General features: G+C 39.8%; 1 protein-coding gene across 3 annotated transcripts; it reads right to left on the bottom strand.

Moving 5' to 3' along the window:
• Positions 1-2,443: 2,443 nt before the first annotated feature.
• On the bottom strand, positions 2,444-38,460 carry CXADR (CXADR cell adhesion molecule). 3 transcript variants are annotated; one of them, XR_014186211.1, is made up of 9 exons: positions 38,348-38,460; positions 20,904-21,070; positions 20,042-20,246; positions 19,547-19,702; positions 17,406-17,528; positions 16,934-17,072; positions 16,497-16,683; positions 3,476-3,653; positions 2,444-3,396 (listed from the first exon to the last, which is right to left on the bottom strand). XR_014186211.1 is itself a non-coding variant. In XM_082074772.1 (8 exons), the coding sequence occupies exons 1-8, from the start codon at positions 38,397-38,399 to the stop codon at positions 3,612-3,614; spliced, it is 1,071 nt and encodes a 356-aa protein (XP_081930898.1). In that variant the 5' UTR covers positions 38,400-38,460; the 3' UTR covers positions 2,444-3,611. The 3 variants fall into 3 exon arrangements, 2 of the variants coding, with proteins under 2 accessions (XP_081930898.1, XP_081930897.1); XM_082074772.1 differs by having other exon boundaries at positions 2,444-3,653; XM_082074771.1 differs by lacking the exons at positions 2,444-3,396; positions 3,476-3,653 and having other exon boundaries at positions 11,577-16,683.
• Positions 38,461-60,948: the final 22,488 nt, after the last annotated feature.

Below are 60,948 nucleotides of genomic sequence, written 5' to 3'. Positions count from 1 at the left end.
CCTGGGAACACGCTCTGGATACCTGTGTACACTTTTGAAGGTTCATACGTGTGGCAGCCCACAGGACACACATGCAACACAATGTGAGCTGTGCATCCTGCTCAGAGTAAGGGGTTTCTGAGCAGGATAGGAGGCTAGAGGTGCCTGGAAACATCAGTATCAAAAGCTGAGGTGTCTGTAGCTTTCCAGCACCTTCAACTTTACACAGCAGCTGAGGCTCACCATACTTTGATGTGGAGAGAACTTGGGTATGTGCACTATTTTCTTCTTTCCTACAGGATCACGTAAGGGCTGAAGTTCGAAAGCACCTTTGGAGTTTCCCTGGTCCAAGCCCCTGCTCAGAGCAGGGCCCTCAAGTACCTTGAGCCCTTTTAGCACTACTGCTGAAAGCAGTCGTCCACCTTTCTTTTGTACTTTGATCCTTGTTTCCACTTTCACACTGCCTTCATCACCTATTGTCAGTACAAATATCGGTGCAGCTGCCTGGTGAACTGAAATGATGGGCATACCTGAGTTAAAACTATACTACACCATATGTAAGGAATTTTAAGCTAAATCATGTCTCTGATGTGGCTCACAGCTGCTGCACCAATCCTTACACTGGCAAGACAGGAGGTAGCCCAAGGCCACAAAAGAAAAGCCAAGAGCAAGATGGGCTACGCCAATTCTTTCTATAGCATGCTGAACGCTGTCGTTAAAAATGCATATGCTAGAGTCCTGGTTAGGGGTTTCTTAATTTTATGCAAATAATTATAATGGTATCATTCAGGCACAGATACACCTGTAGCAATGTGAAATCACCTTGCACTGGCATAGATTTTCCTATTTCTGAGCCTGTCGCAGCCATATTACCTGCAGGACAAAGCTCGAATCCGAATCAGCCCCTAATCCATGGGAAAGTTCATCTGGTGAACTACCTGGCTTGCCCTAAACCCTAGAGAACAGGCAAGATGCCACCGAGGCTGCCTGAACCCACATAACCAACCTCATTAAGAGCTTGCAACATACATTTTCCAAAGCCTACATCAAACCTACAGGTCTACATGACTGCAAGGCTTGGTAACCACGAAGAAGATATGAGGAAGCGTGAGAATGGATGAGTACAGCGCTGTACGTCAGATGTCTGTAATTGTAATGGCCTTTGGAGAAAAGAAAGTGAAGTGGTCTGAACTAAATGGAGTAAAGTATCAGCTTGATCTAATGATTCCCATTTGATAGAACAACATATTATGCACGGATGGTGGGAAAGCACTGCAAGTAGGTTTACCTGTTTTGCAGCAAAGATGCAGGCTACCAAGTATCGGTGACATTTAGGCTTTGTCTGACTGTCCAGGTCACTTAGCTTGCATATTAAACGTCAGATGATTAAACGTCAGATTTTTGGGTGTGGGCAAGAGCACAGTTACCAAATAAGCACCTGCTTGAACCTTCCTGTGAAAAGCAAGCCCCGGCAAGAAGTTAAGGTAGGTGAAATGCACTTTCTTCTCATTTAATAGTGTTGGCAGAAGAGCCAGGCACTTTCCACCCACTGACCATGCATGACCAAGCTATTCTTTGTATTAGAGGTAAGAACACGTGCATTAGCCAAGCAACTGGCTAGACAGATGAAAAAGTAGTTGTGCAGTTATTAGTTTCTTAGAGAAAACCAAAACAAAAATGTCTTTGCAAAACACACGTTTAACTTCCATGACAGCATTTGTTACATATTGCTCCTTTACTGAAAATATAAACATATTAAAAATTAATTTAGGTAGGAATTTGAGTACAAAAAATAGTTTATTTCGCTTATTCCTTCAATAACATACTTTGGTGCATCAAGTTTTGCAGATTTTTCTGAAGAAAAAAAAAGAGAGTTTTTACAAAACTCTATTATTAAGCAACACTATAAGATTGCACAGTAATTCCCACATTTTTCCTCCTTCCCTAAAACACCAGCAATTAAGCACTCAGATGATGGTGATCATTGTGGGGGGGAGACACTTATTTTATATGGAGTACACTCTAGCAAAAAAGATAAGTTATATCCATAAATCACTGCCTTAGGGAACATACACTAAACAGACAATTGCTGCTTCTTGACCAGGAAACTTTCATACTGATCCCAGTGGAATTCTAGCCTGATTAATTACTTGCCAGATTCACTCACAGACAAGTTTAGGCAGCATGGAGTCAAAGGAGAGAATGAGAATGTTATGTTTTGGCATAAAAACAAGTGCTTCTTAAAGACAAAGTATCTTTTCTGTAATTATAATCTTGAAATTAAATTAGATTCAGAAAGATTTTTAATTGGCTACTTAAACCTGTGACATTTAGAGACCCTCCTCTCATTTTTCTCATGAAGATATTAGTGTTTTCTTAGATGGTTTTACTTGTTTTTTTCAGGTACGGTGACAAAACCAACTATACGGATATTTTGGTCAAAAGCGTTTGAGTTTATTCTAGAATTACCTGCACTCCTCTCAAAACCAGAAGCAAATATAATTTAAGAAGTAACATTTTTTCCAGCATTATAAGCACCAGTTTCACCAGTGGATTACATGGTTGCCTTCAGAGCACAGTGTAGCAGATATCACTGGATTATGCTTTAAATAGGTATCTACGTATTTACAACACTAAAAAAACCCAGCACATACACCCAGTATTTCTCAAGAGCACAGAAATGTCGTTGATCAAAGACAGGTTTAAGTTTGCATATGCTCGCTGTTACTTCCTAAACAATGCTGGGATGTCCTTCAGTGTGCTCTGATTTATGTGGACTGTGACAGATGAGTTATCAAAAATGTCTAAGAACCAGTGGTGTATCAGGCTCTGAAGATCAATTACTAAGCTCACATCCATGGGATCAGCCCACAGTGGTCTCACCCTTAGGTGGTTCCATAATTTAATATTTTCCTTATGAAATCAATACCCAAAGTCCCCAGACTTCAGGAGGCAACAAGGGCCCCATAACCAGAGTGTTCTTCTTCCTCCCGTCTCCTGCAGGGTTAAGTTGGGGAGCAGAAGGAATGAGGCACCACACAGACACAAGTTACCACAACACCTGCATTAACAGATTATGCTGAAGCACATGTTAACTGTAACGTTCAAGTACATTTTATTAAGTGTTATAAAATATATACAATCTTAAAACACAGCGCACATCACACAGAGGTTGTAAGAACTCATTGGTATCACTGCAGCATCGGCTAAACGATACACTTCCTATTGAATCAGCAGACCAGAAAGTTAGGAAAAAACAAAACTACTCTGTTTCAGATCACAATCTCTTCCAACACCCCACTGCTTAAGGCCATATTTTGTATTACCTGAGTTGATTTTGTTAACCTCACAAGCTTTCGAATCTCCGTGGTGGAGAGGCAGAGAGGAGTGATTGAGCACGCTTTTCAAAATGCAGAACTAGCAAGAAAAATGTTGGTAAGCACTTTGTAAACTTTGCATTAAAAACATGTAAAAGAAAAAAAAATGTGGTACTTACAAAACTGAATACAGCCTACTTAACAATCTTGAATCTAAAGTGAGATCAAGTAAAAAAACAGCACTTCATTTCATAATGTACTTCAGTTTCACCATACTTGAAAGTCATGCAAAAAATGATGCCTGTTTCTTCATGTTTATACCACTGTTATGTCACCAATCTTGTGTGCGATGTCATACTATAAAAAGAAAGAATATCATAAATCTATATTAACAAGAGGCTAGATATTGTAATATACAGTAATTCAATGCACTATTCCAATCATCACCAAAGCTACTGTCACTCGGATTAGAGTTTAAACCAGTGTCTTGCAGAAAACCAGTGCAGTGGGGTAGCAAATAGACTCAATTTATCAGTGGGCCTTAAATGATTGTACATTTAACTTAACAGCAAATTGCCAGTATCTTCCCCACCTAGGTTATTTGAAAATCCTCATGGATTTCCCAGGGCATAGCTACTGCCACCAATTTTTGAAGTATCTGTCAAAGTCAGCTTAGATATCTCTCCCCAGTTTCATAGTAGTAACTTGAATTATCAAAGATCCACACATTTGTTACTTACTGCTATAAATACTCAGTTCTTGCAAAGAATCCAGTGACTCATCCCAATCTGCATACTGGCTTGTTTCACCATTTCCTCAGAAGTTCGTTCTAGTTCCTTTGCTATGTTTGTTAACTTTTTCTGGGGATACTTTTTTTTGCCCACAGATAGTAAAAAATTATTCCAGTTCTTTTTCAGCTCTGTATTTTTTGACTTAATATTCCAAGACTGATATTGTAAGAAAAATGATAACTAAGCATTTTTGCTACCACTTCATGCTGCACAATTGCCTTTTCTATATGTGGCCTGTACTCAGACTTTGCTGGGAGTTACCAGTGTTAATTTTCCAAATATTATATTCTAGCAGAAAACCACTCTTCCTAATTAATAATCCACAAAGGTATACAGATATATTGCATTTACTGCAAGCATCTCATTTTCTTACTGCATTTCAGCTTATTAAAGGCTTTTTTTATTACTCTACCAGTCTTTACAGAATATTAGAACATGCCTCAACAGCACCAGTTTCCCTGTAAGACCAGTAATTAAAAAAGCTGGCTCATGCTACCTCTGTAACATCTTACTTTCTTCCTTTTGAACTGTCACATTCAACTAGAATTACACATCAAATAAAATCTTCCAGTTGTGTGTGACAGTAAAAATAACTGAGTACCTCCACAAAACCTTGCTTGGAAGCATAACTCAAATCAGTATCGAGTAGTGCTTGGCATTAATTCACCCTATTTACCTTCTATTTAAACTATCTAGCATAAGAATCTGTTTTACAACTTAATTCTGGCTATCGCTATTACTTAATTCTGGCTATAAATTCTGGCTATAAATTTTCTTTTAAGGAATGTAACAGTGTAAAAGTGTATTTTCAAGATCATTTATTTAACATATTTTCCATACTGGAAGACTTTGGCAACATTTTTTTTTCTCCTGGAATTTATTTTCCACTCTAACCTAACACATCTGTCCTCACACGAACAAGAAATTGCAGCCTGAAATTGTATTTGATCAAATTAACTTATTCTCTATAAGAGGCAAATTCATTTGGGCTGTCCTTTCTGTCTCTGTTCTTGTCTGTGCGTCACAGCTAACAAAACACTATTTCCAACCTTTTGCATTAATAGCTCTCAAACAGATAACTAGTCAATAATCAGTAAATATATGCCTTCTAAAATAAGACCAAGCTGCTCCCCACACAGTTCATCCAATCCCTCTCTATTGGTAACGCCTGAAGAAACAGAGCTCTTACATGACAAAAAGTTTATAACTTTAGCTATTCCCAGGGATAAAGCAGGCACGCAAGCAGGGGCTCATGTAATCATGGTTCTTCATCAAGCACGTCCTGTTCACTCCCTTTCATGAATGAGTCAAGAAAAATTAACCTATCCTGCTTATGAAGCAAAAGGCTTGCCATGTGGCACACAGAGACCAGCCGGGATGGGGTGGGAGCTTCTGATCCTCTAGCTGCTTGGAAAAGTACAAGTTAAAAATCACATGCTGAAATGAGCTAGAAGGGCAAAATGGAACAAATACAACATAATCTGTTCTCCTTTGCCTGCACTGTCCTGATCCTTTCAGTGTTGATTTTCTTCTTTCCCTCTCATTTCAGTAAGTCTCTACCAAAAAAAAGTAAAGAAAAATGAAGTCTGGCAAGTGAACCCTATCATGCAGCTAGTTATTCATGCAACCATGATAAAGAAAACAAAACAAACAAACAAACAAAAAACATCCAGTGGTGTAACTTATAAACAAGATGTGATAATTCTTTGGGATCTTTCAAGGAAAAATACCAATTCATGAGAAATGCTGTCTGCCCAAGTACTTGCAATCATAACCTTATTACATTTAAGCTGGAAAACCAGGGGCCAGTCTAAAATATAATTATGTGTATTTAAAGTGCCTAATGACTAAACCAAAGACAAATGAGTGAAACTAGTTAGGAACAACAACTATGATAGAAAAGATAGGTAAAACGAATGAACCTCCATAAAAGCATGTTCAACAGAGACATACTATACTCAGACAAGGAAAAACTGTCTACTAAAAATCCATCCTGCTTCAGTGGTGAAATAAAAACAGTAATCAGACATAAAAAGGCAGAATGGAATAGAAAGAGGAAGGTCAGCCACCATTGTCAGTGGGAAGCTATAAGCAGAAGAAAGTCATATAAAAAGCCAAAACCAAAGAGTAGTTTGTTGCTGACAAGGCCAATGCAATGATGACAAAAAGGAGCTTTATGTCTCTCTTTATGTACCTCAGCCTGGCAGTGTGAGTATACACAGCTAGACACCTCCAATACCAGTAGCAATGAAGAGAAGTCCTCAACACATCTTGATTCTGGATTTGCAAAAGAAATAGGATGAACTACCATATCCTGAGAACACCTTCCAACAAACACCCTTGTGAGCAGCAGGGGAAAAGGGTGGGGAGGGGGTATCAAGTGGCCCAGTGGAGTGATGAGGGACACCAGCCCAGGTGAACGCTCTCCCACATGCCAGTGGAAGGAGACAGAAGCCACCTCCTGGTCCCTGTGACAAAGCCTCCAGAGGAAACGTGTTTCCCCTGTACTGGCAATGGGCTGTGGGGGATCTTTAACCCTCAAGCAGCTGCCTAATGAGATCTCTCCCATCATGATTTTTACTACAACTCAAAATACCCAAGTAGTGCTAGAAGTACTGGAAGAGTGACTATTGTCAGGACAGAATTAAAAAACAGCAACTGGCAGGGGACAGAAAACAACCACAGACATTCTGATCAAAGTAACTAAATACATATATTTGAAAATTTTCTGTGATTATGAAAGAAATGAAAATAAGCACTAGATGGGCAGCTGATAACGACTAAAAAGACTCATCAAGGATAGCTTTAAAAAAATGGCAGTGCTATGGGAAAGTCTAATTCCAAAAGTACCTGAAACTCAACAGAATTATCTCCATTCTAACAAATGAGGAAGCCAAGGAATAAGATGCCAACGTTTCAAAAAGGACAGAAAAAAAATCACATGGTTAAGTCATGACAGAGCCCAGACATCAATCCTCTGTTAATCAGACTCCCTTGCCTTAGGATTCTTTTATTATTGTTATTACAACTAGTAAGTGAGCTTCTCTTAGGGCATTAAGGATGCCCTAAGCTTCCCTGTGTGTTCAGCAATTCTCCCCTCATGTACAAACCATAAAGCCAGCAGCAAGTTAACTAGTTAACGTGGTTGGCAGAGACGGGGGATGTTGTCAGAATACAATTCACATGTGTAATATAATGACCTAATTTTCACTGTCAGTTGGATGCTCCACTCAAAAGTGCTGATTAAAATCCCAGCTTGCCCAGGTAACACCAGGGCAGGAAAATTACACTAATTCAGGCAACAAAAATGACTGTTGAGCATAAAGGCTTCAACACTCTTTCCAGCTTTTTCATCTACGAATAAGGCATTCTCCGAGATTCCAGCCTACCCACCTACTTCATGCACTATTAAAAAAATCACATTGATATGCATATATTCATACACCTAAAATACTTTAAGTAGGAACATAACCTTGATTTTAACAGCAACACCTTTCAAGTACGCAAGTCTAGCGTGATCAGAACTGTATGTTATCTGTACAAGAATCACAACTTTCATTGTCTTGCTCCTAAAAGCAAACCAACAAAACACAATTAAGATGCGTCTGAGGAATTTTTTTCCCTGAATGACCTGCAAATGAAGAAACATCATTCATGACCTGAACTACAGTCATGAAAACAGACGTTTTATTCACCAACTCTAAGCTCTGGTCCATACTAGTCAATCATGCTTCAGTTACACTTTTTGGGGGTAAATAAAAGGAATGTAGAAGTGTGTACTTCTAGCCCAGCAATACAGTGTGTGTAAAGGCAATATAAATCTAGCATTTCTCACTACAACTGTTAAAACCTATTAAAAATCACCTTAATACCTGAGCTGTACATTTCCTTTCATGACCTCTGCAGAGTTTACAGCTTTTGTCAGAGCTTATACAAAAAAAAATTGATGCAGATTGCTCTTTTCTTACCAAAATATTTTCCTGAGTAAGGAATAAGAAAATAACTCTCTGGCAACTTGATGTTATTTTGCTTTCTGTTGGAAAACCTACCATTTCTTAGCAAGTCACTGCAAACCACCAGCAGTCACATTTAGTCACTGCTCAAGCCTCAGCCCAACGGAGGACCTGATATTCCTAAACACACATTTATTATGTTGTTTCAATACAAAGCACTCTTATTTAGGCATAATTTTTTTTCTAAGTGGGCTGGAGTTGGAAGGGGAGACCATGTTTTTGTGGGGTTTTTTTTAGGTTCTGTGTTTTAAACACAATTACCTCATCTTAAATAGGGATACAAGGTATTTAAATTAAATAGGTTACACAAAGTTGTCACCCAAACCACAACTCAATTCTGAAGTAAGAGAAAAAGACATTGCAACTCTTAAGCAATTTCATATTGAATTACAGAATACAAGGACAAAACCAGGGCAAGGCCAGTTCATTGGAAGCTGTGCCCTTTGAGTCAGTTGTAATTTTTCCTGTGTATCAACAAGAAACAGGGAAAGATATATTAAATTCAAGCAACTGCAAGCTTTATTTTGTATTTTACAGCTCTTCCAGCTTAGATGAACTGTTTCTGCTTTTGACAGTTACAGGATTGGAAGTGACATGGAAGGGCATTTTATTTATCCGGATAAGAAGTTCAGTGCTAGCAGCCACAACATAAGCTTTTTGACATGTTCCACAAACCACCAGCTGTGCCCCAGAGTTGTCATCTTTAGCAGTCACAAGCAATTCAGTAGCTTTATGTATTATCACCAGTTGTCTCAATTTCTGGTCTAAGGGCATCAGCATCCCTCCCCACCTGAGCTATTTTACTAGGAAATGGCAATCTTAAGTAACAATTTTATCTTGATCTCCTACAGTTAAATAAGGCACAGCGCATGTTTTGACTTCAGCAAATATTTTCTTAGAAACACCCCAGTTCAGATGACTAGCGAGACACTGTGAGCTGCTGCTGCTGCTGGTTGAAATCAGAGACTTTAAAACACAGAGAACAGATGCTCTGCTGCACACTTTAACTTCTGTGAAATCTGACTAATCCTGACTGCTGTTTTAACAAGTAAAATATTACCAAGCAAAATCAAATAAGGAGATTCAGATTCCTGTATGCAATAGTAGTTTCACTTATAAATCACGGAGCAGGCCAAATCATATGCTGTGAGAGGGTGTTACTTTACTTGTACAGCAGTAACTGGCCACAAGAAACAGAATCTCAGTTTCTTTCCTATTCACACAGAACATAATTTGCAAAACTGACATAATTAGAAGCTATCATACTAACGATGTATGAAGTTACTTTTACAGCTCTTTACCATTTGATTTACTATTCCTTGACACCACATTCTGAATGAATTGCTACCTAATGTCAGTAATCATTGCACCCCTGGAGGTGTTTGGGCCAAGAGCACCAAGAAGCTGTGCTGTCACCATTTGCCCTGTGTGGAGCATTCAGGAGACTTTAGTCTACAGTTTCTGCTTCTTTATACAGTATTGTTAGCAATAATATAACCAAAGCCATCATATACAGAAGTTAGTTCATGGTAGTAGTATGAGACCCTGAAATTTAAGCAATGAAGATATACTGGCTCTATAAGCAACTCTAAACGCAAAGGTTTTGCAGGTTGTCTGAAAACCCCTGAACCAGATGCGGCTGGAAAACAGAGTTAGGGAAAGGCTTTAAGAAGCTGGACAGTCCTCTAGTGTTTCCAGAATTCAGGTCCCTCCCACAAACTGATCAGACCTGCTGCTTCCTCTCCCCATTTTGCAATTAGGAAAAGTACTCTGGGAAAAGAGCCCAATAGCCTTCAGGTACGGCACTGAACTTTGGTCCTGCCTGCCCGCAGCCCACAGAACCGCAGTGCCCGGCCCTGAGAAGTGGGACAACTGTCAGTGCATCGCAGCTTTCTGCGCTTCCCAGCAGACACACTGCCTCCAGAGGATTTTCCCCTGAGGCAAAAATTAGATTATTGAAGGCAAAGTGACATGCTTTCAGATGTTAGCGTCGCTTCTAATATTGCCGTGTTTTAAAATTGTTACATAATCAAGTTGTGTAACTAACACACTCAACTTCTTTATAAAGCTGCTCCACTCCCACCATCTAGCAATCCTGGCATCATAGCAGGTTCCTGTATGAGTTGCACAACTATCTTAATCGTTCCTGAATAACATGGTAGAATTGTCCTTGATCTGGTCAATGATATCTAAAAAATAAAAAATGTCAATAACTGTGCTGACCCACTAAAATGAGGACCCAGCTACCAGCTGCTGCCACAAAATGCTATATCCACTTTGCATGTTCAAAGCCACCTGGTGAGTACTCAACAGCTGAAGACTTCAAAACTCCAACTTATGAGGGTGACACTAACATTGACTCACAACAACATGAAAAAAAATAAACTAAAAAAATAAAAATCAAAGGATCCTTACAGGATCTCTATTTTCAGAAACTTGACTTTGAATGGAAGTCACAAGCAGGGACAATGTAATCCTCCAGGACAGTTTTCTGCCAGAGTGGTTATTTTATAAAATTAAAGGTTCATATTCTTCTCCTGATAGCTGTGCCTTTGCCATTCTGCAAAAAGCCTAAAACAAGTATAAAAAGCAACAAAATAATCATAACTCAAGTACACATTATTTTTACATTTAGATGCAAGTCTTCATGTTGTGAGCAACCACCTACAGTCACCCCAAAAGTGAAAAGTAATTTTAGAACAAGCTGAAACTTGGAAAAGTATGCAACATTCATAGATTCTTTCACTCTACTCTTGCTTCTTGATCAGCTGTTTTCTTCACAAGCTCCTCTGCTTTTGTTTGATGGATTTTACACGCAAGAAAGCAAGGCTAAATGGCTGGCATTAACTGTTTTCTAGAGCAGCCTAACAATTAACTGCTTATCAGCGTTACAACAGAGCCTGAAAGAACCCAAGCTTCTCCCATCTGAGAAGTAAATTTGAAAATAACAAGCTCAAAGTACAGAGTCTAAGATGTTCAGAGGAAATAAAGAACATGGCAGACTTTTTAAGCAGCTTTACCCCAGGCATTGTCTCATACATATACAAGGACCGCAAAGGTCTTGTAGAACTACCACAGGATGGGTGCCCTCTATGTTCTTTCAGGACACTCCCAGGAAAGCACTACCCGCTTTGCTGGTATTGCCACAGACAAGCTGGAGGGACTCGACTCCCTTGAGTCACAATCACCGCATCTCCAAATCAAAGACCTGGGGCAGCTAAGGCACGCAAGTGCTATCTGTGACAAAATGAAACCTTCGGAAAGGATAAGAGTCTTGAACTGGACGTCAACGTTAAAAGGGTGTAGAAAGGTTTCTGAGAGCTCTACAAATACATACAAATAAATCTGAATCTGCATTTTTATTAGGTTTCCTTTTGTAACTAAGCAGAGATCTTTATTTGAAATAGAGAAAATTCCTGAAGGTTTTTCCACTAGTACTCTGTTTAACTTCATATGCTTGTGCACAAATGTATCAAACAGGTTTTTCAGATACACACAAGTGACTGAAACATCTAGCACGGCACAGGTACACATTAACATATGAAGATATGCACACATTATAAACAAATGTAAACTAATTAGACTTCCAATCAGATAAACATAATACATGCCATTAATGCAAACAGTGCCCATGCCAAACTTTGTTTCCTAAAAATATGTGCCCAAGACAACACTGGAGAAACTGCATTACCTTAGGTAAAATTACAAGGACAGCAATTAGTTGGTTTGCAAGGCCCAGGGGTGGGAGTATACAAAGACAACTCATTCGAATCAAAAAATATGCACATTAACAGACAATATAAACCCAAGCATTTTTATCAACATGCTTTGAGTGCTGTAAACCTGCTTGTTTGATTTTTTAAAAGATAAACATTTAACACTTCCAGAAATTTTGGGTTCTACCTAAAACGTTGAGGGATTACATTTAATTTGAAGCTCCTTTCCAGCCTTATGTTTCAGAATAACTGCTGAGATCATTGCATATGCTTTTAAAATTGATCACTACATCTGTGTATCTGTAATTAGAAACCACAAGTAAGCGCATGTTGAAAAACACCTGAAGTTTTACTTCCCTCAGATATTAGTGGGGGGAAAAAAGGCAAGAAATCAAATTATTAATGCCAGCATGGTATACACAGCCGTATTTATTAGTTCACTTCCAATTACATAAAGAGAAAGCTGAAGCCATACACAAGTGCTGCTTTAAAATAAAGACAGACTACTGTTTTCTCCAACAGTTTTATTTCAAAAAGTACACAAGTCTGTCATAGAACTACATAATTTTAAAGTTTTGAATTTTGTTTTTACAAATTCACTCACAATACTTGCATTTTAAAATACCATTCCCCCAAAAGTAGGAATATAAAACCTCATACTGAAATTCATATCAATATTCAAGTCCATGCTTTGTGCATGAGAAGCGTAACGTAACATAACATTTTAGATTCCAGATAATATTATTGCTCCAATTTCAATTGAGCTGCGCCTCAATACTAGAGGACCAATAACCAAAGGGTCCCATAAAGCACCTATCAAGTGTATAAAACAAGGTTTAAGTGACACAAATAGCATCATGTCTTTAGACTGGAACAAAGAACTAAAGTGATTCAGAATATACACTGTTAAGAACAAAACCGAAAACCTATCATGGAAACCAGTAATATACAATATTCAGCATTACCGAAAAGCTTGCAATTAAGCAGTCTTACTTGTACTATTAAGCAGGAAGCATACATCTGAAGCATACATCTAACATGAATGCAACTATCAGAGTCAATAAAGATGTATGCGTTGTACATTTCTTTCAAAAGTCACATGTTACCCCTCCAAAAAGGCATTTCTGTGCACTACACAGTTTTGGAAGAAGTATTCGATTTTAGGTAAGGAAGTTTCACACAAATATATTTAAATATCCATTTCAGAAAATTTATGAAAATGCTTGTAACGTATGGACAAGTGTTACGTCACCTCTACAGTATTACAAGTCTAAACACTTTAGTCACACCATGCTAAAACGGAGGTTTCTCTTCTATATATAGTAGTCCTGAACAGGCAAGTTTACAGTCATGACATTAACTAGAGGTTTCTTGAATTCACTTATTTACATAATGGTAGACTGTCGTGTCCCCCCCCCCCCCCCCCTTTTCTTTAGTAAAATGAGACATTAAAAATGCCACCTTCTAACTGGTATATCAGCTGCCATTACTTTCTAGAAGACTTCAGTTAGCAGAGCTATCTGTAAGATCGGACACCTCACGTGTTTAACCAGTTCATCTCCTACACAGCTAGAGATCATTGTGAAACTATAGTAGCTGCTTTTGAGAATCATAATCCAGTGTAAGTGAACAATCTATTGACTAAATAAATAACATATAATTGCAGTATTATGTTTTCATAGTAGTGTTGTTTCCATTCAGAAAGGCATGATGACACCAACTTGAGGCAAAGTTTACCCCAAGTCAGAAGTTCTTTATTTCAGATAAGGACTATGTCAGATTCTATTTCTTTTCTTTTTCCATGCAATTGCATAAATAGACAGACACTGTCAAGGCTGCAAAGCCTAACAGCTAGGCTCTGAGGGCACATCACGATGTCCTTCTGTTCTGTCCATTTATTATTTTGTAGAAGCTGACAGAGCATTAAGCATGTGTAAACTCTGCTCTGTATGCTTTAGTGAGATAAGTTTCTGTTCTTGAGTGTCTCAGGGCTTACCCGACTGAAAGCACAGGGTCTCAGGCCAAACAAAAAAGCCCCACAACAATAACAAAAACCAAAACTACAATAAAGACCAAAACAAAACAGCAGCAACAAAAAGGCAAGCAAACAAACAAAAAACAAACCTCACATCTAATCTCCCGTATGTCCACAGATGGCTAAGAACCAAATTCAGTAGGTTTGTTGCCTGATTGCTTAGGTTTATAGCTATCTCTCAGTCTGTGATTCAGTTTCGTTTTGGACTCAACTTGTATTTATAACAACTATACCCTTTTAATTAAGGAAGGCCTTTGTTTTAAGGTAAACAATCAGCGTGTGATTAAAACCTCAGAAGTCTCTTCTGTCACAATAATTGGATGCAAGAAGATGTCTCCTCATCTATTGTTCTTCATAAGCATATGTTTGGCACAGTTACTAAACCTAGTATTTACCACACAAGTCAATCATCCACCTCACTGGTACAACAACTGAACAGTTTTCAGGAATAAAAACACTTAAATAGTAATTAGCAATTGAAGGAGTAACTGACATTTTGAAATACAGAACAATACAGAGAGAGCCACTGAAGTCACATCCAAAAATAGGCATGAAGAGGTATAAATAGTACATTAGAATCAAGAAATCAGATCACAGTGTCATGTTTTAAGAACTGTACCATCATCTAAGCACCTGTTCAAACAGTGAATTTAGGCACCAGAAATTTCATAAAAACTGAAGTTACAATCAGGCAAAGTTTATTGAAAAGGCACACATGAAAGATAAAAAAACCTGATCTCTAACAGTATCAGTTTACAATCTAAAAATGTCCCAAATGTGTAAAACTAAATCTAGAATACTTAATAGCCATTCAAGTTTATAAATTCAGTATGAAGGGTATGTTCTTTACATTGCTAATGCCAGCCAAAAATTGTGCACCTAACTATAGATAGGACAAACATTTAGTAGTAAGCCAAAGGATTTATCACAGATCTATAAGCAGCTACAAAAAAGCAGACACTAAACCTAGAAGTTTGGGGAAATATTTTCTCTCGCACTGTTGCTACATAGAAATAATCCTAACATCTTTCAACAGGCTACTCAGATATTTCCTTCATCAACATCAGTGCCACATACTATATGCCTTTAGAGTTTTCCAAAATACCTTGCAGTTTACAATCTACAGCTAGAAAAAGCTGAAGGGACTCTCCCCTCTCATCCACCAGCACAGGAGAGGAAAGAAAGTAAAAACTAGGAAGGAAGAAGAAAATCCACAAAGATTCAAACTGCACTAAGCTTTAAATCCTGCTTCTACAGGTATATAATATCAGCCATCAAAAGCTATCAAAAGTCCTTAAGTACATCTGAAAATTAAGATGAAGAACCATTCTGTTCCTTCTGTAACATGTTCATTAAGTTTGCAAAACTGAGAAGAAGGGGTTTTTAATCCTGAAACGTGAGATTTGTATCAACAATTCTGAATAACTATTTCTTCTCAGATTCTGGTTGCATTAAACTCTTACTCTTAAAAGTCTAAGTGTCTGTTAATAAGAATATTTAGGGCTATGGAAGAGGTGAGATATGAGCTTTAAACTCCTTGCAAAGCCATACAGAAAGATGTTAGCATCTTAGTAAAGGCTGTCTACTGCTTACACGTATATGGGAAATGATGTTTCCAAGGTGATGTTAGAGCAAGAGGACAGATGCCAAATACCAGTTATTTAACAGTTTTCATTAAAATCCCACGGAGCTTGGAAAGAGCACTGTTTTAGAATCTAAACAGGCTTTGGAAAATGCAAGGTACAGTTAACTTAGGACCTGTATAGAGATACATATTCATTCTCACTGTGACAGTAACAGTTGATCTATAGATTTTGAAGCCTCGATACCACTACCAACAACCTTACAGGACCTCTTACATCAGATAACATAAGTATTAAATTACCTGACACGACCAGAACTAGTTATTTCAGAAAAATTCATGTTTTAAAGAGCTTGCAAGGTCTCCAGTCACATTTCTACTCACTGAAGTTTTAAATTCAGCATAAACTAATGAAATTCACTGAACCAATCAAATAACTGGTAGCCCTGAAATAAGAGCTCAAGAAGTGGTCCAAACAAACACTACCAGGTTAAAGAACTGCATAAGTACTCTGAGTCTCAACAGAATTCAAAGTCATCCTCAGTATTTCAGCCTCCTGCAAGTTCATCAGAGTGGCCAAATTAAAACATGTTATTCTAAAACTGAGGACAAAGTTTCAGCAACTCTGAGAAACTTCATGCTCTACATATGAAATGCTTTGTTACTTCTCACTTGTGTCTCACTGTTACATATTCAGAACTGCACAACAGCTGACAACGTCTCTTCAGCAACCTACCAAAGGTCCAAATACCTTTAGTGTCCGATATTTATTTAACAACATCAATGATTTTAGCAAACAGTTCAACTGGCATATATTAGTAAGTTTAAAATTAAAAATGAGAATTGGTGGCTTTTCAAACTAACTTGTTCATTTTTTTCAAGGAAATTTGCATGCCATTGTTTAAATGACGAATGGAACACCGTAGATCTCTCTAATACTTACAATGAACACTTTAAAAAATGCATTTAAATTAATAATATTTTATACTATGGACCCATCTTTGCTTTGTGCTGGAATCATCACAGGAACAGCTCCCATTCTACTTAAATTAGGTGCAGCTACCTTTGGAGGTGCAAAGGTTGGGTTTTGAGCAGGAGTACGTTCAAAGTCTTCGCTTGGGACTTGGCTATATGGAGTTTTAGTATATCCTTCCATATTTGAGGGAGACATCGAACCCAGAGAAGAACGATTGCTGCCTATGTAGCTGCGGGCTGTTGAACTGCGACTTTTTGGAGGTGGAACATCTTCTCTGAAATACACAAAGAACAGTTGCAGAACAAGAGTTCAGTCACTGTTATTATATGGGAGCTTGCGAAGCAAATTTTCAGTTTGTTCCTGTCTGTTCTGACACAGTGGCAAGAGGCTCACATATTCCTTTAAGTTAAAAAATTCCAGATTAGGACAGAAGTCTCAACTGTTAAGTATCTGACTTGCAAAAATACACATTTAAAAGTTAAGGTTCAAATAATACTGCTCAGAAATTAGAGATATGTCATTACCTGATTTCATGATGTACTTCTTTCTCATATTTCTTTTCTCTGTGTTTCTTACAGCAATGGAAGACGAGAAAAGCCAGTACAAAAAGACCCAACAGAGTTCCTGTAATAGCTCCAGCAATTATACCAGCTGTATTCATAGCTAGAATAGATAAATAAGGATACTGTTTGTTAAGTGTCAAATTTATATGACCAGCTTCTTTTCTCTCAACTCAACATTAAAAACAGTACATTTCCACATGATCCAGGCTAAGAGTATATCACCAAATCACAGAGGATATGCTTCAATCACATGCATTTAAAACAATAAGTTACAGCTTTCTGCATAAAAAGCAATATTTTGGAAAGACTTGAAAAAGCAACCATTAGTTATACAACAGGGTTGTTTTTTTAGCCTTTTAGGAGTTTAGAGAAACAAGGTTATCCAGCTTTAATACAAAAAACACTATGTGACCATTACATAGCGAACACTTACGAGGGGTGACATTCAGCTCAACAGAACATTCATCCGTGCCAACTCTGTTTGAGGCAACGCAAGTGTATGTACCAGAATTGTCTTGAGAGGCATTTTTCAGCAGAAGTTCTCCTGTATTTTTATCTACAAACAACAAAAGGTAAAGGTTTACCATTGTCCAAAGTTTAATTCCATATTCAATAATACAGAATTATTAATCCAGCACACAGATGCACTCTTAACTAAAAAAATGCCATATTGAAAACACCCAAATAAAAACAGAAGACTGTCATGCTGTGAAATACTATTATTTGTAAAAGCCTTTTACCTTGTCAGAAAATTATTCCTCAGCATTTGACCTTAATGTTAAGCCTACAGACTAGCTACTCTGTCAATGGAAAAGAACAGATGCTTAAGGTGGTAAATTCTCTCATCTTAACACAGAATTCTAAAATACAAAATACTAAAGGCATCGCAGAAGTACCTCCTCCTCTCTGTCTAAACTGCCTCTCCTAGAGAGCCCATGTTCAACATGAGGTGGATCTATCCTAACCACCGTACTCCCATGTGCTACCAATTAAGTCTGGTGATGCTGACAGAGCAAGAGACACAAATCGGGGAAAACAAAGAGAGTATTTCCCCAGGGCTTTCAAAAGCCATTGACAGCTCCCTTTGTGAGATTCTACTAGTTGAACTGCCAATGGCTTGCATGCTTTAATTGTTAATGGATTTGCCATTAGACCTACAAGAGACACCACCACCACAGGAACAAAGCACCACACAAGACTTCACTCTTCCTGCTGAAGACGTTAGGTAGTACCCAGATTCTTGAGAACACGTTCAGTGTCCCCAAACCTACATTCACAAGCCCAAAATAAACATTATTTTATCAAGTTATGTGCCACTTTCACATACTTCCTCAGTCATTCTTGCCCAGTACTGATACTGTCAATTGATTTTTTTGTTACCATGAGACAAATTTGGAGAATGAAGGGGAACAGTAAGAGAAGCTTAAGGTCTTGAGTGGTAACTGTTCACTTTCAAAATAAGAAAGATACTGAACAGCACTACCAGGAGGCAAGTTCAAAATGAAGATCAATATGAGATTCTTCATACGCAGTTGATTTTTAGAGATCTGTGTTCCATTATATTACAGATTCTAATAAACTACGTAAGTTTAAAGGAAACTGGAGAAGTTCAGAGAAGTCAGATTTTGTTTCAAACCAATTAAACTGAAGCCACATCTGAATTTCCAGGGGCATAAATTACAGGAGTATAGGAGATCCCTTGAGGAAGAATCACAAAACTTCTTATTGTCTCTCCCACAGATGTCCAGTTTGACTACTCTTAGACACATGATACCACTTCATCCTACACAACCCAAATTGAAATATGTCTATTGGTAAGCAGATTCTTGAACTACTTCATCTGCAAAGAAACCCCACCATCTCAAGATTCAAGGTTTCAAAGCTACAAGGAAGATCAGAAAGAACTGGTACTGAGCAGTACTCTTCTAAAAAATATTCCAGAATAGCTTTCACAAAGCCAAAAACCCACAAATTAACTTTCTACAATGAAGTTCTCACCATAAAAATCCCATACCAGCACTACAATAATTTGGAATCCTATATGTCAGCTCCTGTAAGTAGAGGTAAACCATTTCTTCTCTGTTACTCTTGACAACTTTTCTTCTAAAAAATGCACCTCTTTTTAAGCAACAAGTTCTGTCACTTGATCAGGAAATTAAGACCTCAGTTCAATCTCTAATGAAATTCAAGCATTTATCTCTACTTCCCTGAAGGCTGCTCTAACCACTAGTCTAGAACTCTGTTCTTACTCTTCCTTACTGTCCTCTTGAGCACAAAAGCAGCCAACATCAGCAAGCAAGAGAACTCAGAACAGTCAGGTACAGGTGAGCATGATTTTGCAGCCTAGTGGTAAGAATCTCAAAGCTTGATACATTTCCCAGCATCAACAAAAAACCTAAAAACCAAAACCACAGAACTCAAAGTCAGCTTTATTTTCCAGTGGGAAGGCAGAAGTGACACTTATCTTGACTGTACTAGCGCTAAGCTAGAAATGCTCATAAGTCAAGATGAACCAAAAATATGAATGCAATCCTTCTTAAGTATTTCAAAGTAATAAATAAAGTTTGACAGTACTCAGCATGGAAGTGGCAGGAAGTTCCTGTGTGCCAGATACTCTCCTCCAGTCATAAGACAAAAGCGGGGATCCTTCTTGTGATGCGCATTTCAACACAACATCTCTTCCAATCTCCTGTGGTCCTTCAATGGAACACTTAGTTCTTGCTGGCTTTACTAATAAACAAAGTATTATCGAATTAATAACAGTCACAATCAAAATACTTGCTAGTTGTGTTCTAGTAGGGCCGTCCATTTTGCTAAGACAACTTGTGCAACAAACCACTTCTATGCATGGAAAGATTTTCTATGAAATATAAGCCAGGTGTAGGATTTTTTTAAATGCTCATTATTCTGAATATTACTCCCTTCATCCCCCAGAATAGAATGATGTTTACCCCTCCCAAAGCCTCAATAATGGATGCTTTATGATAGATGCAGTATGACTTTGCCTGACAGAACGGAATAAACACATTAAAAAATGTCACTGAAAATTCAAGAAAAGCATTATCTTACCGAGTACAGTCAAGTGTATTTTTTTGCTTTGAACTCCAGGAGCCTTCTTCACTTTGCACTGGTACGTGCCAGTATCTGATGACTTTAAGTTCAGGATATCCAATGAACCATCACCAGATTTGGGATCAGGATTAGTAAACTGCATCCGCCCAGTCATAGCAGCATAATAATGATTATAAATCCTGTCTACAGCATACATAATTATCTATTAAAAAAGAAATATTAATCAGAAATCCACTTGGCATGCAAGCATTCAAAATAATTTGCTATCTCCAGATTCTTGAGTTTCTTTCTACTGTTTTAAATAATCCCAGAAGTATGACATAGCCAAATATCTCAATCTTCAGTTTATCACCACATACAGTACTCTAATGAATATTCCAACCAAACAACTGCCCAAGAAGCAACATGTCAGCATTGATTTTTAACTGAAAGGAAACTGTTTAAAATTGCTCTAATTTCATTCTGTAAAACCTCTCTACTTAAATGAGTCATCTTATTGATAATGTTTCCAAAGAAAGGGAAGAGTTAATATATTTAAAATCAAATCCTCATTAATCAGTTTTCAGTCAGGAAAACAATGCAGGTGCAACAGAAGAGTTTGTCTTTTGTAACTAAAGCATTTTTTAATTTAAGAGTTCTTTAGAAGACAAGTTCATAGTGAGAAATTCTTTGACATTTCATACTTAATCTGCTATTCCAAAACTTCCCACTATATTTTATATGACTGGTGCTTAAAAGTAATTTCAGATCACAAGCATACCAACCTGAAAACCTGGAAGTTTAATGTCAGTAACAAAGTTCATATGTTGACCTACTCGAACAACTGAATTAGCACTGTTCAAAAAAAGTCTCTACTTACTATTTCTTCCTTCTTTTGATTATCTGCTGGTATCAATACCCACTCAATATCTAGTGGGCCTTCATCTTCTTTTGAGAGTACAAAAGTACATGGCAACGTCACTTTCTCTCCTTGTGCTTTTTCAAACATTGATTGATTTGAAGTTATATCTAGGCTTCTTGTTAGACCTATAAAAATATATTTTTATGTTTTAAAAACACTTCCCATGCAATTTTCACCATAAGCATTGTATTATATTTTAGTATACATTCAAATCCATCATCTACTTTTCCTGTATAGAAACCATGCCATTAGTCAGACTAGTCACCGCTTCAGAGATCCTGTGCAGTATGTTACAGAACAACAATGCAAAGTCATGTACGGTTCACTTGGAATCACATCCAACAGCCAGTTACTTCTTTGCAACCACACATTTTTTTTGTACAATTCAAGTCCCATGTGAAGCTACACCAAAAAGTTTGAGCAGCAGGTTTTTCAAGTTACCACTACTCCCCCTTTGGTAAAATGAAAGCATGGAACAGCAATGAAGTCTGCCAGGATGGGCAGAATTGTTGTCAAGTTCTGGGTTGGATGAAATTAAGTCACTCTGCCTTGAAGTATAAGGGCTCTTCCATCTACAGGGAGTGGATAAATGAATCCTTTCCAAAAATCTCAATGAGTTTTTCAATTTGTTCGCCCTTTCCGCTTGTCTTACTCCTCAAAAAAAGCTACATAATCCTCATCTGCATGCCTCTAAGCAAAACATGTTTCCAGACAACAAATTTTCCTCAATTCAGCCCTGAAAAAAGAATCTGTATAGTGACACAAACTTACTCAAAAAGCCTGAAGCAAGACAGTATCACTACCAGCCATCATCTCTAGAAATGGGTAGATTCAGAGCACATTCATGTTTCCATAAAGCACAGTAGCAAAGAATGCAAATTCCTAATCTGTTTTTCACTGACTTCCATGTTGTTGTTTTTTTTTCCCCACTCTTCTCCACTGCCTCATTAGGATACTGTAACACAATATTTTCAAGCTCATCTCCAAATCACACTTCTGCATTTTCATTTTACTACATTCAAGAAGTGAGATGGGATGTCAAGTGCAGTTTATTGAATGATGATGAACTACATTAAGATATTACTTCCATAAAGCTGCATATCTTTAACCCAGGAAATTAAAAGCTTTCATTCTGAAAATAGAGTAAATCACTGAAACAGCACTTCTGCTCTGTGACAGCACCTCTAGTAACAGCCACTTTGCCATCTGAAGTTCCACAACAGATGACTGCAGAACATATTTGTTCTTCTCTCCCGCAAAGGGACCTGCTGAGGATTTCACACAGTGTTCAGTAATTCAGGTAAGAGGAACACACTGACATCTGCCTCTTTGCAGCAGGTAGTGGGTAACGTGATCCATACTTTGGAGATGCTACAACACATCTGTACAGCTAAAAAGTATAAACTCCCTAATTTTTAGTTGACACCTGCTAAAACACACAACATGGGTCAAAGAAACTGGACAGGTGAACATGAATATGTTGATTTTTTTGACTAATTTTCTAAACAAACCAGACTTGTACAGACAGTGTTCTCTCATTACTTATTCATCTCTGATGAAGCAGAAGTAACAGTGCAAGCAGAACTCCCTGAAGTTATTAATTTGTTGTGACATCGCTAAGAAGCATTAGACTCTTCAGCTATCTCTTTGCCCCTTCACTGCCAGACAACTCCATCTGACGCTGAGTTCAAGGTGGATGTTACACAACCTGTTTCTCGTTCAGATGGCAAACACTGAGAAAGGGAACAAGTACACAGGGAAAAGGGGAGAAAAGTTACGTTAAAAGGTGGAAGTACTAAATTTCAGAAACACACTCCTAGGAAACTAGGCTCCGATAGTCCTGCCTATCACACATCAGTTTGCTCAAAGTGGTTTAAAAGGCACAAAGAGCAAATGCTTCAGTCTGAGGTTCTACTACAGCACTCACTCCTCTGGTCCAGGGTGTATGAAACAACATAGTGGCCGTAAGTTAATAAAAGCAGAACCCAACAGCCTAAAGTGACTTGCTGGAAATTTAACCCACACAGAAGACTGTTAGAAAAATTGTAACTCTTGAGATGAGTCATATATTCATGCATGTAAATATGTAAATGGAAGATGAAGCATATGTACACCTCAGGATAGCTTTCAGTCATTCCTACATGTGAAGCTTGTAGCACATATTAGCAGATATGAGACGTACCCAAAGATTGGTCTGAGCCTTCTAAGTCTTAGAGATTTTTCATAAAACTCAATTCCCTTCTTACTAAATGCACCAATACCTCATTTTATTGTACTAGCGCTCCACATTCTCTTTCTTAAGCTAAGAACTCAAGCACATAAAGTTGTTTTCCACACTCACTATTTTTTTGTCAACATTAGAATGACAATCAGAAGCAGCAAGCATCTCAATTAAGGCAGATGTCAGCGCTAGCTGGCTTTGAACTAAGCATCAGCAATATGAGGGAGTGGCAGGTAATATTAGTTGGAGATTCCCTTCTGCAGAATAGACACATACGTCTGCTACCAGATCTGCTGGGTGAACAAGGTTTGCCCAGAGTGAGCATTTAGAGAGACTGCCAAGAGTCCTCCAACCCTTGGAATACTAACTACTAAACTACACAGGCACCTATGCTATTAACAAAGGAGCCCTGGAGCAAACCAAGAGTGACTAGAAAACTCCAGGGGACAAAGGACATGGGACCCCAGGGGGACACTTGTTCTCCTTGCTCTTTCATGTGAAGGAAAAAAGGCTTGTGGAGACATATCCTGTGAGTTAGCAATTCACTGCAGGACTGGCACTGCAGGCAGTGTTTTAATTTTTATGGCCATAAGTAACCCTGAGAAATGAGGGCTGCTAAGTTGAGAGATGGGATCCACTCGACAAAGTGGGTTAGGAACATCCTCATCAAATTTGGTGATAAGCACTTTAAATGAGAAGTCTATCAGGAATAGTGATAGAAGCTTGCAGTTAAGGGAGGGAATAGAGATTCAAATGTATTAAATACATGAGTCAGGTTCGTAGAAGAAACATAGACCTTGGTAAGGGCAAAACATGTTGGAAGGGAAACCATCTCAAGTACTTGCACACAGAACTACGACAGAGTAACTGAGGCGTGTGGGATTGCTCAAGCGACTGGAGCTGTGTCATGGATGCATACAGGCTTTTTAAGAAAGCCACGAAGGAAAGAACAGCAGGTGAATTGCCAACAGAGCTGCTGGAACACAGAAAGCTGTTCTACAGGACAGACAACAGGCTGGTTGAGTGCTTGCAGGTCAGGATTAAAGGAGGTCTGTATGAGCAACACCACGGTCTGAGTTTGTTACAAACCACTTAATCAAGGCAAGAAAGTAGATAAAGTCTTTTGAACAGTTCCGTAAAGTCTTTAAATCATGGAGCCTAGTTATTGCAAGACACTTTAACCTCCCTGACATCTACTGGAAGGGTAACATAACAGGACACAAACAATCTAGAAGACTTCTGAAAGATTTCAGGGAAAAACAGATACTAAATGATCCACCTATTTGATACTTCCTTGGAATCGCTTTGAACAAAACACAGAAGAACTTGCTGTGGATGTGATCATCAACAGCATCCTTGACTGTAGTGACCATGAAATAGTGGAGTTCAAAATCCTGAGAGGAGGAAGACACAGTCAGCACAGGCCCTGCACTTCAGAAGGACAGGCTGACTCATTCAGTACGTAGAATTCTGTGGGACCCAGTTCTGAAGGGCAAAAGAGCTCAAGAAAGCTGTCAGGTATTTAAGGACAACTGCTGCTATCACATGAAAAGTACATCCCAACACTCCGGAAAATAAGCAGATCAATCAGCAGCTCTGCCTAAGGAGGAGGAAGACAGAACAGCCTACCCAGGGAGGAATACAGGAATACCACCCAGGCATGCAGCATCCCTGCTAAGGAAGTCAAGACCAAAACAAAGCTGATTAAAGCAAGAAACCTGAATGCAACATGAAAAGCTTGTACTAGTACATGAACAGCAAAGAATCAGAAGGGAAAATGGGACAGCTGATTTAGTGACAGCTGACACAGGCATGATCAAAGTACAGAGCACTGACTCTGCTCGGAGCAGAAGGCTGGAGGACTCTGATCACGTCCAATACAAACAATTCTATAACTGCATTAAAGATCTATATGAAGCCCATGCACATAGTGACAAGATGACATTTTCTCCAAGCTTTCCCAAGCCTCACCTCCTTCAGTTTCCACTCAAATCAGGAAGATTCAATTTATTTTCACACCACTAGTATTCTCCCCAAAACACGGGTGGATAAACTGTGGCATCTAACTGCTAGTACGTGACAGACAGACATTTTATCATGGTGAGTGAAGATCTATATTTGTTTTGATTAGCAGTATTTTCATGGATAAAATTTCAAACTTGTTTTAACACACCAGAAAGAGGAGGGTTCCTCGAGTCAGTTATCATGTTTATTCAGAGAAACTTACCATTAAAATATCTACTTTTTAATTGCAGCAAACAAATCACTGCAAAGCTTAGGCTCAGAAGCATGCAACAGATTCTCAAAAAATAACTGAAAACTATTCACCACAGAAGTACAATTGGTCCAAATGCATGTGCATTGGTCTCCAAATATTTTGTAAGGAGAACATGTGCCATGTTCGGTTGGGCAAACAGAAAAATGAACCCTTGTGACTGGGTGAGAAGAGACAAGTACCATTCCTTGATACAGAATAATAAGTATTACACCTTGTTAAAAGTTTATATCGGAAGGTGGTAAGAGGTCACTATACATTTTGGATCCTGAGCATTCAGATTTACGTTTCTTAATACGGAATAAAATACTCTTCCTCTGGGAAACTGATCCTAAAGAGCACTGTAAACTGTATCTACATGACTGAATAAGTTTTTTGCATTTCTGAAGGGGTGCAAGCCATCTTTAGAGAAACTGTATTTCCTTCTGAATTTCTGGACATACCTTCAAATACCACTCAAGCGGAACACAGCTTAGCAAACTACATTATTAATATTTTTAAGAATAATCTAGGTAAAATTAAACATTTGACAGAATTTAATGGAAACTGTTCTCTAGTATGAAAGAATCTTCACCACAGAAAGTAGACAAAACATTAAAATGGAGCAAAGTTTTCTCCATTCCAACAAAGATGCAAACAGAGCTGTGATACATACTAACAAACAACAGAAAGTAAATTTTCACTAGACTAATTATTTAGGCATTTAGTGTTTTCTTATTTAAAGAAAAAAAGTTAAAGTTCAGGATACACTGAAATTCTGGATTGCTGGCTTACACAAATTTAAGTGCAAATTTAAACTTGGCATGAATGTTTCTGGCATCAGATAGCATACAGAAGGGCTATGTAACCCAAAATACACAGTCCCTCCCTAAACACATTAACAGGGAAGGAACACAACCAGCTGGAACAGCAGAAGGTATGGTGGCTGACACACACGGAGGGGCAGGAACAGGGGAGATGCACCACCAAGGCAGGACTGCTGCTGGGTTCAGAACAATGTCTGAAATGACAATTGCCAAGGAGTACAACTGCAAAGAATCGCAGGCTGGTTCTACATGGGGTAAGAGTTGAGTTCAGAGACGTTGCTGTACTTCAAGCCATATGTGATCCATCCACAATCTGCATTTGCACAGTACTTCAACTTGATAGGAGGCTCTCAAAAAAAAATTGTTTGCCAATTCCCACTTATAAACAAGGAATGGCTGGAAACACATACATGCTTTTCTCCACAGAATGAAGCCTTAATAAGTAAATAACAATGACAACCAGAAATGCATATTAGCGCTTTGACATACCAGCTATAAAATTCACTTAAGAGATGCTTCAGTTTATACTCTTCTTTCAAATACAGATTATAGATGTATAGTAGCTGTGATCAAATCTTTCCTCTTGACTTCAGTCTCAATAATCAACTCCCCAAAATCCTCATTTTACTTCTGAATATGTCTCTCATCCATAGCTTATCTACTTTTTTCAGCTAGCTCTAATGATATTAATAAAGTTCCCCAATTCTCCCTTTCCCACTTCCACTCAGACAGAAGTTCTACAACGTCTTATTTCAAAACCACGTTTCTGAAATAAGAGCCGATAGAACTGAGGGAGTCAACTTACATTTACACCCTTGTCAAGTAGGGAGTGCACCCTGAGGTAGGTACACAGTGCAGAATACCTATCTGAGGGAGACTTCCCAGTTTCTACTGGCACACAATCTAAACCAAACACAGGTCTCCTTCATGGCTGAAATCCCCACAAGAAGCCACCATCTTAGTCTTCTGCTTCCTCACCACACAAAACTTCAGTATCCTAAACCAATGCCAAAACAAGGCAGTGTGCTCCTAATGATGTAAGTGGATTAAAAGTTGCCTTTGAAAAAATACAGGGAAAAGAGTATTTGACATTATTCACCGTAGTGATTTTTACAGCAGCCCGGAGCTGAGTCACATCAGCAGAGCCGAGATGGCCACAAGCAGCAGTTTGCTTATGCTGTTTTACCACAATTGATCAGAACTGACCGTACCACAAACTGAATCCCACCTTTACCAGTCAGACCCTCAAAGGCCAGAAAGCCTAGCTTCAGATTTGGGTTCTCAGTTTCCAGCATCTTACCTCCAATAGCAAGAGCAAGGCCCCATCACAGTCAGCCTTCTGGAACTTGGGCCAAAAATGCTATGAAGCTTTGGTGCAACTTATTTTCCTTGCATGATAAACCCTACAATTTCTGGCAGGCATCACAATGCCACAAAAAATCCTGAAAACATCATGTCCCTGGTCCTGATGAGGTCTGAGACAGATTAAAGCAGGGTTAACCCCACTTCAGTTTCTATAGAAGTTGTATCAGGCTTCAGAAATTCAGGCTAAGCAACCTGGGAAAAAAAGTCAATTCCAGTTTTTCTACCAGCTCTAGTCATACTTATTTTCTCCACTGTTTTTCCATGGGACATGTGACACAGAGCAACACAAAGAAACATTGCTAACGAGTCTCCTTTAACTTAGTAAACATTAAAGGAATAAGAGCAAGAAGAAAAACAGAGGTTTAATAGAATGACAAAAAAATTAGCCATCTTCCCTTTAGAAAGCAAATTCAACAGATTGGGGACTTTTGATGTCAGAATGAAACTCTAAAATTCTCTTTTACAGCCAAAGTACACAGATCATCTCATCAAATGTTCCAAGGGAGAATCCAAAATAAAAATTAGCTCAATACATGTCCTATTAATTTAATCAGGTACCTAGGGACTGGAGAATGCTTAACCTTCACAGCAATCTCACCTGAGGCAAAAATGAGCAAGAGATGAGGGAAAGGAACAAGCAATCAACAGGCAATGAACTACCAAAAGCAAGATAATCATGCAGCAGTGAATAAAATAAAATAAAAAGTGATACAGCATTACTGCACCTGAATCTATAGTGGATATGCATCCAAAAGGCAGGTTTGGTTTTAGTGTGTAATAACTGTAGAAGTCTGCAGAGAATTCAGATTTTCAGGATAATCTACCACTGATAAAGGTAAATCATAAAGCTTCTCCTAACAAAGAAAGTACTGTTTTGCTAGTATCGAAAGTGTTGAACGGTTAATGTTTAATACACTCCACAGATCATATTATTCCCATGCCTGACACTCTGTGGTTACCGTACAATGCCACACACAAATGTAATAGAAAAGCATGGTTCAAACTAGTTAAAAATTTGAAAACCCCACCACACTATCTTAGCAAAAACATGAAGCACTTTAAATCTAACATTTCCAAAGCTACTTACATTAATATACTACATAAGCCTCTTCTTAAAACTCAAAAAGGCCCAATCTAAAAAGGTCAGAGGTAAAAATCTTGCCTCTCTATGCTAGCCTAAGACCACTAGGGAGAACATCGATTAATCCCCAAAGACAGAGATTCAGACAAAAGATGTTTACACCTGCATTTCATACTTCCCAGGATAGTGGTCTCTAAGCTAGTCAAGACTCACATCTTCATGAAGCCCTTCTACTATGCAGAAAAGACACAGTTTATAAAGCCAGAGAAAGCAAAGACAACCCAGAAATAAAAGCACTCAGCTAGAAGAGATTTGGCTCCGAGCCTTGCTCCAAACACTGTCTCCTCTTCCTAGTCCATTTAGTCCCAGACTAAATATAAAAATAGTTCCAGAAACTAAATCCACAAAGCAATATCTGGAGAAAAGAGCTTGAGTTTTTATATGGACACTCAGTGTTAATAGAGACAAGACTTTAAATCCCTCTCACACTTCATCTCAGCTGCCTTACATACAGCAGAATGAAGCTAAGAGACTGAACTGCCAGAGCTCTGGTCCAGTTAAGTTTTCAGGACACCATTTTCCAGAGGTGGTGCAGCTAAAAGACTTATGTGCATGGAGGAAGGTTTTGCCATAAGCTACTAAGAGAAGCCTGATAAAACAGCAGGAGCACTTAAAGCAAAATACAGAAAAAAAAAACCTGCATGTCAGAATAAGCCTGGCAAAGTTCTGTCACCTGGTTAGTCAGCTCTGCCGCTGTTGGGTCTCAAAACAGGGGATTTGTATTCCAAACTTTACTTGTTCTGAGCAGGCGGTGGGGGAGGAAGCACCACTTTTCTGAGGCACATTTACTGGGCAAAGTCTTCCAGTTGTACTTAACCTTAAAGTAACCAGTGTGGCACTACTACTTCAAATCACAGATTTACTTCCTCCTTGCCTATTTCCGACTTCTTTTCATCTGCTTCCACAGTTAAAGTGGACTCCACTACTGAGTCTTATATCCCTTTCTGCTGTCTGATCCCAAGATTCACAAAAGAGACATGGTTTTCAGCAACCACTGAAATCCAACCAGTTCCAAAAATGGAAGTTTTGCCACTCTCAGCTCACGATTTGTGCAGAACAGCTTAAGAAGACTTATTCCCCTTCAGAATACCACAAACACCACCTTAAGGTGATCTGCTTTGAACAGAAGCCAAACTGAAGCAATACTGCATTGGGCTAGCCTGAAAAATCTTGACAAAATTCATCAATTCAACAGTAATCATTAAGTTACTGAGTATCTACCAGAGTTAACCTGAATCCACAAATCCTGTCAATTACAAAAACAAACAAAAACCCCACACATAACAGGAAGCAGGCCAGGCAGACTTTTCAAAGATAGGAAAAAAAAAGTTATTTCAGTCTGGATGTCCTCAGACAGCATTAAATGAATAATTAGCTCTAATTCATGTAGTGTTGCATCCCCATGCCCCAATTCAAAACATCCTGCACAATTCAGTTAGAACATATTCATCCTCCCAATCCAATATAAAAATTCTTAACTTTAAGACTTAAAAACAGAATCACAAATAACCCCAACTCTGCAAATACCTAGCATGAGATTAACTTCATTCTCAATTGTAATCCACCAAGATCAGCTGGAATAGTTGAACAACTATGAAAACCTAAAAATCACAGGCTAAAGCTTTACTGATCTTTTACTTTTTCCCCCCCACACACAACTTTTGCTTCTTCCCTAACATTGCCTTTGCCTTCAGAGTCTATCCAACATCCCTTTCCTCTTACAACTGTCCTTGTGCTCCTTACTTGTTCAGCACATTCTTGAAGCTTTTTTGTGGCTAAACCCGAAGTCACCAGCCAGGTCTCCTAGCAACTGCAGCAGTTGATGACCTTACTGGAGAGGGACTCGCTTATCAAGTGGAGAGGGAGCATTTGTATCTCATTACTGAAGGAAAGGATACACTTTTGGAGGACAACTTAAAGGAGAAGGGGACACTGTAAGAAAAACTGGGATTAATCTTAATTATAAGCACAAAAGCAGCCCAACATCTGCAGAAGATCACTATGAGTTCTGAGTTTTAAGGCTTGTTCACATAAATGATCCAGCATGACCTAATCCAAGTGGCAGTATTAAGAGAATGGCAACTAGGGCACTTTGGATTTGCTGAGGTCCTGCTGTCTCATCCTCAGGTTTGATCTGGTCACCTCCCTTTATGCCAGTGTAACACTTTATGCAAAAAGGCAGAAACCCAGAACAAAAAACTGACTCCACTAAAAACTGACTCTGCGTAAGAAGTTTTGCTTTTTCTCTCCAGGTGGGGTTCTGTGAAGCAGAGTCCCCCAAGCACAAGGTAACTGCCAGGGAGCACAAAGCCAAGCACAGAAAAGCTGTGAGGCTGCCGTAACCCTGATAAGGGTTTGGCTACCCTGCCAGGGAACCCCACCCACAGAGAGCAATTTCACATTACACCCACACCAGAGCCACGCTGCTGCCAGCTCTCCACACTGCACAGCCACAACACACTTTGTATTGCTGAACTCACCCAGCAGGAAAACAACACACTCCACCAAAAAAAAAAAAAAAAAAAGTAGTTTTCATTTGTATCAGCTGAATGGCCTCAACACAGCAGCTGTGCGATGCTGCTCTGACAGGAGGGAGAGGAGAAGGAACCCAACACCATGGCTGGAAGCAGGAACAAGCTCAACAGACGTGAAGTTACACCAGATGTAACCACATCACATCTGTAACGCAACTAGGTGCAATGTGAAACTGTACCTTCAGACTGCATTTAAGAGCCATTAAGGAACCATCTAGATATAGTATTAAAAAGTGTAAAATTAAATGAGAGCCAACCAAAGACTTTTCTCAGTCAAACTAAAAACAAAAAATCTGAACCCAAATCCTGACACAGCTTATTCACACAAAAAGCCCGCCTCTTCTCTACCAAGTCTACATCAACTGCAGGGGTTGTTTTTGCTTTTAGCCCCACAAGTCACTTATTTTCCCATTACAAACTGATACTGAAGGCTTACACAAGTCCCTAAGCAATCAAGTCACATGATTCAATTTTTTTCTTCCTGACAATTTGATGGCATTTAAAAGGAAACTGAATGAAGCAGCTCTTCCGCAATGTGAATGTGTTAGGCACGTCTGTCAGTCAATGCATGAGGGAGTTAAGTACAATCAAACACTTAACTGAGCAGCCATATTATTTTCACTTGAGTAAAGGGGTTTTGGCTCTTCTAAGCTACTGAACAGGCAATGCTTTTTCCTGGCACATTATGCAGGTTTTACAGTAAGATTGAAAACTATTTTGTTCAGTAGTAGACAGTTAGGTTTTTTGGTTTTTGGGTTGGTTTTTTTGTTGCTTTTTTTTTAAAGAAAAAGGTAAAGCATCACAATGACAGAAAGGAGTGGCTGTCTGCCCACTTCTGCTTCCCTCCATGCCTCCCCCATGTAAGACAGAAAGGAACAAGCTCAAAGAATTAGAATATCCACCCTAAGTAGTCACAAAGTTAACTAGTAATTTAAAAATTTAGGGAGGCTTTAAAATATGTATATACACACACATTATTTTACATGCCTTAAAACAACTGAGATGAAACATTCTTTGTAGTTTATGCTGTTAATATATCTACAAGGAAGAAGTGAAAATGCAGGATCAGTGAATATATGAAATTTCAGTTGCCAATACAGATTTACTCTGTACAAGTTAAGAGTTGTGAATTCATGAAATTCTCATCATTCCTTCTACACACACCAAATAGTTCTTGTTGATTAATCATCTTTCAACATACTAGGTGGTTTTAGCTGTAGGGTATGGAAAACATTATCTATTAAAAAAATATAGCAGCAACTGCAAAACTTGTGACCATCAAGTACCTCAGATGCTTCTTAACTGTAGTTAAAGGACATCACAGCACCAGTGAATGGTTCCAACCTACAGCCAATAAAGCTCCAAATCTTGCCTCTCTATCAAATCACAAGTTTCAAATACACGATCCAATAAGTAGGTGACATTAAAAAAAAATAATAATCATAAAAACTCAATAGCAATATACTCCACTCATATGGGTTTCAGGTTCCAGCTGACTCTCTTTTGTTACAACTCAAACTCAATCTCATTGAGTTGGATGTGGGAAAGGAACAGGCAGAAATGACATGAAACGGGATGCAGAAATTAACTTTGAGGTAACATCTAGCCACTCAACTGATTGCCTGATTTAGCAATGTAGTCAGACTCCCCAAATAAGCTCCTTTGAGGCCCAGGTTATACAGACATTCCTCTCCTATGGGAGAATATAGATCAAGCAGAATGTTTTCCTCCTAATGCTCTTCTGCCATCCCTCGTGTTGCTCATTACTGCTCTGTACCAGGACAAGTTGTTGGCAAACTCTTGTTTCAAATCATACAATCTAACCAGTTTAAAAAAAAAAAAAAAAAATCAATGAAAGTTTTACGCTGCCTCAGCTCACACACCCATTTGGCACAGACTCACGCAATCACGGCAGTTGTGCAGTAAAGGAAATAACCAGCAAGGATGCAGGGGCTGCTTATGTCCAAGCTGCTACTGAAACAGGTTTCCACAGAACTATAGCTTCACTGCCACTTACTCCCATGGCAACAGGCTGAAGTGGCTCTTAGAACCATCTCCTGCAAGATGCAAATTAGTAAAAAGAGGAATTCCCAAGAAGAGCAACTAAATTGATGCAATGGGGGGAGGGAAGCATTCTTAAAAGCTAGTGAGACACACAATTGTTGAAATTTCTCTGTATTTATGTTTTAAACAGCATCTAAAAGCTCCACTAAATGAACCAGAAATTGCAACAAGAGCACAAAGAGAATCATTGCAACTAAGAGCTTATGGATGCATGCACGCAACAAATTATTAAGTTAGTTAGGAAGTATGATGAAACAATACTGGCCTCAAAAACAAGCTCCCTGGTTTGTACAAACCTCTGTGGGCACTGCAGCAAATGAGTTCTACAACGCTCAGATATCAAGGCAGATTTCAAGATATTGACAAGGAATTTCTCAAAGCATGAATGGAATCAGCAGCAAAGCATACAAGTGCTCATATGAAAATGTATTTTTTGTAAAGCAGCAGTAGAATCTAAACCAGTTATTTAGGAGTCATAGTTTCATCTCTATATTAAGCAAACTCAGCTTTGGAAGAGGCTGTGACAAACACTGGAAGTGAAGACAGACAGGCAGCTGAAGTTTGATGGAACACAGGGGAAGCCAGCACAGGGGGAGACCAAAGTGATGAGCTATAATAATCTCTGCAGCAGCATTGTAAATGCATAAAATACCTTCTGATAAACACAGATTAGTTAAGGCACAACTACTAATTCAAATCGCACAGTTGATGTCATAGCAGTAACTAGTTGATTAAGTCAGCTCTGGTTAAAGTTTTTCATACTTCTTGAAATGCTAAAATCCGGGACACCTAGGAAAGGAGTCCTGAACTTCAGATTACTTTTCACATCAATGGACACTTAAGAACTTGAACCCTGCAACTTGCTAAAATTACTTTGCAATGGATGAAGCATACCGGGTTTAGCAATTCAGAAACTGGGACAGGAATGATCATTTTACTCTTGTGACAATCAAATTTCTCCTAATTTAACTTTCTGTAAGATCCTGTTCCATGCATAAAAACATGAACAGGCTTAAGTTTCTTATTATACATATTTGACAAAGTGTACTAGCCACCAAATGCTAACTTACCATGCCTACATTAGGTTCTGCTCCTGCATGCATGTTACTGGAAATACTTTTGCAAGTTTGATAGGGCAATAACCCCAACCTTTTCTTAAAGCTTACCCATACTTTATTTAAAAGCTTACTATTCTATTAATAAAGCATCACACATTGTAGAATTTCAATATAGTACAAAATTACCTACTACTACTATTGTAAAAAACAAAAACCACACTACCACAAGAGCAGCAATAAGAGATATCACTACAGACTAAATAAATTCCTGCCTAATTAAAACTCTCCTCAAACTCTGAGCATCAATTTGAGCATTTATGTGCACAGCATTACTATTTTGTATCACATCTTCTGAAGGCTAGATGGATCATCACATATGCAATCACTTTTTTTATACCTATACGAAGACAGATACTAATCTGTCTACGTTAACATTTCATAGTTATTTTAAATGCGTCCTGCCATTACATATTTTGTAAAGTTTAAGTGGTGTAGGTCAGCATCTTATTTGTTAAATCAGAAACACAAGTTAAGCACCTACACGTATTCTCAGTCTTCTAAAACCCTGTGCAAACTTGAATTTGCTCCAAATAGAATGAGATTATGATGCCCCAACACTGTATAGTCAGTAAGAGGTTACCATTAAGTACATGGTCCCCCTGACGTCACCCATAGGCAAACATGTGCTCAGTGCCACTGACTGAGAAACAATAGACTTTCTTTATATTAGCTCTTGAGATGATCACACATTCTGGAAAGCTTAGAATCAATAATAACAACAACAACAAAAATACACCAGTTTACATATCCATAAAACATAACAAAATTATCTGCCAGCCCTTAACAGCTTTCCTCTTTAAAACAGAATTCTGTATTGCCTTTTGGAAAACAGTTTAATACTTGGTACCTCAATTAAATATTTCAAGATCTGAAGAGGTACATAATTTCTATTACCCTAGTCCAGGATTTGTTGATGACAGCTATACAATGTTTATTTAAGTTAAACAAACTCTGTACATTTTGGGAATCCCCAACTACCTAGAATGACTGATCATACGCAACTACAATACATACCAGTAGGAAACAGACCCTTCAAATGGCCATCAAGCTCTCCCTCATCACAGACTTGGAGTGCATTTTTAGATAGAGAAGAACTAGTACAATTAGAAGTACTGTTATGGGTGCAGAAATAGTCATTCAAATGTAAATTCATACCATACTGAAATTCACTACACCAGTCTGTTTTGTGGTCATCTTCCAAAAGCACCAATACAAGAAACTGCCACAAGTTGTTTATCAGTTGCACAGCCATATAATACCAAGGCATTCACCAGAATTCATTCATTACTAATTAGAAAGATAGAGCAAAAACGAATTGTTCCCCCCTAGTATTGGAAAATGCTCAAGGATTAACTCTTCCCTCCCTGCAAGTCAAAGGGAAGTCCCCAATTTGGTTATTTATCACTGTGAAGCTGACCTTAAGCAGAGTTCAGAGACACCTTAAATCCAATGGTATAGCCCCCATTGCCTGCTGAAGGTGTATTTTGTACAGTCAAGATACATCTTCTTATTTATACAAAATCAGTTATTTTGAACTATCTACTTTTAGTGATAGTATAACAAGGAAAATGAAGCTTACATGGGGAAAAAAAAAAACAGACCGTGAAAACATATCACATGGTGCAAGCCTTAAAATAACGTGACAAATTATTCCCGTACCACAAACCCAAGACAAGACTTCTGCACCTAGACAATCTTCCACCGCCAACAGCTTTCACTCAGCTGCACAAAAATTAACTTCCTACAAGTTGGGTCCATATGGAGAACAGCAACTTACTGACATCCGTTCTCTCAGTGAAGGAAGTAATGTCTATCTGGAACGCAGACCCAGAAATATTAACTCAGTCTGATGGGGAAAAAGCACAAGCAAGCTCAGAGGATGTATCAACTCATATATAATTAAATTATTTCTTTCAGAGGACTGTGAAATTTATGTCTTTTAATGTACAGTCATCCAAATAACAGCGCAAAAGACACTCCAAATCAAAACACAAATATATTACTTTATGAAATTATCCAATAAAAGCCTGAAAACACCTGTACACTTCAGCACACCTAAAGTGTAAAATTTTGTTCTGCTTCTACATTACTTCATATATTAATTATTCCTAGCTTTATAGTATCATGGTGCTTGATAGCCCAGAACTGATCCAGCTCACCCACAGTACATACAAAAATTCTACTCACAAGCTTTTTTCACAGCTTTAGTTACATGAAGTGTTACAACACAAATCTTAATTGTTAACCTTGCCAACTAAATATTAGTAAGTCATAGTTCTCACAGCATCTATATTGTTTCTAACTCTGCTTAAAGAAAGAGTTAATGCAGAACTACCAATATCCTTTCATACTGGAGATCAGAGTTCATCACTCCATTATAGACACAGAATTTTGATCCCGTGAGTAATTTCCCAAAACAGCAGTGACATCAAAGGTATTAACATTTCAACAGGAAACAAAAACTGGCCTCCTGACACCACTGACACACGTTTTACTGTGAACCTGAACCACCACAGGTGTTTTGCAATCTTCTGCAGTTTCACATGAGTTTGGGTCAACTTTAGTGGAAACTTTTTTTTTTTTTTAATATATATTTAGGAAACATTAACATGGCACTCCAACTCAGTTAATTACAGGAACCTAATAAGACCAAATGTTTGAAATGAAAAACATTTGCCTACTTTTTAGTGGCCCAGACATGGTTGGTAGCTTTTTTTGTTTGATTTGGGTAGTATTTTTGTCGTTGTTGTTTTTGGGTTTTTATGTTTGGGCTTTTTTTTTTTTTTAATTGAAAATATCTAATCCTTTGTCTGCTCTCATCAAGAAAAATAAACGAGTTTAGATCCATCTAACTCAACTTCTCTCCCTCTCCCCCTTCAAATTTTCTCCCATTTCCTCCACTGAGTTCAATCATGGCCATGAGGTCTGGGACAACCCGGTTGCGACGGCTCCCTGGAAGCCACTTGGCCCCTTTCACCCTTTCAAAGCGAGACCAACTCGACGTCAGATCGAGATATTAAAGGGCTATTACACGTGCAGGGCTGGGGTTCTAAATTCAATTCTCTTGGTCTTTTCACTGCGGTTTTCCCGCGTGGCGCCCACCCGGCCGCACGCCCGCAGCGGGACCCGCTCCTGCCGCCGTCCCGCCGCTCACACCGTTTGCCCCGCCGGCCCGGGGCGCGGCCAGAGGCGGGACGCCGGGAGCGACACCGGGCGTCGTGCAGCACGGCACAGTAGTGCAGCACGGCCCGGGAGTGCCGCCGGGGGCGGCGCGGAAAGCCCATCGCGCACAGACCCCGCCGCCACCTGGAGGAAAGGCACGCCGCAGAAACACAGGGAGCCTGCAGCGGGGCGGGTCGCCCCAGCCACTCCGAGGGCTGCCCGGGAGGGGAATGGGCAGAGGCGGGCGGGGGATAAGGGAAGGAAAGACAAACGGCGGCAGTGGCGCTGGCCGCCCCGCCGACGGTCGGCGGACAAAGCCCAGGTGGGCTCCGCAGCGCGCCCCAGCCGCCAGCGCCCAACCGGGCACCGCGCCTCAGGCGCCGCTACCCAGCCACAGGCAGGGAGGGGGGGGGCGGCGACGCCGGCCCGGGAGAGGGGCTGGCGGAGACAGAGCCCCCCGCCCAGCTGCCTGCCCCCCTCACACACACACACACACACACACACACACACACACACACACACACACACACACTCACTGGCAGGGGCGGCCGCACGGGCAGAGGTGTGGCGGGCAGGCGCCCCCCGGTCACCGGGGGAGAAGCCGGGCGGGCAGCAGCGCCCCGCCGTCCTTTCTTCCAGCCCCGCAGAGCCGCCGCCGCCGCCACCTCTCTTCCCTCCCTCCCGCCCCCTCCCCTCCACCTGCGCCCGGCGCTCACCTGCGAAGCAGAGCAGCACGAGGGACACCAGCAGCGGCGGCCACGGCTCCATGGCGCGGCGCGATCGGCGGCCAAGCGACACCCGCCGTTCCCTCCCGGCGGGCACCTCCCCCACCCCCGCGCACCGCCCAGCAGGTGAATCAGCCCAGCCCCGTCACTTCCGGCCGACACCCGCCCCAGCCCCGCCCCGACGGCCGCTCGGTGGCGCCCACCCCCGGCGGCGGTACCTGCCGCTGCCCCCCGCCCGTCCAGCGCCGCTGTGCAGCCCGGCGGGGCCGCCGCCCCCCGTGCGGCAACACGTGTCCGCACACCGCGGCGAAGGGCAGCCCCAGCCCTCCGCCGGGCTGCGCGGGGCTCTCCGCGCCTCGCCCAGCGGCGTCGCCTGCGGGCAGGGCTCACCGGCCCTGCCGCCCGGGCTCGCCGCTAGAAACGGGACCGCGCGTTGGCCGGGGCGCCCGTAGCCCCGTGTGAGCGGGTGAGGGGTGTCTGTGGGAGCTGAGGTGACGCTAAGGGCGCCGTGCGGGCGGGCTGCGGGGCAGGTCACCGCCGTGAGCGCGGGGCAGCGCTCCCGCCCGGCAGGTGGTGGCCCTTGCGCCCTTAGTGTGAGCACCAAAAAGACTTGTCTGCTTGTCTTCGTCAGTCCCCATGGCAACGCTGTTGCAACGTCTTGTGCTCTCCTTATGCGACACATACGTATTTTCACTGAAAGATCTGGAATTGAAGAAAACTAGCAAGACAAAAGGAAGATAAGACGGTTTGCGGAAGGGTACAATCAAAACTGGGTAATGTGGCGCAGCTGCACGGCGCCCAAAATGGCAGCCCCAGCCAATTTCAGAAATACATGGTTTGCACGACATACAGCAAAACCCTCTGTTACATTTATTAGAAGATAAAGCAGACTTGACGAGTTTTATTCTCCACAGCTGAGTGCATTTGATGAATATATTGCTGTGCATATATTGCTATATAGTGCAATAGCAAAGCTGCTAAATGACATAAATGTCTTTCCATTGCTGTTTTTTTTCTTGTAAAGGGATAAGTTGTAGTGCTAGCGTGTCCTTTGCCACGTCCACAGCTCTGTCTATATTAAGAAAACATCCTCATAACCAAATATTTACACAAATGCAAAAGCTATGTAGTCCAGATTTTGCAGTCCAAATAAATTTTGAAAGGGATCGTATTACTGTTTATTATTTTTCTTTGATGTCCATAATAAAGTTCCTTCTGCCCTTGCTGCAAACATTAGATCAAATGGGTAACCACTCATAAGGTGGTTAGCTAAAAAGGACGTGTTACACCTTTCTTTCAATAAAGGATTCCCAGTGATGAAATCAGTGTTGGCTCTTTTTCTGCTGGAATAATGAATATATGAACATGCACTGATGTTTTTCAAAATGGATGGTTACTCTCAGTAAAGCAGGAGCTTTTACCTGCCAGCTCAGAATTTGTTTTTTGATAAGTAGGGTAAATGCATTTTCATTTTCCATGAAGATACAGATAAGTACTGTTCATATCTTGTAAAGACATGACAATTCACAATGTCTGTTAGATCTCCTTTTAAAAACAAATCTACCCACTGAGATGCTAGATGCTATATGAAATGCATAGGATTTTAAATCAGGAGATTTCAAGCATTTTATTTAATGACAGAACAGAATTGCCTTTCCCTTCTATGAAGGAAAGAAAATACTGTTCATGTAATGTCAAGCTAAAGAAACCAAAACGTCAAAGTGGGGATATTCAGACTTTGTTTTGTTCTGTTGTTTTCTATATGTGCTGCAGACTTGTGCTTTAAAGGGTAATCTTGACTCGAGTATCCTAGGCTGACTGGTTGAGTGAGGTTTTTTGCTGTACATCCACTTGTGTCAACACAGAAATTATATACCATGGAAAGTATAATGAGGCAATCACAGTCACTACAGAAAGAGAAAATGATTCGTCATTAGAATGGAGATGCTTGCCCTTCTGTGAAATAAATCTTAGCTATTAATTAAAATAAGTACTGTACTGCATTTAGGAAACATGAGGGCCACACTTTGTCCAGCCTAGACAAACTTATTCCTGGTCTCATGTAAATTGAAAGCAACACTGATGCAGTCATATTCACACTCCTGAACATTGTTCACACTCCTGAAAATTAAGGGTACATCAAAAGGCAATGTTTAGATAATAATTATTTTTAAAAAGCAAAAAATCCCTGCTTACCTACTACAAACATTGGTCAGGCTAACAAGGCATAAAGCTACCAGATTTATTAGAGGATGTGACATTCTGAGATTTTGAGTGGCCTGTGCTTCCTGGAAAATTAAACACAATCAGGGTAAAACATAACTATGAAAATTACCAAAACTATTCCACTCACAAAGGAAAAGGTCAGGTTCAAAACTTTTTGAACAGGTTTCTACTAGTGCCAGAGTTTTGGATGAAGCCCAAAAAAGGCTCCAGGGTGAAGGCAGAATCCACACAACACGGAAGATATATCCACTGGAGCAGAGGGCTGCAGTTTAGACCCACATTTTTCAAATGGATGATTGGTTAGCATTTATTTAATAGAAAATGCTGTCTCATGCTCATGTATCTTAAAAATTATGTTAAATATAAAGATTTAATTTAATATGTTTAAGAAAAACTTCAGTATGAGAACCCCTACATTAATGTCAGCCTAGATTTATGTATAACTTGAAATAAAAGCATAATATCAATACAGTCTTTGTTATTATTATTATTATTTGTTTATTTGTTTACTTTTACACATAACTTTTACACAAAAAGCACAAATTCAGAAATAATTTTAACATAAGTTTACAAAATGGTGTGGTGGGACATGTTGGTATATCAAAACAGAACTTTTCATAACTTGAATAAAATGGTGTGCATATTTCCTTGTCTGCCTGACTCTCTACAAAGCAAAATTACTGTTGGTTTGTTTTTTCTGATGGGAAGAGTGGAAGAGTGTCGAGTGAAGTTACCCATAGACTTGACCTGCACAAGTAATGAAATGGAAATCATCCATGCTTGCGTTACACAGATCACACCATACAAGGAAAATGGGAATATTTTCCATTTCAATTTCCATCATGTGGTCAGTTCCTGAGGAAAAATTCCTCATAGGGCTGTATGTTTTCTAACGTGGATAACAACATGTCTCAAGAAGGGCAAGAGAAAGAAATGGAGAAGAAAGATAAAGAGCGAATAGTACCCTTCGGACTTTGGGGCTGGATTTCTACTTGTAGGAGGGAGTATTTGCATTTTTTCTGAGACACATTTTCTTCTGGATCCACAGACTCCATTCCTTTGCTCTGTTATTCAGGCCAGAGCCAGCAGGAGGGAGGACGCAGTGTTATTTGGCCAGTAAAAGGGAGGTGGAAGCAGAAGGACAGGGCCATTTCTGCTCAGCAGATGCAGGCTGCTGCTGTTAGGTGTGAATCCACCTGAAGGCTGGTCATTTAAATTGGAGGTGCCATGCTCCTGCTCTCCCTTCAACCCCAGTATTCCCAAGTGTGCTCTTGTGCTGTAGCGCATGACACTAGCTGATAAGTAAGTTTGGGAAGCCAGGCTGGCCACAGCTGAGCACCTTTTGTTTTCAGCCATCTCAGCTCCCTTGAACTCTTTTCCTGACTATTTGCCTGAGTGCCAGCTGGCATAAATAAAAAGGGGGGTGGGTGGCAGGAAGGGAAAGGGCAGGACAGTGAATCAACTGAGATCAGTTTAGTGGCACCGCATCCGGAGCCGCAAGAAGAGAAAGGTCTAGCTTGCACAACCATTTTTTTTTACAAATTAATTTTCCGAATTGCTTATACTGGTGTCCATACCCCCATGCGAGGAACAGGCACTTTCCTACTGCTGAGCTTTTTGGCACTCGCTGTCCTTATCAGCATTAGTTAAACCAGCCCAGGGCAAATCAGGCTGATAGGCTGAAAATAGATACCAGAGTCAAGAGAGAATCTACATTAAGGTCTCACCAACATGCAGAGATTACAGTAAAGGATTTTAAAACGCAAACATACTGAGCACTAAGTATTTTGTAATAAAGCTTTGAGCATAGGCTCTGACATCATGGCCCAACCAGCAGAGCCTGGAGCAGCATCACATTCCTGCGGCCAGGGAGTGCGGCCTTCCAGCTTCCCCACTGGGACGGGTCTGACTGGGTACCACCACCCCCTTCCTCACCTCATCTTCTGCAGAGAGAGCACCTGGTGATGCCTGAGAGGAGTCACGGATCTGCACGCATGGGGTGACTGGATGACCAGGTTCTGCCTTTTTCTTTCACAACCTTGGTCTGTTTCCAATGAAGCTTCCCTTGCTACCTTTTAGGAATTATAAACTAAATGCAATCCATTACTGGGGAAAATAAAAATAAATAAAGGAAAAAATAGCCAACAATAGCTGGGGTTTAATTTTCCTTAATTCAGGTTCATGTTTTTCATAGATTGTCTTGTTCAGAGTTAAAATAACAGTTTTCACATTTAGCACCTCAATCAAGTGACGCTTGCTATCAGAGTAAAATTCACACCCTACTGTGCTCCTCTTTTTGGAAAGACTATTTTTAGCAAAGACATTTTAAGAGGGCAGCAATTTTCATGTTTGTTTCCCTGTGATATTAAAGTTTACAAATATAATTGCCTCAAATAATTTCCTCTCAGAGGTCACTTGAATGTTTGCATTGTTTAGATGCAGAAACAGCAGAAAGAAGGAACACCAGTCCCCTATTGATGGCAGCCAGAGTTGATCCAAACGTAAAGCTACATATTTATGCTGTAAAAGGGAAGCAAAATCCATGTAGTGTAAGACAGATTTGGTTTGTTCAAAGTTCAGCAGAGGAGTGCATCATGTGATTTGTCTTTATAAAAAACTAGTGCTACACATCTTTTATTAGTCATACATTAGAAGTTTAATTGTATTCAAACTTTCATTGTGTATGCACATGCAGTAAAAGTGCAATGTCTGTTGGCTGGAACATTAATATAATTGGCAATACCCTTCTGTCCTGTAGCAAACTATTTTTCTGAGCTAATATTCACCACAGTGATTTAAGAAAACTTCCCTTTAGAGGAAAAATACATGTGATTTCATGAAGTGATGAGGAAATGCTTCTTTAGCAACTGATCTGAAGATTTGTTGTCTCCTAAAGAGGTGACATTCACATTCCTGTCACCGCTTTTCTCTCTGTCTCTCTTTTTGCATGGAATTTAAGCTGTGACATTTGCTGATGCCAGTATGACCCAGCAACAGCATTTCACAGAAATGTTCACTCTCAGCTTTGTAGTCACCAGACTTTCCCTTTGTGCCAGGTTTGATAGTCATCTGACAATTTAGTGAGCTAATTTAGCTCACCAGACTAGCAAATAATTACTGCCATCTACTTTTTTATTAGCTTGGTTTACCTGCAGAATGGATTACTGACCACTGCGGGAGCCATAAAACCAGCACAAGCGAGGTAAAGTTGTGAGAAAGGCTTGGAAGAACAGGCCCATGCTTGATGGTTGTAGCAATAACTAAATCTTCTCATCTGCCTCCTGAAATTTGGCCTTTGGAGTGAAATCAGGTGTATGACAGGACGGTTGTGTTGAAATACAACTATGCTCGTGAAGAAGTGCTGCTTTCCCACTCCTACAACTGGCTCCCTTGGAGGGAACTCAGGTCTGACACCCAGCATTCATCTAGGTATTCACCCCTAATGTGGATCTTTAAAATTACAGTCAGAAAAAGAAAGCAGTTGTGTGCTTCCTTGCAGGGCTGGTATGGGTTATGCTTGGTTTGGGTTGTATTTGCCAACTGGAGCTGCTCAGCACTGGGGGCGATTCTTCCGTGGCCAGGCTGGATGTGATCATCGCAGACCTAATAGACCAAAGGAAACATGGAAACCACCCATAAATAAGTTGAAAGGTATAGAAGCTGGCATCTGTGGTTAAAATGTGTTTGTAATATGTTTCTCTAGTGCTCAGAAAAAAATGAGTTCATCTTGTGAGAACTGAGTAGGCAAGGCTAGGAACAGGATCCACACTTGCAAAGGAGAGGAGAAACTATTGCATTCGTGAGCTAAGACTAGTGGGAAGGGGGTTTATCTGACCCTTCAGGGAGTACAGTAGAACAGGACGATAATCACAGATATGCCAGAGGCAATGGCGTTTCATATTGAATCCCCAAATTAGGTCAGTGTTGACAGCACAGAGCTAACAGCTGATGGCTGCTTGGACTGCATCATGAACTTTCAGATTATTTTGTTTTGCAAGGCATATATGAGTGGTGCCCTAGCACTTACTGGCCTCTTTGGTGTCTGTATCTACCACTTCAGCCACCAGTGACATTTTCTGAACTGCTGCTCAACTGCCACTATCCTACTGGGCATCCCAGTTTCTCCTGGTTGTTGCTGCTGACATTGCCCACTCAGTAGGAAGCTGCTCAAAGCTCTTTCCTGAAGTGAAATCCCGGAACCCCTGAGGCAAGATTGTCCATAATCAGGGGAAATTACCCTTTCATACCAAGCTCAAGGCATATGTGTTAAGTGGTGTGAGAGAGGGCCTGTGACCTGGAGTGCACAAGTCTTTCTAGTGACTGCCTTAACCACCGTGTTGTGATACAGCCATTAGCCAGTGGAAACAGGAAGGAGGTAAATTAAGGCGGGAGCCAACTGCATGTAACACTCACTTCATCTGACATTCATTTGCTTATTCTGCCAGTGAGACCAGATCCCACAGGCATGCCCAGATCACTCCTAACATCTCTGGCCTACCAGCCCAAGTGCCTGAAGGTCTGGGTACCAGCCAATGGTGGATGAAAGAACAGTGTCAGCACAAAAGACAGTGGGAGGAATAGAACAACAGGGCAAAAATAAGTGATAGGGATGGTGCTGTAAGGAAGGTGTTCATGACTGAAGATCTTGAGAACAGGTAGGTAGGCAGGTGCCATTTCTGGTCCATCAGTTAGTTGTACAGAATCAGTTGCTTAGATGTGATACACTTAACTCCTTGTCCCACATTTTACCTTTGGGCTTTATCAGTGAGATACACTCTCTGCTCAGCTGGATGCTTTCTGAAATACTTCTTGCATAGGTGTCTGATATTCCCTTTCCCCGGGGAAGCCTAGCTGGGGGTTAGCTTGGGGCTGTAAAATCTGCTTGTCACAGGAGTTTAGGTTTTTCAGGGTAGATGCAACCATTCTTAATGCTGCTCTCCTCAAAGGTATCTCAGAGTTAATTGCTGTTATTTCCAACAGAATAGTTAAACAACACTGAGTATCTCCATGTTGGGGCCCACAGTTATAAAGATACTGATGGTACTTCCATTAAATACCTATTGTCGCTATACATGAGATCACTGAAGAATGTCAATTTTCTCCAATTTATCTGAAGCTCTGTGCTGTCCAGTCTTCTCTATTCTTTTAAGGTATCAGCTTCTACAGTCATGAAAAACAGAACTTTAATTAAAAATGAATAAATATGACAACCTGTTTGCAGCTGGTAGACTGAGAATACCTGCAGAAATCACAGAGAAAAAAAAAACAACAAATAAAAACAATCTTAACTTTATTTTTTAATAAGATTTGTATGTATAGATATACAATCTCAGTATTTGGGTGTGTAGGAGGAAGGGATTTACTCATAAAGTTTTGATTTGCAGTACTATATAACAGGATTTCCCAGCCCTTTCTGAGATGGATGCCACCTCCTCATCACCATTCCCACAAACTCCTGCCTTTTCTGCTTAACCTCCAACGTTGCCTTTCCAGGTTCCCTTTCTTAAATTTCATTTTTTCTCAGGTGAACATGTATCCAGGCTACATTTAACTAGGGAAATCTCTAAAATCCCAAAAATTTGCTTAGCAGTGCCTAGGAGCTTGAGAATGCTGAAACTGATGTTGCACAGATGTCCTTCCTATAAATTACACTGTGTATCAAGAGGGTTCTGCACAAGCAGAAGAATGAATGTGACTGCCTAAATAGCAAACTACAAGTAAAATAGTCATACTGTTGTCCTCATGTTTCTTCCACTTCCATTATGTTGTCCTTCATTTCTCTCGTTTCCCTTACTCTTGATCATGTACCCTCAGAGTAGATCCAGCTGAGCGATACATTGGCAAGTGTGCCATAAACCACCCTTTGCCCTTCGTTACTTCCTTCATTGCAGACACACCTGCTGGTTATGGCAGGAACTTTGGTCCAGGGAATCCCCATTTTTTCTCAAGACTAAAGTTTCTAATTCTCTGAGTTGAAAGTTCTGGAGGAACCTTCTCTCATGGGGGCAAAAAGAAAGGTCTAAAAACGTTACCAGTTTGTGGAAGGGAGTATATGACAGCTACTTGAGATAGCAATGGTTGTTGCTCACTGACCTGAAGACGAACTCTCTCAAATGTGCAGGTGTCCTTCACTGAGATTTTTCTTCCCCACCCAGTGCATTTAAACAGCATCCCATAATAAGAGTGAGTTCCAGTTTGTGTTCCAGGTTGACTTGGATGCATTTCTATGTTGCTGGATCATTTAACATTACACCACTGTAAAATGTGTAAAAATTTCACTTGGTAAAGGGTTTTTTTGTGTTTTGTTTCTGTTTTTGCCTTTTTTTTTTTTTTTAAGGTTATATAATTTTCTTTCCTACTCTATAAACAGGTTGGATTGGTTTCAATAGTGCTTTGTAATTACTTTGGCTCAGGAAAAAAATGCTGACAGTGTAAGGAATACATATTTTTCTGATAACAACCTTTGTAATGTCTTGCGTAACTATTTACAGTCAAACCTGCTTTAAATGGCCTCCCAGACAGTCAGTGAAAAGTATTTGCCCAGTAGGAGTAGCCCTGAAATGGAATTCTAGCACTGTTAACCTAATGGCAAACTGTAATACTGACATTGCTTATTGAAAGTGGCGCTTATTGCAGAATTGTGGTGTACCTGGGGACATTCTGCAAGTAGTCCTCTATAAAGAAATGAAACTTTTCTACAAAGAAATTCAACTACTTTTCAAATTCTGCTTTTTTTTTCCGAAAGATTTTTTTCCCTTTCCTCCATGGTTTTGGCTTATTACGTCTTGTTAAGGAATATTTCAGTGGTGAATGTCATCCTGAATTATGTTTTAATCTTTCATCAATTAGTGAAATGCTCCAGGAGGATGAATAAAATGTATTCAGGAGTTCAAAGCCAAATGGCATGACATGGAGGGTGGGAAAGCAGGACAGCCAGAGTCTTAGTTTTGCTGTTTCTTGAAATCTCTTGGCAATTTGCTTCATCGTCATCTGAATAACTGTATAATTAAATACTTGCTTGTCTGAAAGGGACAATATGAAAAACTAAAATCAGTAACTTAGTCTTGGCAAAACACTGTTGTAACCCTTCATACAGGAAATACTGGAAGTGCAAGAAATGTTATAGGTGCTACGACATCCATTTCATAGGACAATTTAATGCATTTTATGACCTCTCACTGAAAGTTCAGAGATCTGTTTACAGTACAGGGTGGCAAAGGTTGATGCTTGGTCTGGAGTGCCATCGAAAGAAGCAGTCGTGGCCCTTCCCTTTCCCCATGCTCTCACTGCTCCCTGCTTCTCCTCTGTGCTTGCATGTGTTCATTGCCTTGCAGCTGCTGAGAAAATGGAATCAGGCAAATCCCACAATTTTGAAAGAGGGAAAGGAGCATGAAACCAGGACAGATGAGAGTTGGGGTCTCCCTTTTACAGCAGCAAACTTGTAGATCAGCTCAGCTGTCTTGTGAAACCTTATCTTGAAACAGCAGAGATTGATGGAAGCTATTGATACTTCATCTAAGTACAGGCTACAGGAGAAGTCCTGACACCACTGTAATGAAGGGTCCAGCTCTTACCCAGCTCACAGAGTTCAGAGCTTCCCTGTGCAAGGTTTGGCTTCCTACCAGCTCTGGGGCAGCAGACTGGGATGACTCAGGCAGCAGCCGACACAGCCCCACTCATGGCAACATCTGTTTTCACCCACCTGTTGCATCAGTTCCTGAGTCACCTACTGCTCGTTAGGAGTATGCATGTGAGGATCTTATCGCTCTCTACAACTACCTGAAAGGAGGTCATAGCATGGAGGTTGTTGGTCTCTTGTCCCAAGTGACAGACAATAGGACAAGAGGAAATGGCCTCACATTGCACCAGGGGAGGTTCAGATTGGATATTAGGAAAAATTTCTTCACAGAAAGGGTTGTCAGGCATTGGAACAGGCTGCCCAGGGAAGTGGTGGAATTGCCATCTCTGGAGGTGTTTAAAAGATGTGTAGATGAGGTTCTTAGGGGCATGGTTTAGAGGTGGACTTGACAGTGATAGGTCAATGGTAAGATCTGATGATCTTAAAGGTCTCTTCCAACCTAAATCATTCTATGATTCTGTGATCAACGTATGCATTCCTGACATCACTGTGGGATGATCATTTTTACAAAAAGACAAGGATGTCTGTGTGGCTGCGATTATTACCACAACTGAAGTGATTGTCATTTTATATAAATCTGCTATTAAAAGACTGTCAAAACTGTGTATAGTATTGTCTGTTTGTGCTACAGCATGTCTGAAGGCTCCAGTTATGAATTGTGGCTCTGTTTCCCTAAGTATGCATAACAAAATGTTGATCCGAGTCTTAAGTAATGCGTCTACTCTGTTCTCTGAAGCTAGTGTTTCTTTTTAGTGCTCCTAAAGGTCTGCAATTAAACTGTCATAATGAACCCAGTTATTTCAAGATTCATTGTCAGTGAAGATAGGGCACTTTAATTTTACCACAAAGTAATATTACTTGGATGATAATTCACCTGGCATTGTAACCTCATGTCAGGTCAAACATGATTAATTTTCAGTGTGACATTATTTCATAACATTCTTATGGCTGTAGCCTCCTAGCATTTTTTATTTTTGCAGTCACCTAAGATGCTACTGTTCCAAATGTTTTTCATCTCAGTGAGAGATTACTGTTCCTATAGCAGGAGCAGCAAAATAGCAGGTGTATTCACACCTCAGCTTCTCCTGCTTACTGTTTGGAAATCCATCAAATCAAAGAGCTTTCAGCTCGTCAGCTTCAGGATGAACTGCAGTGATCAGAAAAGGGAAGGAAGGAGAACAATCCTCCTTTTTGTTCCTGCTTCTGCTGCCTGAAGTAACTTTTGGTGGCTGGAGGCTGGGAGGCTTATTTTAGTGGAGGGAGTGGGACAGGACACTCTATAAACTATCATTTTTTTTAAAAAAACAAATATTTATCATTTGCTTTAGCTGGCCTGAAGCTGAGTATTTTAAATATGGCAGCAGTCCAGAGAAATTAGAACTAAACCTAAGTATTTATAGTCTTGACCAGAACTATGGAGGGTACACTTCTCCCTACAAAACAAAAACAAAAACCAAACCAAACCCAAGCAAACACAACTGCCAACAACAAAAACAACCAACTAACCAAAACCATCCAAAGGTATGACGCAGACAGTCAATGTATGCAAAAAGTTAAAAAACATGTAGTGATGATATATACTAAGTGCCTCCAAGGTAAGTATGAAATGGATGGAAGGAGATGGTCATGATACAAGTAATAACACCTAACTGCCTACTTACTAGCAGACTATTCATGTTTCCTGGGAGAGAGAAACTTTAAGCAAGGATGTGGAATAAATTAACTTAGTGGCCTCACCTTTTTTTTTTTTTTTCCTGGGAAAGTCCTTTGATGCCACTGAGAACCAAAAGAGAAAGCAGAAAGGTGTTAGGGGCAATAAAAGATGATGCCACCTGACAAAGCACAGGCCAGGAAGGTGAACAGATTGAAAGGATGTAAGAAAATAGAGTAGATCTCAGCCAAAACAGTACCAAACCAAGTAGTATTTGTGACATGGTGGAAAGAAGGAAATAACACAGACATACAAAAGCAGAGATGGTGTGGTCAAAGGGATGAGCCTGGAAGGAGGGTGTGTTTATACTACAACTTAGAAAACAACATTGTATTTGCCAAACTGGGGCAAAAGCTATGGCAGCAGCTTATCTACATGACCCTTCTATAACATAAGAAGCATACTCTTAATAATTTACGAAAAGCTTCCCATGAAGTTGCCCAACAGTTATTTATAATGAAGATAGAATTTGCCACTAGTTGAAGACAAAGAATAGACTGACTCCTTTCCAGATGCCTTACGCTTTCTTCTAATAAAATCTATTGCCTTTCTCTATAGGTGTGTATCTTTTAGAGCATTTTAGAAGTGGCTAATATCTCTTCAGATTGTCAAAACAATCCTGATGTTTTGATGGGCTTAGATTTTGCTTCATGGATTTAAAGTGAAGACCAAACAGTCTTCCCCTCAGTGATTTGTATTCAGGTATCTTTGGCCCGATCATGTTCCGCTCTTTCCTCGCTCACGTACAAATGTGAACTGAGTAGTCTATTATGAATATTACAAAATAATGTCTCAGCACACAGCAGTTACTCTCACCAACCATCAGGACCTCCACTGCCACCAGTAACAATCTGTTGCTGGCACAGGGACTGTTACCATTATGCAGAAGATTTTCCTCGGGACCTAGTCTAAGACTCATTCCAACAGAAATACTTCAAGCCTTCCCATGTTGGCACAAACATAAACCTCCTTCTTTGCAGTTCTTTCTTTCTTCAGTGTCACAGCTAAGAGATGTATTTGCTAAAAACAAAACAAAACAAAACAAAAAAAACCCAAAACAAATAAAACTATTCTTTCTTTCCAGGAAGGAAAAAGGTTGAGCCAGATGTTGATCTGTGTTTCCACTACTTATCTCTTTTATTTGTTATCTTTTGTATTTGTTAATGGTTATAAAATGATCAAGTACCTCACAGCTGAGCAGAACACGGCCATTTATGAACATTGAAGACTGATCAGGTTGGCAAGAGGGACTAGGAGATTTTGACACTTGTTTTAAACATGCTGGAAACACCCTATAACCCCCTGAAACTTTCTCGGATGGAAAGAGCTGCCAATAGAGCAGTTGCGCCACCACAGAGGAGCCTGTCCCAGGAGAGGGCAGGCTCCTCACTACTGCTGGATCAGAGCAAAGCTTGTCCTGGGATTTCAAATGTTCCTGGCAATGGTTATCCCACCCATGCTCCCTCTCTGGCCACTACAACTACAGGCATAGGATTCAAGAAGGTATTTTAGATGAGATGGACTTCACTGGCTACTGACTGGAGCCAGTGCAGTTCAGCAATGCCAAACAAATACTTCCAGCCCCTTGGCTCTTACCTCGCACCACGTCTCTCTCTTCTTTAGCTCACGTCATTTCAGGCGATTCTGTAATGAAACAACCTCTCAAAAATCTTCCTGGGCACCACTGCGGGGACAGTGAGCTGCTGGACCCCTGGGAGCAGCCAACGGCATTAAGGAAGGGGGCAGGTGGGTGAGGAGCTTCTTGGGGCTGGGGAACATGGCCTGCCCTTCAGTGGCACTGAAGGACAAGTGCGCTGGCCTGGGCACAGGAGAATCCAGAAAGAGGAGAGCAGGAGACTCAGCCTGAGAAACCTTTTTGTCTCCATTAAAGAAAGTGTCAGTGACATTTTTCAGTAGATGTGGTGGTAAGGTACCCGGTTATAATCTCTCGTATTTGAAAACGTTGCCCACAGGCGATACAAATGAGGGATGTATTAATAGGAGCAAATAAAGCTAGACAAATAATGTTTGACATTTCCCTACATCCTCTGCTCAGCTAACTCGGTATGTTTCTACATTCAGAGAGCTTATTGTTAGAGATACATGGGGAACAATCACAGCAAAAAGTGCTGCAGGTAAAATAGGGTGATAAAGGCAAACTGGACCGAATTCAACAATTTAAGTGCATTTTAAGCACTAATAAACTCATAAGCGCTGGTGAAGACATAATCTTTTAACAAAGTGAGGCAAGTAAACAAATATAAGAGCTAGGTTTGTAGTTACCCTACAGGAAGAAATAAGGAACAACCAAATGAATAAAATAATTCTTTGAGCTAAAAAGCCTGCAGGGGCCATTTAAATTCAAGCCTACACAGATGCCAGCTTTAGTTTTTAAAGACCAGGAGGGATGCTTAGAAATGCAAACTTTTTTTTTTTTTTTAAATATGATAACATTCCAAATAATTCATGTAAAGACATCCTTTTCTGAAGGTCTCCAGGTTCTTAATTGTGTCTCTGAATTGAGTGAGGCTATGTAAGGAAAAAACAAGACACAGAAACAGAGAAAAAGATATTGTTCAAAGAGATAATTAAAAAAGGATAGCCTTTGAAAGTGTAAAAGAAGCCCAGCCTTCCAAGAAAAAACCAAACCAAACCAAACAAACGAACAAAAATAATAATAATTTAAAAAAACAAAAAACCTCCTCAGACAAATATTTCATTGCATGCAAAACAAAGACATTTCTGAAATATGAATCAAACTGTGGTGCTGCTTAATTTGTAAATTTAACTTTCAAAACAAAGGGGTGTTCTGATGAGTTGTTTTTGTCATCACTATCAACATTAACATGGGCAGAAAGGATTTCTTTTTTAAATGTGCCTGTTTATATTCGGAATTCGCTGTTTACAAAAAGGGCCCTTTATTTTCAAATATATGTTGAGTCCAGGGCAAATATTGCTTTTATGACTGTTCTTTTTTTCTGAGAATAGTCATAATTCTTGCACTTTATAGTGGCACTCTACTTATACTATTTTGTGCCAGTGTAACTGCACTCACACAAATAGCTACAGCTACTCTTCCTCCACCTCGTCAAACATCTATGTTAAAAAAATACCTTCCAGACAAGACGATTACAGACAAGACCAAAGGCAGGAAAAAAAGGAACATTTAAAATAAAAGATACATCTAAAAATGTAGGCTTTATCAATAGATTATAAAAGAAACAAAAATAAATAATTATATATTAAAAATCCAGAGTGCTTCTAAGATGCTGAAATGACTCAAGCAGCATTGCCAGCATGAGCCAGTTCTGTCATGAACTACAGAAAGAACCAAAAGGTGAAAGTTCCAGCTCTCTTCCAAAGTAACTTTTTTTTTTTTTAATATAAAAAAATAGGTATTTGGGGAATTTCAGAGGTCTAGATATTATAGATGATCACGATAAATAGCATGCACTCGTTGGAATAAATTGCTTAGAATTTATTGCAGCAAGCGGGCAAAACAGCGCTGGGCGGCCGGGGAGTCTCCGCTCCACCGTGGCACACACCTTTCCAGTAGCAGCAAGCTTGGTTAAATGTGGTAAAGGATTACACATTCATGGTTATTCCAAGAATGCCTATACATGTTCATAACTTTTTCCTCGAAAAGGCCGTTCTCATTAAAATGAGTTCCAAGGAATGATATCCATAGTTGTCACCTTTGGCTCTTTCCTGTTGCGCCTGCGCAGTGTCTCCGGGTGGTCACGGGCGGGGGTCTTTTGGATGAAGGCTGCAGTCTATCTTGTTGTGCACTTCTCATCTTTGGCCTAGCATGCTGGGTTTGGCCAAGGCTCCAATGGCTTGAGCTGGTTTTCCTCCTGCTTTGTGCTGAAGACCCCCGTTATCTCGTTCACACAAGGATGCAACTGGGCCCTTATCTCTGTCAGTCTCTTACTGAATGTTCTGCAGGGTACACTAAATTAGGCTTTTACACATATCTGTGGAACAAGTTTTTTACAAAGACTACATACAGGTTGCATTGTTTAATGGTAGCATGTACTAATATCATGTTATATGCTCAGGTTTCACAGCCACCGATAACATATCCATTTAGATCGGTTTGATTAACAAATATATCGTTAAGTCTATTACATAGAGAAGCAAAAAACAGAAGTCAAGAACTAGAATCAAACCTGAAGTAAATTGAAGGCAGAAAAACATTGAGTGTGGGGCAGCAACAAAAAAAAGAATGAAGATTAATAGAAAGAGTGGAAAAGTGGAATTAAGCATGAAAACAACAACCAAACAAACAAGTGAAAAAAAAGGCCGATTTTTTTTTTCCTGGTCCTTTTTTGTTTATCTTTTCCTGAATGGGATTAGTCTTTCTAAGTATTCAATTTATTTTACCGGGCAAAATCAAACACAAAGACAATGCAAGGCAGTCAGGAATGTAGCGCTTTCACACTGAAATCTGATACCACCAAGCTGGATGTAGGCACCGCAAAGCACTTTTTGGTCAAAGGAGGGATGATTAGCAAAATGAGCTCTGAATCACATTTCATTATGCTCAGTTAAAAAAAAAAAAAAAAAAAAAAAAAAGGGAAAGAAAAAACAATAAAGTCAACAAAAAAGCACTAGACCAGCTTGGTGGAGAAGAAGAACAAAACGAAAATAAAACATCCGAGAGATATCTCTGGTACAGCATATTGACTATGCAATTTCTCAGATTTTTCTCAGACATTTTTGCACATAAACAAAACCAGCTCGTTGAGAGCTCAACGTGCAGTGGCTATATGGGGCTCTATATACAGAGATAAAGCTGACCAGGCAAAAACTGCAACAGCCTGCCAGAACACTATCATCTTCTAGGAAAACAAATGGCACAGCCTGAAACCAGAGAACTTCGGGCAAATCATTCCCCTCCTCCCTTTCTCCCTCCCTCCCCGCCCCTGCACACCCAGACACAGCCTCGGGCTGGCAATTCAGCCATTGAAAAGGTGCAATCCATAGAATAACAATGCTGCTATTTTCCTTTGGTGCTGATAATGAGATATGACGCTTTCTGGGAATTTTCATTTCCGATCAGAAAAAACAATGATATTCCCACCTCAGCAATTAATTAACGAACTAGCTTATTTTAAATGACATGATTGGCTCTGCAATATGTGCCTTTATAAACCAACATGGACTAAAAATAATCTGTTCAAAACGCATTGACTGACTACCCCAACACGTGTGGTAGTAAAACGGACCAGAATGATGACAGGACTGGTAACCCAGCATATAATTACCATGCACCCAGCTATCTGTTCCTCCTTCAGACACTTCAGAAAAAGGAGGTCAGTGGTGTGACTTGAGGGTTAACAAATGCAGCCTGCGTCTGCTGTCAAGGGAAGCATGCGAGTACCTGCCATGCATTATTTACCATGCATTAACTATGATAAAACCGTGTTTGCAGACTGTCACTCAAGGTTTGCCGGTGCTAACGCATTTTTGGCCTCTCACTGTCATTGGTAGCAGCTTTGTTGGCTTTACCACTCAGGTACCTTTTCTCACGATTCAGCTATATTAAGCATCAGAAGAGGGGCTGCTTCTATCAGGCTCTTTCCACGCAGCTGTCTGGCAGCAGCAGGGCTCTCTGCAATAACAGCAAGTCGAGGCATTAGCTCTTTACAGCATCATCAGCACCAGATAAGAGGAGCAGGGCCGGGGTTTGGTTGGTGTTTCCTTTTTTTTTCTTTCCCTTCCCTTTCTTTCTATGTACTGCCCAGGATGTCAGAAACAAAGAGCAGAAAGAAGAAAAATGTGGAAAAGAGAGACCAGCAATCAAAATGCACAAGAAAAGAACAAAAGAGGAAAAAGACAGAGGAGACGTGCCTTAAGGAATTAAAATAAAAAACCAATTTCACATTCATTTCTATTGTATGGAGCGTTTCTCTATAAAGCTTAAATATATAGCATACATTCACCCATGTCTTCCAGTGTCTGGTAAACTGCTGCATTAGAAAATACTCCTGTCTCAAAGAAAATGTGAAGTGCTCTTGTTAGATAGATTAATATTTCACAGTGCTATAAACCCATTTAACATTTCTGGTTATATATTACCATATAAATGCTGAAAGTGACCCAGGACTGGGTGTGTATACCTTCATTTCATTTAACTGGTTCATATGTTGCTGCTTATTTGCTTCCTTTGACTGGGTGGAGTCCTATGAGAACTGGTTCTTTCACAAACTTCTCAGTTCTGCTGCTTGTGAAATGTATATAACTCATCATACAGACACATTTACTTTCTAAAAGATACCTCTATGCCCTTTGTTATTCATCTTAACCCAGCAAGAACTTCCTTGATTTGTAAGACTGATAATATGATACTTACATTTAATGGTGATTTCTCATGTTTACAAACTTTCCTAGACACCCTTTATGAGTCAGAACTAGGGATGAGACACAGACAAGTGTGGTTCTGCTGAATTATTGATGTAGCCCTGCCAGCCAAAGACACTAATTGCGATGAAGAAATTAGAAAACATAAAACAGATCAAGAGGAATGTGGACCTTTATTGAACAGTGTCAACATCCTTGGGGTTGTCTGTTACAGGAGAAGGTATTATTGAATGATCAAGTAGTTCTGCATAAATACATTTTATTAAGCAAGGGATATTCAACCTCTTTGTGGGTATATTTGTAAATACTGGAAAACCAGTCTTCAGATTAGAGGAAAACGTGGGAGGTCTAATACCTAATGGGTAAGCATGGGAACAGATGTTGAGAAGAGAAGAAAATGTGATGCCCAGCCACTGGTGGGAGGCAAACGCAGTGCCTGTTCAAGGCACAGGGTCTTGAGGAGCACAGAAGGAGCCCAGGTAAAAAGTTGCAGCATGAGAAGTGGCACTGCCTTCCTGCTGTCTGCCCTGCACTCAGGAGTCAGGGCTGGCTGCTCCCCTGGAGCCCTGCATATGTCCTCTCTGGGCTAGAAGTGCTATGGACCACACTGAAGGGAGCAGAAGCTGCCTGTGCCATTACCTATGATGCACGGCCTCCCGCGTGAGGTCCATGACCTGTGAGCATCTGGGCTGGGCTCCTACACATTTTGCTCGTGGAGATTCAAGAGGTAGGGACCTGCTGTTGTAGCCGTACCAAGCTTTGATTCTTCATGAACAGACATGTGCAGACGTTTAACACATGGACACCTTACAGTTTACGGGTTCTGTACCTTGAAGCAGTACTACAAAGGGACTAGGTGATGAGACGACACGTAATTTTACAGGTTGGTTCTCTTTGTGCTGTAAACCAGTCTTTTAATGATGAAAGAAAATGCCAGAGGAGAAATGGCTGCTGGTGGTGTTTCACAGCTCGTCATTTGTTGTGGTTTCTTTGGTCAGTAGATCAACAATGAACCTCTCTCTCTGTATTCTGTCAAAATAACTTCAATTACAAAAGGGCTTGCTATGAGTAAATGAGTTGTAGTATTTGAACAGAGATTGCTGAAATGGCCTGTTGGCTACACACCAATTAAAATTATGTATAGGAGCTCCAGGATCTGGATAATTCCCACTCATCAGGTTAACGATTTGGCTTATATTAGGAAAATGTATGAACTTATTGACTGACATTTAGACATGCCCAGTGTAGCTTCTGCAGCATGTCAGAAAAGTCACTATGTGAGAATTACTTACAATTGAACTTCAGGTCCAGGGGAAAGGAATGTGCCTCACTGGGTTGACAGTGCAACTTGAAGTTGTGCAACTTTCAGTTTAGTTTATCCAATATGCTAATTGACACAGAAAGATTTAATAAGACACTTGGCTGGAGCCCTCAACATTTTTTTAACAGTTTTTGTCAATCAGTTTTCAATTAATCGGAAATTTTTATTAGACAAAACAATTTAGTAATTCAGGTGATAGTGGACTATTTTCAAGTAGAATCAGGAGATAAGCAAATCTGGGCAGCTGGTACTGATGGGAGTGGGGAAAAAAATTGACACACTTGGAAAACCTCTTACCTTCGGAAAACCACTCCATAAGGCTGAACTACTTTGATAACTTTCAGATAAGTACCTCTATCATTTATCTATGGAAATATACTTTTATTCTATTCACCAAAACGTCTGAGTAATTCATTAATATATCGTTCTAGTTTCAGACTTCTTTGGATTTGACCGGTCTGATATATTTTTGTCATTAGTGTGCTCATTATTCTGACTAGGATTTTTTTGCTGTAGTGTTGTCACTCATACTTCCTCTTTTTGTCCACTTCTGAAGTGATATTGCAGTATATGTGCCCACACCCATGCTTTCAACATGTTTCATTTCTTGCATCAGCTCCACAATGACTTTTCAGGACAGTTCAGCTGTTGGCCATAATTTGCTATGATAATGAAATTCAGGGTCATAAAGTTAGATGTGTGTGGAGTACAGGACTGGATATTTTTAGGGGAAAAGACCCATGATGGATTTGAAATTTGATGTATTGTGAAACAACAGGAGTGCAAATAAACATTTTGTATCAGCAGAGAACATTCATTACTAGACAGTCTGATGTACACACCTACGGTTTAGAAGCTCTCTGATGTTAGTATCATGTCCTCCTGATTTTCATCATTTCTTTGGTTTCCCAATTACCATTTAGATATAATTTAGTACATTGATTCTTTAGATGGGCTAATTTGGCATGGCAGTTCTTTGCAACAGCTAAGTCTCTGGTTAGAGCAGTAATTCTCGATGTGGACAGTTCATGTGGGTGAGCACGTTAAATTAATCATGCAGCAAACTGTATAACACTGCAGAAGTCAATGGAGGCACTTTGCATGTACACCAGTGCTGCTGAGAGCACATCCCTCAGCGTTATTTATAAATGATGTGGAAGATTCCCCTCCAGCAGCATATTGATTTAACAGCCAATAAACACACACAATATAATACCTTCTGTTGTTCTCAATCCACAATCAGAGGAAGTTCAAGGTCGCAAACCCCAGAAATTATCAGCTAGGTTACTCTAGTGAGTTTACACTACATCTACTAGTAAACATTTTTCTACTCAGCTTTGTGCAAGAGCAAAGTATTACTTGGAGAAGTTTGGGACAGAATTGGAAGAAAGGAAGTGTCATAACTGAGTTATGCCTTAGAAATGTGATCACTGGCCGTAGCCACCAGACTGCAGCCAAACAAAGGCAGACCAGATAGTCCAGTATTTAATCCAGTTTGATAGGCACTGTTTTCTAGACAGTGTTGATGGGAACTGAAAGAGCAGCAGGTACACCTACAGGCCACTCAACAAGCATCAGAACCAGGGGAACTTGATTTCCTGCATATTTGTCATATGCATCTATGACTAGGGTGCTTTTCCTGCTGCTGGAAGGTCCTGATCTTTGTCTCTCTGCTTCCTCTTGGCTTTCGCAGGCAAACTCAAGTGTATTTTAAGGTATAAGCTCACACAGCAGCTTCAGAAGGTAATCACTGGAGTCTCTATATGTTGTAATGACATTTAAAGAACATAAATTATTAGTGAGACCTCTATATGTACCTGTGAAGTTAAACTGACCAGCATCTCCTGAGCTACTGAGGAACAGGGAGGACCCACGGGTGGAGATATACACAAATTGGAAGTATGATCACAAAAGTCTTGTTTCTGTAGAAAACCAGCTAAAAATGGGAAAGTTCAGTCAGTAAGTCACTGAACCTTGATCCCTTTTTATAGTAAAAAGATACAAGATTTACTGAGCTGTGACAATGTACATGTTGGTAATGTCAAATGGAGGGAATGATGTTTTTGGCAATTTGTGAACTTCCCATGGCATTAATATAATAACAAATAAATCTTCATTCTGAAGTTACACTAGAAAAACTTGATCAAAACAAAATAAAAAAGAAGAGAAAAAGCACAAATGCATGTGAAATAATATACTTTTATATTTTATGCACACATATCTACAGAGGGACATATTACTAGGAATTTTGTTCTCTTGTGATTAGTTTTGAGGAATTAGTTTATCTTTACTTATAGATGGTCTTAAGATTGCCAAGTTAAAAGCACGGGGAATGCAAAGTATTTTAGTATCATTCCGTTTATCATTTATCATTTACAAAATACTTTAACTCAAAACCATTTTTTTCTGGATGAACTCATCTCTTTCGTTGATTAAATGTGTTGCCTGATTTTCTTTTTAATAATAATAGAGTTTTAAAGGGTAAAGATTGTTTTACTTCAGCTGTTAACATTTTAGAGTCTGTGTACTTCTAAATGTGTGGAGTTTTAATGGAGGTGAGAAACAGGAACTGGAAAACATGACCTATCAGTAAGTAGACTGAGTCTGAGAATCTAGTTTGTAAGCTCTTGGAATAGTGACAGTAGAAAATGAGATGGCAAATGCAGTCCCAATCCAAAATTTCTCTTGTAAAGTTCCCAGAAATTCATTTATTTGCTTGCTTCAGCAGCATTTGTTTACTACTGAAATGGTCAAGGTCTGTTCTGCAATCACTTTCTCCCTGTCCTGTATCCATCCTCAGCAAAGTGATATACAGGCAGGAATACAGGATATCAACTGACCCTTGCAAGTCAGTCTCCCAAAGCAGATGCAGTGTCAGTGCAGTAATGATGCTATATTTATTTGTCACAGGTCTCACAAGCTCTCACAAAATTACGCAGAACTGATTGTTTCTGTATATAAATCAAACTTTGTTGGTTGCAGCACAGAGGCCTGGGATTTGAGAAGGTAAATTTCATTTACACAGGTTTTAGAAACAAAACAAAACAGAACAAACCCACAAAAAGAATTTATGTTTTCAACATGTATAAACATACATATTATTCATGAAAAAAATGGAAAATACCTTTCCTTATTGCTCCCACACCTTGAAGACTCATAACTTTTTATTTTCTTTTCTCTTGGAAAGCAACTTACAGAAGATAGTCCGTGGTGTTGGTGGTCTATATACCTTCTCTTTTGTAAGTGGATTTCCAGCTGCATCCTCTGTAAGTGGTTGGCTCTGACTGCTGGTCACACTTTGGGCAGCAGGAAGCACTCTTCACCACACAGGG

Source organism: Streptopelia decaocto (assembly GCF_964273445.1).
Source record: "Streptopelia decaocto genome assembly, chromosome: 1".
In the NCBI taxonomy this organism is placed as follows: domain Eukaryota; kingdom Metazoa; phylum Chordata; class Aves; order Columbiformes; family Columbidae; genus Streptopelia; species Streptopelia decaocto.
This window is presented reverse-complemented; position numbering and strand designations above follow the sequence as displayed.

Excerpts from the sequence above, each read along its gene's own strand:
- CXADR (XM_082074771.1), bottom strand. The coding sequence starts at position 38,399 with ATGGAGCCGTGGCCGCCGCTGCTGGTGTCCCTCGTGCTGCTCTGCTTC. Across the intron at positions 17,529-19,546 it reads TCCTGCCACTTCCATGCTGA|ATAAAAATACAGGAGAACTT; the intron begins GTACTGTCAAAC and ends TGTTGTTTGTAG. Across the intron at positions 16,684-16,933 it reads GAAGTACATCATGAAATCAG|AGAAGATGTTCCACCTCCAA; the intron begins GTAATGACATAT and ends TGTGTATTTCAG.